Here is a 59,869-nt window from a genome sequence, read left to right on the forward strand (position 1 = left end):
GAGTGTATAAGCAAGCTCTGTGACCAGTCCACATCTGGTACAGAAGTACATGACATGGTGTCAGGAGTAAACTAAGAACAGAAACAGAAGGAAAAAAGTAACAACAGTTGCAAACAGAAGGTGATATTGGATTTTTGAAAGGAGATTCAGTACAAATAATCTTAAGAGACAATGCTGAACCATTTACTATAGACACAACTCACAGGGTTCCTAGCCCGTTACTTTATATAGTGGAAACTAAGTTAAAAAGGATGGAGTGGATTGGCATAATCAAGAAAATCTCTGAGCCAACAGCATGGTATGTGCCAATGATACCAGCTATAAAGAAAAATGGAAAAATAAAAATGTGTGGATCTTAAAAGACTTAATGAAGCAGTTGTGAGAGAAAAATATATCCTCCCAACACTGGATGACTTCCTCCCCAAAGTGAAAGTAGCTATATTATTCTTCAAGTTGGATGCCTTGAGCAAATTCTGGCAAATTCCTTTATCCAAAGAAAGTGCTAAATTAACTACATTTATCACATCCTTTGGGAGATTTTGCTTTTGAATATTACTTTCTGGGATTACCAGGGCACCTGAAATTTTCCAGAGAAAGATGGCAGAACTGTTGATGAACATAAATGAAGCTGTAGTTTTCATGGACAAAATTCCTAAGCCTAGTCAGTCAGTCTGGACTGAAGGTAAATAAGGAAAAATGCATTTTCTGTCTACCTCAAATTGAATTTTTGGGACAGACAGCAAATAGGATTGATTCCATATTTAACTGCAAGAAAGTAAAAGCAATTAGAGAACTGAATGCACCAACTAATGTACCAGAACCAACACATATACTGGGGATGGTAAATTACCTTGGTTGGCTCCTACAAGACCTTTCTACACTGAATGAACTGTTAAAGCCCAACACATCTTGGCTCTGGGGGCCAAATTAAGAACAAACCTACAATGGTCAGGACAGGATAAAGCAGCTATGGCCTAGGTTGGGTATTATTGCAACTACATGGCTCTCAGTGGAAGCCAGTCGCATTTTGCTCTAGCACACCCATAGAAGCAGAAAAATGATATTCACAGATTGAAAAGGAGTGCCAGGCAAGCTTATGGGCATGTGAGAACTTTTTCAGATCTTTGTGTGGACTGGCTTCATTTACACTAACAGATCAGAAATCGCTTGTAACCCTCATCAACAGAAGAGACCTGGATCAAGTACCAAGATGCCAAAGTCTATTGCTACGTTTAATGTCATTTAACCCAATTGCTAAATATGAGAGACTACACCAGCAACAAAAACAACCTTGACAGACATGAAACTTCAGGAAGGCAGCTGGCCAACGTATCAAAAGGACACTAAGGAGGAGACAAGAGACTACTCTGCAGTGCGTGGACAATTGAGTCAAATGGACTCATGGTTACAGGCAATTGCATCATAATTCCAAACAAAATGAAAGGAGAAATCCTAATCCTCATCCATGAAGGACATCAAGGATTAACTAAATGCTGTGAACTGGCCAACCAGTCAGTGTTGTGACCAGGCATCAGCAAGGACTTAAAGAATAAAATATCTGCATGTGCACAATGCAGAATTAACAGAACAAAGAATCTTTAACAATCCCACTACTAGACAGACCTTTAGAAGAGAATAGTTGCAGATTTATTAAAACATTTATGAAGTTGTCTGTCTTGGTAGGTTAATTCTTGGTCTAATAACTTTGGCAATGTCCCTTAAATGGAGTGTACAGTACTCTGAATTCCGTCTACTTCAGGGCTTTCTATTGTGACCATCACTGTGATATAAGTACTTTTAAAATGACCTCTCAATCAAGCTTTCTGAGACCTCGACCGTCTGTGTGGTCTAATTATCCTGAGTCCATGAAAAGGAGTCAGCTAATCCAGAGTGCTAATTCTCTCTTTGATAGTGATTCCTTCCGTTGTTTAGGTCAAGCCACTTCACTTCTTTTGCCTCAATTTTCCTCTTTGTAAAATTGTGATTCTACTATTTACAGGGATGATGTAAGAGATGATTGTCAGCAAAGCACTATATGAGTGCTAGGTATTATTTATTTTATAATTCTTGACCATAAGCTATATAGCTCTAGAAAACTATCCTGAGTGTAGTGGTTGCTTGTGTATTTTGAGCCATCAGTGACTGATTAAAATGTAATGTCACAGAGTAACAGATTTTGAAAGCTGACTGCCCACAAAATTATGTGCAAACTCCAAATTGGGAAGCTGGTTTGAAAAATCAGACCTGGAAAAACTGTAGCCAAGAGTTTCAAAAGTGATTTAGTATCAGGGGGTAGCCGTGTTAGTCTGTATCTACAAAAACAACAAGGAGTCTGGTGGCACCTTAAAGACTAACAGATTTATTTGGGCATGAGCTTTCGTGAGTAAAAACCTCACTTCTTCGGATGCATCCGAAGAAGTGAGGTTTTTACTCACGAAAGCTATGCATCCGAAGAAGTGAGGTTTTTACTCACGAAAGCTCATGCCCAAATAAATCTGTTAGTCTTTAAGGTGCCACCAGACTCCTTGTTGTTTTTGTAAAAGTGATTTAGGGTATCCAACTTCAGATACCTTAAAGAAGCCTAATTTTCAGAAGGCAGGTGCTCAGCTCTTTCTGAAACATTGGGTCTGTTCTGAGTCTTTCAAACGGGGCATCCAAAAAATCACTAGACACTTTTGAAAAACCCTGCGCAGGCTGCTTTGTGCAGAAGCAACAAGCAGCTGCACACAGCCCTTATTTCCTCACCTTGGCCTAGGATAACCTTATTGTTCTCAAACGGTTAGTTTATTTACTTTAGATGTTGGAGTGAATTTGGTTTGTAAAAGGAAACAACGCAGAGGACCACAAAACGAAGCTTTTCCCACCAACTACACTATCCGCTAATGATACTGCCAACTACTAATATTCATCCCTATGAGTGCCTGAAAAACTGTTTGTTTTACTTTGGTATCTTTGGCGGGAGCTCATGTCTTTATTTCTACAGAAAGTGGGGAAAATCAAGCTTTCCTCTTACCACGTGCTAATGGATAACTAACTTCCTCACTGGATTTTAAGCAGTTTTATTTACCTTCAGCCCTCTCAGCCACGTGGAAGAAATAGCATTGCTAGGGGTATGAGGTGATGATCCACACATTGGGCTATAAACCGTAAGAGGTAAAACTTAGGGTGGCAGGTTGTTGGAGACACAAGGAATCTCTTCCTCCCCCCAAAACTCCCTTCTGCTTGTTGTAAATGACACTGACATAACTTATCTATTCCCCAACGCAGGGGGAGTCAAGAGGGAGACCCTGGGCCAAACCCAGACGCTTTTGAACACACCCCAAAATCTTCATTTACTTTTTTTTTACTATTTTCTCAGGAGTCTGGACCTTGACCAAGAAACTTGGCCCTGACAAAAAAACAAGGACGACGGCGCCCTAACGTGTACCCCAAGGCTGCTGCAGAGAGTACCACATCCCCCCCCCCCCGCTCCAGGGGGCGGAGCCTGCCCTCCACCCCCAGGAAGCGCCTTGGGGCAGGAACCAGGGGCGGGTTCCGTCTGTACAGCACCGGGCCCTGGGCCAGGAGCGGGACCCGGGTGACGCTCGCGCTCTCCCCCGCCCTGGGGGGCTGCTGGGTGTCATCATCCGGGTTCCCTCAGAGCAGGGCCCACCGCCCCGCCACTCCCTCCCGCTCGCGCCACCGTGCCCGTCACACAGGTCACACGGCGCATGCCCACCTCTCTCCCCAAGAGAAAGCCGATCTCAGTCCTGGGGACGAGGGGCCTAGCGCGTCACGTGATTGCCTATCCCGGCCGGTATCGACCGCCCATCGCATCATGCGGCTCGACGCTCTGCTGCCTCTGTCTGGTCTCCCTTTGAATCTTTAGGTGTAGCTAGTAGAACGCCGAGTGACCGATCCATTTCGTTCTCCTCCCCCTCCCCCTCTCTAATCACCCCAGGCAGCGAAGGGATGCCACTGCCCCCTCCACGGCCAGGCAGCCTGGTGAGGAGCCTGCACAGTGTGTCCGCTGTCTCTGGGCTCGGGGAGCACCTGGGGAGCCGGGTCAGTGCTGCCACGGGGCGAGAGGGGTCCTGCAGCCACGTTACTATCTTGTGACTCTGGGGCGGACCCTGTGGGGCCGAGGGGTCCGTGTCGCTATGGGGGGACCCTTTGGGGGTGAGGGGTCCGTCTCGTTATAGGAGGGGCTCTGTGGGGGCGAGGGGTCCGTGTCACTATGGGGGGAGCCCTGTGGGGGCAGGAGATCTGTGCCGCTATGGGGGGGCTCCATGGGGGCGAGGGATCCCTTTCATTATGGGGGGACACAGTGCAGGTGAGGGGTCCGTGTTGCTGTCAGTGGTAGGGATGAGAGGATCCATGTTGCTGGTGGGGGGACTCCTATGCAATATATGGGGGTGCTGGGTTGCTATCACCTCTGAGGGGAAGAGGGACTGTGCGGTGCTGCCACTTGGGGGACCTCTGTGCTGGGAGAGGGGTTGAAGGGCCCTGTGTCACTGTTACTGGGGGAATCAATATATGGAGGTTGCTTTTCAGGCTTGACTTATTTAATTGTCACAACACCCCAGTGAAACGGTTATCTCCAATTTACAAATGGGGAGACTGAGGCACTGAGAGGTGAAGCAACTGGCAGAAAGTCACACAGCTGGTCAGTGGAAGAGCCAGGAATGAAATCTGTGGGACTTCCTGTCTAGCAGCCCTGCCTCAAGGCAACACATTGACTGTACATATGTTTAATATATAAGCCCTTTGGAGCAGGGTCAGGATCTTTGCACGGCACCTAATGCTTTGCACAAAGGCCCTGATGCAGAGTGGGGCCTTTAGACACTATTGCAATACAAATATTAAATAACAGTAACTTGTTACACAATTGTACCATCAGAGATTAATTAAAAGCTAAATGAAATCAGGACTCAATATTTAAGAACCATGTCTCACACCACCTCCTCAGATAATATCATGGATTTTCCCTCCCACTCCTGTCTCCCTGTGGTTGGATTCTAGTTTTTTTCCTAATCTGGAGCCTCTGAGCTTCCTTCCATAAGAGACAACAAGCTGGCAGCAGTGAGATGGACATTGGGCTGTCGTCTGCTACTCCATTTTTGACTGTGTTCCCTCTAGGTTCCCTCTCTCTGATTGTATGGTTTAGATCCTGCCTTAATGTATCCCTACAGATAGTCACATTTAATTTGTTTCATATTATTTTTTTAGTTAATAATATTGACAGAGATGCTCAGAATTTTGAACTAGAGGAAAAGTAACTGGAGATGGGGAAATACTTCACAGGACAAATGTTTGTGAGAGGCCTAGTATCTTTGTCCTATATAAGGACAATATAGGGTGACCAGACAGCAAATGTGAAAAATTGGGATGGGGGTGGAGGTAATAGGAGCCTATATAAGAAAAAGCCCCAAATATCAGGACTGTCCCTATAAAATCCGGACATCTGGTCACCCTAGGACAATACTAGAGTAAAATAATATTTTGATTACCATCCAAGTCTTTGTAATTACAGTTAAACTGTTGCTTTTAAGTATTCCAGAGTTGTTGTTGTGGGTATTTGGAGGAAAGAGCATCTTTGGAGAGCCCCTGTGTAATGATTTTTTCTTCTAGCAGATGGCATTTGTGATGCTAATGCCTTGTGCCTTGAGTTTAGAATATATCACATTAGTTTTTTAATATCAGTGAGTCATAAATACTAAAAAGAAATGTAATATCTTATAATTTTAGTGTACTGAATTTTACAGTTCTATAGTAATCTCTGTGCATTTATTTTATGACCAACAAGAATGAGTATTTTGTCAGGTTTTAAAGACTAAGTTTGATGACGTAGGTGGATTTTCCTATCCATAAAGGGACATTTCAGCTTGAGGAAGAGTGTGGTCTACTGGCTATAGCAAGGTGGGACACGGAATGTAATCTCTTGGGTTCTGTACCCAGCTCTGCTACTAATTTACTTTGTGACCTTGGGCATGTAATTTACCTTCTGTTAGCCTCAATTTCCCCATGTGGAAAATTGCAATAGTAATACAGTACTAATTTATAAAGTATTTAGAGATCTTCAAATGAAAAGCATTTACAAACATAAAAAGTATTATTATATTTTGTACATTATAGCTTTTTAGTATCAAATTTAGCCCAGGCCCAACTCCAGTCAGTGGAATTGCCCCTCGTTACACCAGGATTGAATTTAACCCAGAGACTTTTACTACGTGTTACTAATCCCTCTCAGAAGCTGGAAAATACTCTTTTCTTGCTAGATTTGTCATCTTCCATTTGGTAAAGAATGTTTTCCCTCATCTGCTTTTATGTAATGCAAACCAAGTGGCTTTGCTGTACTTCCTCATTAGGAGCCTCATTGATATTGTCACAATTTTGACAATGCTTTATTTACTTTTGCTCCCTCTACTGGCTGCCTGATTCTACAGCAACCGAGCAATATGCTACAAGAGCATGCATAAAGTAGGTAAGGCCCAGTCTACAAACGACTACACCATGCATGAGCATTTAGATTATCACATAGAAATGTAAAGTCATTTCATGGGCCTGCCTACCAATTTGAGCACACAGATGCAGAATTTAGATTTGATATTTAGGTACCCATATCTGAAATTTAGGTGCTTTTCTTTGTATCTATTTGTCTCAATGAGAATAGGTGATATTTTTATTTCATTAAAAAATAGCCTGTATTATCCCCTTGTATACAAAAGTTTAAAGTCTGTGATTCCACATATTCTTCTTCCGATGCTCTCATTCATGGGATTAGCAGGGTGCAAAATGGGCAGGATGTATGGCCCAAAAGAGATCCCAGCCTCTGTTGCCCTATATTCTCAGTCAGAATTCCCTCTCTGCAAGATTTCTTGAAGAGCGGCTTGCAGTGTTGGAGGAACAGGCTTTTTACCTCAGCTTGTTCCTGTCTCACCTCTATTCCGCCCCACCCCCCAAATCCCAACCCTATTAACTTCTTCCATGAATCCAGTCAGAGAGAGCAATGTAACTAAGAAGGATCCACAAAGGGACTTAGGCGTTGCAATGGTGAGCATCATGGCACCTAACCTTTAGGCAGCTAGAAAATTCAGGAACACACTGTGATCCCCAAGGTCGAGTTAGGCACCTAGGCTCCCAATGCAATGAATGGGGAGAGAAAGGCATCTAAGAATGGGATCCTCAGAAGCAAGCCCACTAGGTGGGGAGCCGCCTAAGATAGCCAATAAGAGATGCTAAGGAGAGGGGTGTGTGCTAAGCCCCTCCCCTTTCTTGGAGATAGAAGCTTAAGTTCAGGTTGCAGGAAGGTTTGTAGCTTGGTGATCCACAAACAGCCACCCACTGCCTGGAATCAGGCAGCTTAGGTGCCTAAGGTGTTTCTTGCAGGAATGAATTAGGCACCTACCTCAATCCACACAAGACAGACGGAGGTGGAGGGGCATATCTTATAATTTCTAGAATCTCCTGTTGAAGCTGGTCCACTGTGGATGAATAATGATAGTTGATGGAGCAGGGGGACTAGACGAGGGTTTTCCTCCCTTCCAGGTGGATGCTCTATTTAAGTATTTGTCCACAGTGGAACAGTCATTGGTCCAGAGAGAATGATTCTATAGACCTGTCGTTAGGGCACTGACCTGGGAGGTGCCTAGAGGGTTTGGTGAGAGTTTTGTGGCTTGCAGTGGAGCTACAACTGGGACTTAGGTGCCTAACACAGGGGCTTGGGTGCCTGAGTCTGGGGTTTAGATGTCTGAATACTTTCGTGGATCCCACACCATCTTACTTAGTCGCTTGCCCTCTCTGAATGGGTCTACCCTGTTTTTTTCTCTCCTGCACTGCACACTAGGGGAAGTATGTGGGCCTAAGTTATTTAGACTGAAAAGGACACTCTTTGCAAGAATTTTTAATTGTAATTATTGAAAATGATGTCTCGTAGTACTTGTATTGTCTATTAATGACTCCTAATGAAATTAGCTCAGTTTACATGGAAATGTTTTTTCATAACCAAAATCATTCTGGAAACAAAAGTTCAGCTCCTTCTGGCTTGTTTGTGGATGTCGGTGATAAAGATTCTGCTGTCAGAACTGTTAATGGTGTTAATGCATGCAACAGAATAGAAGCTAGCTCCCAGTCTCTCATGGCTCTGCAGTTCTAATAGGAGTCAAAACTGGTTTTTGACATTAAAATCACAAGACTGAAGTCTTAATATGCATTGGGAGCTAATACACTGAAGAAGACGATGTCATTTTTGCCTCATAATTACTTCCCTGGTCATAATTGCATTTTAAAGTATTACAGATTACATTTTGCAGCCCAACCCTTCACCAATGTCCTTTATGTGTTCTTACATTCCTAGTCAACAAATTTCCTGCTTTGTACCATGCAGTATTATCTGGCTATAACATGTCTTGTGTTCACATGCCTTTTATATTTTAACTTGAATACTAATTCTCCATAAACCCAGCTTCCCCTGGAATAGTAAGAACTGTGAACCAGTCAGTTGTAACTAGTTTCTCCACAAAAGCCAATGAAAACAATACTCACAATTCCCTTTTTCCAAGATGCATGTATTTTGCCAGTGTTAAAAGAAACTTTAATGCTGACAAATCAAAGCTTGAACTTTTTGCTTTTGAGTTATTATGCTGTCGTGTTGCAATTTGCACAACTTTGAACCTAAGTAAAATGTGTGTATATTAAAAGAGAAAAGGTAGTTTAACTTAAATGGCAGTAATAGCATTCTGGGTCAGAAAATGTATGTAGGTGGATTTATGGATCATTTTTTAAATATTAAAGTTTGACCCATTAAAATGTATTTGGTACTACAAATGAAGAGTTTAAAATTGCAATGGCTCGAAAACCACTGTAATTGCTGACAGGTTTCAGAGTGGCAGCCGTGTTAGTTTGTATCAGCAAAAACGAAGGAGTCCTTGTGGCACCTTAGAGACTAACAAATTTATTTGGGCATAAGCTTTCGTGGGCTAAAACCCACTCCATGCACCTGCTGAAGTGGGTTTTAGCCCACAAAAGCTTATGCCCAAATAAATGTATTAGTCTCTAAGGTGCCACAAGGACTCCTCATTTTAAATGCTGAGCAATTTCAAAATTATTGGTCTCTATGGAGCAGTAAAAGTGATCACAAAACAATCAGAATAAAATAAATCCATGAAAAGCTGTTCAATTTTTGCCACAGCTAAGAGCTGAAGAAAAACTTCCTTTGAGTTTAGTATTGGCACACTGGAATGTGACAAAAAGTAGACCCTTGAGGCTTTTGTCATATACCATGTAACTGCTGTAGATTGCCACTGTGATATAGCTCATGTAATACTTTGTTCCACTTCTGAAATCCGAATCAATCATGTTATTACAATAGCTAAAAAAAACAAACAAACCTATTTTCAAATGGTGGTGGTGTGAATGAGTATGTGTATATATAATTTTACTCTGTGTATGTATATATACACACACACACACACACTTTGAAATAACATGCACATGATGGTATGGTAGAAAAGTTTTACTAATTTGTGTTTCTGATAGCTGTATTATTTACACATGTGAAAGCCATGAATGAGGTCATCCTAAATGATCTCAAAACCTAATATTTCTAATATCAAAAAACTTCCAAATATGTTATATTCATGTAAGTACTTCAGACATAACAGTTCAAAACATGAATAAAATCCCTCTTTTTTTCTCCTGAAAAAATTTTTTTTTCTTCACAAAAAGCCTTGTTGAGAAGTCCTGTTATGATGCATTTTGATTATGTGCTTCTTATGATGACTCTATTCAGTATTGCTTAACTTAACTGGGTGGTAATCGTATATGACTTTCTATAAAGAATTGATGTATAAAGGAATTCTTCCGAAGAGCTTCGTGAAGCTAGTATAGGTCTGCCTTCTGGAGAAAATATGACCCATTAAACTGCAGTTGCTAGATGAACCAAGTTGTAAAAAATTGGACATGTAGGTTCTATGTACACTGCAAATCCTACTGAGTAAGGAGACCCAGTAACAAAAGGGTAGTTTCTGACATGGTTAAAAAAGTATATTACCCTTGCAGTGTAGAGGGGCCTTGTTAACTGTGTTCCCAAACTGAACAAAAATCCAGGCTGCAGCATGGTTCAGAAACATACTTAAAACATGATTCAATCTCATCTACGCTGCAGGAATGAATTCTTTTATCGCTCGGTTGACGGACAACCTGTGCTGTAAGCATGTCACTCAGCATGGTAGGACTTAGAGTATTGATAGAAGCTTTGATACGCCCAAAATAGAATGATAATGTCAGATTATAAGCTAGTGGAAAGGCTCAGAGGAAGCGGGGGGAAAAGCCAACTCTCTTTCTCATGATTTATTCTTAACAGTCAGAAGGTGATTTTTACAATCAGAGAAAAAAATACACAGGAAAAAATTCCCAGCTGAGGTTCAACCCATTCCTACAATCTCTGAGTGTAGAGCCCAACCTTTCTAAATACATTTTCTCCTTACTCTTACCCTAAGAGTGGCTACTTAAGAATGTCTACACTGCAATTAAAAACCCATGGCCAGCCTGTACCAGCTGACTCCAGTTTGCAGGGCTCAGGCTAAGGGGCTGTTTAATTTCAGTGTAGACATATGACACTGCAAAGTGGGAGGGTCTCACATCTACACTGCAATTAAACAGCCCCTTAGCTCGAGCCCCACAAGCCCTAGTCAGCTGGCATGGGCCAGTCACCGGTGTCTATTTGCAGGATAGATATTCCCTTAGGCCTGGTCTACACTAAACCCCCAATTCGAACTAAGGTACGCAACTTCAGCTATGTGAATAACGTAGCTGAAGTCGACGTACCTTAGTTCGAACTTACCGCGGTCCAGACGCGGCAGGCAGGCTCCCCCGTCGACTCCGCGTACTCCTCTCGCCGAGCAGGATTACCGGAGTCGACGGCGAGCACTTCCGGGTTCGATTTATCGCATCCAGACAAGACGCGATAAATCGAACCCAGAAGTTCGATTGCCTGCCGCCGAACCAGTGCGTAAGTATAGACATACCCTTATAGACCTTCTCCTGAGCACCTGTGCAATGGGAGGTGAAGCTGAACCGGAATTATCTGAGGAGGAATGTAGACCAATGCTCTCAGTATGAGAGTTACTCCACAATTTTTCAATAGCAGCCACAAACCTTTGATATTATGTGGTGGGGGTTGAATTCTACTCTAAACATTTACCAGATAGGAATCTCAGGGAAAACTTTCCACATTCAGACAGCTGGAATAGTTGTAGATTTCCCCACTGAAATGTAAAGGCCGTGCTATAAGATTTAAGAAGGTAGAAAGTGTGACTAGTGCAGTGTTTCTCAACAACTGGTCCATGGACGAGCGTTAGGGTGACCAGATGTCCCGATTTTATAGGGACAGTCCCGATTTTTGGGTCTTTTTCTTATATAGGCTCCTTGGTGTCTGGTCACCCTAACCAGCGCTGGTCTCTGAGATCTCCCTGAGATCTCCTTGATACAGTTTAGGAAGGCACCGGTCAAAAAGGTTGAGAAACCCTGACTACAGTATTAAATAGGAGGGCCTTATGATATAAACAGGGTTCAAAATTTGCCTTTGTGTTCATCATAAAGAAAATCCCAATTGTTTAAAAAAAAAAAAAAAAACTTGTTCCACCACTTCCCATACTTTTTCCTCAGGAGAAAACACAGAATATAACAGAGGTAATAAATCTATTTTATGGTCTGCATGAGAAAGGGTGGAGACACTCCCTTTACTCTATTTTCTTCCCATAAATTGAAATGTGTATGAGATAATATGGGAGATGCTGGGATTCTCATCCAACAAATTCACAGCTGGATTCTGCTTTATTATTTCTTTAAACCTGATAATTTATCACCAGATTCACTTCTGGCTGTCAAAACTATCAATTGCTCAGTGTCCTCTCTGGTTAGTAGGTGTGCTCCAGAAAAGATACTGTAGCGCATGCACAGAAACATAGCTCAGCTGGTCCAGTTAGTCAGAAAATTCTACCTGCCTTTCCTTCAAATGCAAGTTTCCATCATCAAGAATGGAATTTGAACAGCAGAAGATTTGATCATTTGAGGGGTGTGGAAAGAGGAATTATGCAAACACATCAGTTCTGTGAACATTATTTTTTATTCTGTGTCATAGATGTGGATGATGTTTTACAGGGCCAGATTCTGCCATCTGAAATCAATGGGACTATTTGTGGAATAAAGTACTATACAGTGTGAGTAGAGGTGGGAGAATAGAGTGCTGGACTAGACAACACAGCAAGGATGGATGACAAAGAAAGGGAGAGGGTAAGGGAATGCATGAATTAGATCAGAGAAAGATTGTGAGGTATGCTTGTTGTTATATATGCATTTTAACTTATTAAAATGGGGGAGGAGGAAGTAGTGTCCAGAGTGAAAGCAGGGTGAAGGCCAGGTTGACCAAAATAACTACATTGTGAGGGGGGGATTTGAAGTGGGAGACTGTGGTTATATACTTTACAGGGTCAGTGAGGGTGTGCCGGGTATAGTGTGCAGCATGAAAAAAGGCATGGGCATGCCTATGGCCAAAGGAGAGCAGGGGAGCAACAAGGTGAGCTGAATTGGCTGAGCATGGATATAAGTGGGAGAATAGGTGATAGCTAGAAGTGAGACTTAAGCTGGGACAGAACTGTGTAGCACCTTATAGACAGAGATGAGCTTGAATTTAAAATGGAAGAGAGATTGATTTATCACAAAGTTGCCTCTGCACATAGCTCTTAAACATTTTATTTTCTATATTTTAGAATATATACCTAAGAAACTCCTAAGTTTTACTATCAAATATTACACGTATAGTGTCAAGGGACATACCTGTGTCTCTGCTCTTTACTGCCACCACAGCCATCTGAGTGCACAAACTGACAAGTTGTGTCACAATAAGTCACTGTTGTCCTTGGGAAAGCAAAGGTAACTTTTTGGCATGACTGGGAAATGGGATAAAGAGTGATGAAGCTTTGTCCCAAATAGGAAGCCTGATGTGGTATGAGCACTTAGCTCTGTGTGCTTTTAATTATTATTTAAAAAAATTCAAAATCAGTTTGACACATTTTTGTCTACTGTTTCTTTCTTTATGCTGACTGACATCTGCTCTGTTTCTGATTGGTCAGAGATTTAGAAGGTAGATGCAGAAAGCAAATGAAATTAAAACCCTGATAAGAAACCGTAAGAGTAACATAACCTTGCTGCTACCAATGCATTAGAAATCCTGACTCCTACAGGACTATCTGTCAGTTTTACGATCTGTTAATTATCAGGGGTTGGCAGAATATACTTATACTGATATATTGCCCTACTGTTCTTTGATTAACACTGATAAGTTCCAGCCCCATAACTAGAAGATTGTGACTTTTTAAAAACATAATGAGCCAAAATATGCCTGATGCAGGCTAAGTGACATAGGTAGTTTTGTAGCATCACATTTGCCTTACATTAGCTCTGCTTGAGACCATAAGAATTTAAGAACGGCCATACTGGGTCAGACCAGTGGTCCATCTCGCCCAGTATCCTGTCTTCCCACAGTGGCTGGTGTTAGATGCTTCAGAGGGAATAAACAGAACAGGACAATTATCAAGTGATCCATGCCCTGTCATCCAGTCCCGGCTTCTGGCAGTCAGAGGTTTACGGACACCCAGAGTATGAGAATCATCCCTGACATCTTGTCTAATAGCCATTGATGACCCTATCTTCCATGAACTTATCTAATTATTTTTTGACCACCCCTTTGGATGTAGCTCCATTGGAGATTTTATTTCTGCTAAGAGACCTGTGAGCAGGGACTGTTATTTGGTCTGGGTGGCTGCGTGTGCATGTTACCACTGTAAACCATGGCTTTTCCCCGTTTAGATAATCCACAAGGGAAATTGCAATGGGCCCGCATAGCAGTCTCCCCAGATCAGCCAGCTTTCCCACTGCTCCCTTCTCAGTCTTCCTGATGCTCGTTTATGTGCCTTGCCTACTAGAATTTAGTCCAGCATAAATTTGTTCTTTTTTTATGATTGGCCCATTTTGACTTTGCACTTCGTTTGTCTTTTAGTTTTATCATTTGTGCCTCAAATTCTAACACCTGTTGGCAGTTTCACCTTGTTGAATTAGAACAACGAATATGGGGATAATTATGCGCAGAAGGAATATTCAGGAATTGTTTCAGTTTTGTTTGTTTTTTCTAGTTGCATTTACAGACCCCCCCACTCCTTACTGAACAATTGAGGGTGTTGGTTACTTCCTTCTGTGTTTATGTAAGAAAGCTGTTTATAGTCAGTTTTTCCAGTTGGCATATGTACTTCCTTGACTGCAGTTTGACACATCATTCCTCCCACTCCCTCCCTACAAGTGAAGCTAATGAAATTCCTTTTTTTTTATTATTATTGGGGATTGTTGGTGTTAACCATAGAAGTGGCCGCCATTCCAGCTTGGAAGTGTGCTGCTTAACATACTTTGTTTTGCTTGTTAGTTCCCAATGGCTGAGAAACAAAGTGGGTAGTAGAGCTTAATCAACCATGTACACTTTACTGGGTGCTCAAACAGCTCCGTAAACCGTCACGCACCCATGCTTGTTTAGGTGAAACGAGAGACCAAATGGTTTATCAAAGCGGTGGGGGTGGATTAAAATGGATTATTTTTTCTTTTTGTTGCATGAAATTGTAACACCGACAGACCCCAGTCGTTGTCGGCACGCGGGATCGAACCTGGGACCTCTGTAGCTTAGTGCATAAGCCTCTGCTGTATGAGCTAAAAGCCAACTGGCCCTTAGCTGTAGAGCAGACTCATTAATGTCTAAGTGGTCTCGATGCCACTAGAGGGGACAGAACTGCACACCCAGGAGGTGTGTGGGTTACAAAATATTTTAGTTTATTGTCAAATGTAAGGAATTTTTCAGAATGAGTTATAGTTCAGCCCATCCCTGCTGGGGTGCACAAGTTGGGGTGAGAGAATATAGGGAACCTCCTCACCCATCTACCTTTGTGCACCCACACAGGAGCCTGGTTCAGTGGCAGCGTTTGAGTTTTACAGATTGCAAGCTGTGCTCTAAGCTAGTTCCCGCAGCAACGCTAGCTGCATCATATAGGGAGGGAGATGACAGGGCCATGCTCCACTTTACTGACTAGCAGAACCACCCTGTTCTAGGAGGGCACACGCTGCACCCTATCCCTGGATGGTGCAATGTCTGATTTCCCCCTTACTTTAGGTAGGCGATGGTGTGCTCCTGGTCATTGTGCATCCTTGCTACCTTCTATCCTGAACTGTGATTTAGCACCACAATTGAGCCACTAGAATTAAACTGTTTTATCATCTGTCTTTTTTCTATGACAGATCAGTTATTTAAATCATTTGCCAAAGGAAGGGTTGTATATAATTTCCTACATTTTGGATGGTATTCATGAATAAGAGTTAGGTTATTATGACTCATTTTTCCAATATAGAAATGCAAGATTTTTAATATAATCGTCAAGGTGATTTACAACATTAATGAACTGAGCCCTGGCCTTCCAATAAGATGCATGCAGGCAGACACCTGTGTCCATGTGGAGCCCATTTATTAGATGAAATTTCATTTAAAGGTGAACTGAAATGCTTCATAACTATTAAATATGTTCTTCAGTCCTCAGGATCTTTGATATTTTCATGCCTCACTAGACCTCAGTTTCCCTGAGTGACTAGTCATAAGCGAGGGGACACAGTAACTCTGTGGCCAAGTAAGGAAAGGAACTCGTATCCTCCAGACTACTATTTTTCCCCTCTAACCGCTAGACAACACTGCCTTCCCACAATTTAAAAAAAAACCATTTCTGTGAGAGACAGGCACAGTCTAGTGATCTAATCACAGGAGTGGGTGTTAGGATTAGAACTCAGGAGTTCCTATTCTAAAATAGCTACTTTTGAGCCCTTAACAAGACATTTAATCTCTCTTGGACTGTTTCTCCATCAATATAATGGGGGTAAAACCTACCTCTATTTTACTGTTCCCTATTTATATAACAAACCAACACACTTAATTGTGGTATCTTTTACGCCATAAATGCTGTGTAACCAGATGGCTCCAAAATGTAATTAAATATTTAAAATGTACCCTATATTTAAAAAAGGTAAGGAAAATCTCTATCATACCCATGAAATGTGAGTTATTGTACTTAGGTACTTGAAGTGTACCTTCTTCTTAAATAGCATTCTTCTTCTGTGCCATGGTAATGCCAGCATTGGACAAGTTTGTCTCTAGCCCTACCAGGGGAGTAGTGGGAAGTAAGTGTGCCCTCCTATGTCCCATTCCACCATCTCCCCTCTTGACCCCATGCCATGGCTGCTTTTGAATGCTTTGGAGGGAAAGGAGGGACCATAAAACCTGCATGCTTAATATTTCCACCACCACCACCCTGAGAAGCGGGAAGGGGGCAGGAAATGGGCTCCCCTCTATGTGCTGGCCTGAGGTGCTGGCTAGGAATAAGGAGTAAGCTTCACCCAAACTTACTCTCCTCCCGAACAAGAAGGGAGCAGGGAAGGAGCAGTGTGGCTCTCCAAGTCAGTTTCTTCCTGGTGTTCCTCCTTCAGTGGTGTAGCTACCTGCTGCCCGGACACAGGGCTGAGTCTCAAGGTGCAATCTAGCCTGTTGAGAATATTTTAGAGAAGTCCTAATTTCTGGTAACTACTTTAATGCAATGTAATGTTTCTTCTATCTGGTCTTGTTGATGATTTTTATGCTTTGTCTGCTTTGTTCCCTTCTTAGTTCTTCCAGCAACTGTGGAGGGTGCACCTTTAGCAGTCAGTGGGAAAGCTGCTGTGGAATAGAATGGACTGTGAGTGGGTCCTTGAAGAAAAAAATCTGACATCGGACCCGTTACTGAGAAGTGCTGAAACTTTAAAACCACTGACTTCATTGGGAGTTGTGGGTGCACAGCAGCTCTCAGAATCAGGCTCCTGATGGTGTAAAGCCATTAACATTCCTGTTGATTGCCTGAAATTACAGCTCTGGTGGATGCCTGGGACTTTCTTTCAGAGCCAAGTGCTGAATATAAACTGAATCCAAAATGCCCAGTGCTGAATGGGTATATGAAGAATACCTACAATTTAGGTTCCAGAGGGTCAGCAACACTATTTATTAGAGACTGGTAATAATAGTGAACAGATACGTTCCATACCAAGCTCTCCAGGGGTTTAAAAATACCCAAAGTCCAGCCAGTGAAATCCAGCCAAGTTTTATAAAAATTATAGTAGTGGCTTTTATTAAATATAATCTGTGCACTTAAAATGTATAAAGTATTCAGTTTACTTAAAGGAGTTATTTTGCCAAACCATAAATGTACCAATAACTAAAGCAAGGAATAACAGTTTAGGAAATCTAAATTTACAGTGCTGTGTAGAAAAAAGCTTTGACTTTCAGATTTTAAAAAAACTCTCTGCTTAAGCATGTGATTCATATTTAATCCTGGTTATACTGAATTCACATTTGTATATATGTTTATAGTGGGGTATATGCTTCACATGATGTATGACTTGTCCACATTATCACAATACTGACTAGGGTTTAGCTATTTTGAGCGCTTGTTTAGAATACAACCTTCTATTCTGTTATCTTTTACATGTGGTTTTGAAATCTATCTCCTCTTATATCCACAAGAAATTCATGAACACACACATTTCATAGCATCCAATAAAACTTTAGAATAACATTCTGCAAACATAAACAAAGGTCACTCATGTAAAAAAAGGGCCTAGCCTCAACCATGAAGAATTTATTGCAATAGTGGATATAATACTCTTGGCACATAGTTCTTCCGTGAACCCAGTACTTGCAGTTTTTGCAAGAGCAAGAGACTGAAGATCTTGCAAGGTAAATTATAATACTGTTTTATACAAAATATATGATTTTGAAAACTTTTATGTTTTGAGGTCCTTTAAAAATAGGAACCAAGTGAACATTTCATGGTGCTGTGCTGCAAACCTGCACAAACATTATTCACGTGAATAGTCTGTCAAGTTACTTTTGTATTGTCAGCATTTGGAGGATAGGGCCATTTTGCCACTAAGGAAACTGCAAAAGGGCGTTGCCTTAGAATAGTCTCATATGCAAATAAATACACAGTTTTGCAACTTGTGCAGAGGTGGGTCGCCAGCAATTGAACAAAGCAGGGCCTCGTTTCTCCTTGTAAAAACTGTGTTGGAAATATGGGGCCTTATCCTGCAGTCTTTATTCAGGTTAAACTCCAGGTTTTTTTTCTATTTGTTTGTTTATTTTATTTAGGGACTTTTAACTAGTTTTCAAATCCTTGCCATGTAAATATCAGAAACAAATCTATACCCGTTAGCTTTTGTTCAAAGAACCGTTATACAAGAATATAGTCATTAGATCTTTCTTTTTACATGGTGTTCATATAACAGAGTCAGCATCATTACAACACCTATAATATGTAATTTCTAGTGATTTTATTAAATTGAGTGCAAAAATTCAGCGGGAGTTTAACCTGAATAAAGACTGCAGGCTCACTCCCATAATCATTTCAGGGCTGGGGTGTTTCTGAGGCAGTCCATAGGAGAAAGGGAGGAAGATGGATGGCCTTACTGCACCCTGGCTGTTTCCTGTTGCTGCAAGACCCATACATGCTATGAGAGCTGGGAATGTGAGTTAGGGCTGCCCTAGCCTGCGCTGAACTGCCCCCAGAGTCTGGGAGATATGGACACCTGCTCCTTAGTCCCCTGAGTTCGGATCAATTTTCTCTTTGATCCTTCCTGGCTGTGCCTATTTTTCTTTTCAAGGCTACATTGTATGTGCCTGTTCGTATAATTATTACTTTTCATTTTTTGATCAAACATTTAGTTGCACATTTTTATGGAAACTAAGATGATGAGAGGTGCATATAAGAAAACCCATTCCATCCCCAGCTTTTCAGATGACACCAAGTGACCTTAAAGTAGGGCAGGATTTGTTCATATGTAAAATACTCCATTGAAAGGCAGCCAACTCTGGGGTGGAGAGTGGTAGCCAACTGGTATGCTGCACTGTAGTGTGGAGGACAGGGATTTTGGCCAGGGACACCAATGCAAACTCTTACAAAAAGTGCTGAGTGTTCTTTAGTGTTGATGTAGAACAGATAGACTCTTTAAAGGTCTACACTGAAAGATAAACACGTGGTAGATGGAAGTGGGCTGTTTAATGTAGAAGGATGAAGGACAGTCATTCCACTGGGATTTTAACTGGTAGTTCCAGGAAATCTAAGTGTTTTTAAAAATGTATTTAAACTACTATGCCATTTCTCCAGCATTTGAACAGTACAGTCACCACCTGCTTGCCCAAGTACTCACCTTCAGTATTTACCCTTTTCTCACCTGCTTATCCCTACTACAGATATCTTAAAATTCTTAGAGCTCAGGAGAGTCTTATGCTGGGTAGACTAACTGGAATAATATTTATTCAATAGAGAAACACCTTTTTCCTTTAAAAGGAACATCTGATTTTGATTTTTATTAAAAAAAAATGTTAATGATAGAAGTGACATTGTAAGGAGGAAAACTCCACCTTATGCTGGAGCTGTTAGTACGACCATTAGAGCTTTATAAAGGGAAATGTAATAAGAGTATTTTGTACTAAGCATGTTAATATTGATTTTAATGGATGCCTTATTAATATGGTATTTGAAATATTTATACGCATTTCAAAGTTGGATCCATTGATCTTTCAGTACCTATCTATTGCTAATTATGGTCATAATGACATTTGATTGGAAAAATATGAGACTGGGGATGTTAGCTTTAGTAGCTTTTTGTTGTTGCTGGCATGAGGTTGAGTTACTTATGACGGGGAAACTGATCCAGGTGTGGATCCCATGATGCCCTGCATGATGCCCTGTGCACCATGTAAGTCCTGTAGTATAGAGGGATGTATATGGAAAATTGGAATGGAGTATTTCCACAGAGTACCTGCACACTCCCTGTGTGCTGCAGAGATGTCTTCATGATAATTCCAAGTAGACCAGTTTAGAGGGAACTGCAACAGGTGGATTGGAGAAGAGGCCAGGGGTTTAATACTTCCATGGCTTCCGTGGCCCCAAACCCTCACATAGGAGTTGCAGCCCCTATACCACTCCGTGGGCTTCAATAGCGCCATAGAGGGGCTATAAAGTCCTTGCAGACGTGTGTGTGTGTGATTCCCACCCATTTCCATTCTCACTTAGTGCCCTGCCACAAATCCTGATCATTCAAGCCGTTTGCAAGTTGGGTAGAATTTCACCCTAAATAAACTGAATGGCTATTTCCTGTAAAATAATTAACTTCTGATCATTATAAATCTTTTTGTTGGTTTTAAAAGTGACCTGCAGAGGGGATGCTGCATGAGGAAATGAGCTTGTGCCTTCGTAAAATGTTTCTAAGGTAAAATATGAGCAGACAAAACTTTAGGGACATCATGTCTTGTTTATCCTGTTTTTGTTGGAGGACTCGCTTTGTTTACACTGAAGTTTTTGTATGTAGCTGCACTGCTGTATCTATATCAGGACAAACCCTTAGTGTTGTATTGGTGCAAGTCATAGCATGCACCAGTGCTTTTATAGCAATGCACCATGTCTAAGCTAGGGGTTTGCACTGGTGTCTGAAAATCCCAGTGTAAACAAGACCTCACTAGTGGTCTGAGCTGTGTATCGTGACTACACTCTTTGCCTTTAAGGGAAAGGGTGCTGAATCCTTAACACAGACACCTTTTTCTTTCAAGAGTTTTGCTTAAATATATGTTAACAAAAACAAAGACTTTTCTCAACTAATTCAGTTTAATTTCCTTGGTATCTGTGATGTTGCAACCATATATGTTTTCTAGACATATAAAGCCTTCCAGAGGAGAATTTCAAATATAGGGGAAATATATATATAAATAAATAAGAACCCATCAAACCTTCTTTATACAGGCACAAGCCCATGTTGGGGGTAGAAGGGGCTGCTTTGTTTTATTTGTACAAGTCCTCCTTACAAGAAAAAAAATACCTCTGGTTGTTCCAAATTATAGCAATACCTCATTATTATTCCTTAAAAATGTTAAATTGTTATATTTACAACCAGGATGCCATTAGCTTCCCTATTAGTATTTAGTTCAAAGGAAGACTTTTATAAGCACAAAAAAAGTTCTGTTGTATAAAACTGAATGTGTGTTTGATATCACGGTAGTTTAGGGAACAATGCAAAGGTCAATTATGTTGCTTGCTCTCCTGTCACATGATGTGGATGTGTATATGAATGCATCCCTGGAATTCCACTGTGGGATCTGCATCTTTGAAGCTGATGCTAAAATTACTGCCTAGGCTCTTGCAAAGGCGGATACTGATAGAAGATTCAATGAAATCGAAGGTCGCTGGTCTGGTAGGTGTTGAAAGATACCTGGCTATGATACTATTTCTGATTTAATAATGCGAATGGGAGGCTAGTCCTTTGTAATAATTAGGACTAATTACTGAAGAGGTGTTGACAGATGGGCTAAGAGGAAACAAACTGCCTTTATCCAGTGGTTTAGAGTCAGATTACTGGTCTTGTGTTATCTGTTTCTCAGAAAGCAGAAGCTTCAATCATTCACTAAGTCTTCAAAGGGGAAAGGGATCCTAACAATATACAGGATTTGGGATGACGCTATGAAATAAATCTTTGACTCAAAATGGCTAAATTCATCCCTTTTCCGTCAATTATTCGAGTTTTAAAATTTGAGTTACAGATGAAGAATCTGATTATACTTCCAAGTGAGTTGAACCAATATTGGTGACTTTTTTTTTTGCTGTTGTTCATTGATTAGTCAATACCTAATTCCTTCCTCTCCTGAATGCTCTGTTTCCTTCTTAAAGAATGATATCTATGGTTGATATCCACTTGGAATGGGGAGGAAAAGATAATTGCTTAGGACTTTCTCTTCTTCTTAGTACATGAAACATGAGAGTTTATAGCACATAGACACAATATCTCTGTATGAAAAGTAAAACAAAACATGTTTACAATGGCACCAAATTTCGGTTATCTAGCTCTTTATACACACAGATGAGACGACGGAAATTTTAGCAAAAATTGGCAGACTTTGGTATAGTTTTGTTAGTCGGGCAATTATTTTTTTTTACCATCGAATATTTTAAAAAAACATTCTTCTCTCCCTTATTCTTTCTGATGTGACTTCCATCCCCTCGACCTGGAGTCTCTTGCCTAAGCAGCTGACATTGTCTGTCAGATCTTTGTCTGGTAGGAAGGGGTTTAGTTAAGACATTAAAGAGTTAACAATCTTTCACTGGAATGAACATTTGGAGTGGCTTACTTCAGACAAATGATTTAAAACTCTAGCTATCCTCCATGTTCTCAAATGACTCCCTTTTATATGCACTTCTTCCCACCCTCCACCCAATCTTGACCTTGATTTTCTGTGAAGCAGTGGAAAATATGGTGGACTTGGATAGTTTTATAAAGAGAGGTAGCTTTCAATTATTTATTTGCTTTTTAACAATGGACGCACTTTAATTAGTGTTTAAATATTTATAATCAGTTTTATTGTGCTGTAAAATCTGTTATACTTTGATCTAGATTTTCTGGTTTGAGATAATGATGCTCGTAAAGGTTTTCTTAATGAATTTGGTCAGAATTTGACATAATCTGATTATCTGATGAAAGACTGACACTTCAGTTCCTGACAGCATAAAAGAGCAGTACAAAAGGGGGCTGTTCAGAGCCCATTCAGAGGCTGGAAGTTCAAGTTCAGGTACTGCAGGCTGGTTCAAGATTCAGAATTAAGATGGTGAAACAGTTTTAGATTTCACTGTTGGGTTTTGTTTTTTGTTTTGTTTTTTTTTTGATCGATTGTGGTTCATACTGGACAAAGGGACTGAAGCTTTAAATAAGTAAACATGTTAACTGTCTTCAGTAACTTTTGGTTTAGCAAGTAGAGAGAAATAAACAGCTAATGTAAGATATGACCCCTTAAAAATATTGAAGAGCTAACTGATCAGAATGTTCCGGGCATCTGTAAGGTTCAATAGTAGAAATTCTAGTATGAAGGTCATTGAAGAATTATTGAACTGGTGTTGCAGTTGTTCACTCACTTTTTATTAATATCCTTCACATTTTGACTATTTGCCTGTTTGATATTGTTATCTCAGGAATGTTGAAAATAAATATTGCAGCGTTGTTGTAGCTATGTTGCTACCAGAATATGAGAGAGATCAGATAGGTGAGGTAATATCTTTTAATGGATCAACTTTTTGTTGGTGGAAGAGACAAGCTTTTGAGCTGCACAGAGCTCTTCTTCAGATATTACCAAAGATATTAAATATTTAAAGATATTACCTCACCTTACTTGTCTCTCTCAAAATAAGTATATTTAACAACTGCATCCTACGTGGTCATGGAAAATGGATCTAGAATTATGTGATCAAATTCACATGGAAGAACAATTGTGGTTTTGTATCTAAAATCTAAGATTAGGCTAATCAGTTAAAATAAACATTTGTTGTATTTGATGATCAGGTAATATTTACCCTGTAAATGTCATTCCTGTTTGCACCTGAATTACGGTGCATTCTTGTCACATTTCTTGGACTACTTTGACATCTGATAACTTGACTTATCCAAATAACATCTACATATATTGTATCTGATGGGAATCGCAGTGGACAAAAAGGAGGCGCTGATACCAATTAATGTTGAATTTTAGTAAGACACACAGCAGAAAAATGCATTTTAATTTGCTTCTCTGAATCCTAAATTTGAAATGGTTGATATACATGACATTGGGCCTTTTAAAAAAAAAATAAAAAATTGATTCTTGAAATAGTAAAGATTATGGACCATATTCTACAGTCCTTATTCAGGCAAAACTCCCACTGACACCAGTGGGACTTCTGCCTAATAAAGCTTGCAAGTTTTGACCTAATGAATTAATATAGAGTAAAAGAACATCACACAACCTTATTATACAATTTGAAGACTTCTCTTTTCTTAGCGAACTTTTAGTGAGTTCACTTTCATTTTGCTTACAGAGGGTTTTGAGCACAGATCTGGGAGACCATAAATCCTATGCTGATCCTGGCGCTTTCAGTGGCTGTCTGTTACCATGGGCAAATCACTTAGCCTCTCTGCCTCAGTTTCTCTGTCTGTAAAATGATGTATAATAATACTTGCCTCGCAGCAGTAGGGTGGCTTAGTTAACAAACATAAAGATTCTAAAGAAGGAATGAATTTAATCTCTATGGGTGCAGTAATATCCATAAATAATTAATATTTTGATGTAAGGGCCTAATTCTACAAACCTCACTAACGTCAAAGGGATTGCTCAAGTGAGTAAGGATTTGCAGGACTGGGTCAAAAATATGGACTATGAAAACAAGCAGGAACTACAATAGCTGATTTACTATTTGCTTACTTTGACTATTTGTGACTTAGGGGGATTTTTTTAAACAGTTGTTGTCTGAAACATATCTATAAAATAAATCTTAAAAACAGAAACCATGAGAAAAAAGTAAATACAATATTCTGTTGTAAATGTATCCTGAAATGTGGCAATGCTTATAGGATTTCTTGCTCAATTTAACCATAAAAATACTTTCCTTCCTCTCTGCCTTTTCCAATGATTTTGTATTTTGTCAGTGCTGTTTTAGAAAATGGGGAAACAAGGATAAAAGAAAATATTTTGGGAGCCTTTTCGGAGAGCTCAACCAGGAGATATTTTGGGTACAGTTTCTTACAGTGCACAATGAAATAGCTTGTTCCCTCTAGAACAGTGGTTCCCAAACTGGGGTTTGTGAACCCCTGGGGGTTCATGAAATGTTACAGGGGGTTCTCGGGGGAAAAAATTCCCTAATGGCGGACAGAGCTGTCCCTAGGGACCCTGGGCAGCACTGGGCCAGAAGCCCAGAGCCCTTGGACTTCCAAGAGCTAAGCATATCAAAGCAAACATATCTATCACACTGAGGAGATTTAAACTTCAAGACTCCTTATAAGAAATGGAAAGGGAGGTGGATATTTTTTGCTGTTTTTAAAATTAAATAGGCAGCTAGTATTGTTTTTTAAATTATTATGAAGAATAAGTTGTTTGCCTGGACTGCTCAAGACCTGAATGTTTGTGTAGGAGGAACTCTTTGAATTGGCTTCTTAAATACCTTCATGCTGTTTCACATCTGATACTCCTTGATGAAACATAGGAGCCTTGTCTTATAACAGGCTTATTCAAAGTGATACAAGCTACGAAAGTGAGATCTTGGAAGAATGTTGCTGTTTTCATAATATAATAAAAATACTGTAATGATAAATAATAATAATTAATAGTAAATAGTGTGTAATAAGCATGTCATAAAAACAAATTTTATATTTCCAAGATCACTGCTTTTATAATTTATACTCAGGTAAAGGAGAAAATCCCTGAAAATATTCATTTTTAGGAGGGGGTTCGTGAGACGTGACATTTTAGTGAAAGGGGTTCACAGGTTGTTAAAGTTTGGGAACCACTGCTCTAGAATTAGGATCATTTTGGATAAGTGGTATCTGTGGTCAATGTTGTATATTTTGTAGCAGAAAAAATAGCATAAAATCCAATAACTGATTCAAAAGATTTAAAAGAATATGAAGTATCATGTTGCTTCCATATATGTTTAAAATGAATCCCTTCTCAGTTCCTCTTCCTGAAAAAAATACACACAGAGATGGGGTGCCAACTTTGGGGTGACAGCCAGTGCTAGGATTTCAGGAAAGAGTATGCTGAAGGAAGTTTAAGGCCTCCTAACAGTAAAGGGTGAGCAGTGGCTTGTGGGGTTTTTTAATGGATAGTTTTTACCTCTAAAGTGGTAAAGACGAGAACAAAAATGCCACTGTTACTTAAATATTTCCAATAGAAGTATGTTTGTGTTGTAACATTGTTTAGTACAAACAGATACCACTCCTCCAGAAATAATTATTTATAAAGTGAGGTGTGAGAGGGTTTTTTATTTTGGTTGAAACTTGTCACTCAATTTTTTTAAATGGAGGCTAAAGTTACACAGTAAAAGTTTAATTTGGGTAAAACTGACAGAGACATTAAAATAAATGTAGTATTATGTACGAACTTTATAAATTAATATGAAAGATTTTATTTGACCCATCCTCCCCTATTGTCAGATATCATGGGACAATCTCCTGTGCTGGAACTGGCGATCAATAGAATTAACCCAATTTACTCTAGCTGAGGGCCCGGCCCTGTATGTCAATAGTCAATTGACTAGCTATTTTGTGTTATATATGTTAGACCTGTAACGTCATTTCTTAAGAGTTGTATTTTTATTATATAGTATCATATTACGTATGCATTGATATTGAATTAAAACAAGTTCTATGTTATATTTCACATTTAGAGGGAGAAAATCTATAGAACACAAAAAGTTATCCGGTGCGTATTGTGTTTCATGTTCATGTGCCCTGTGGGAGGAAAAGAAAAGTAATAGAACAGACAAATAAATAAGCATGGTGTTGAAACTGGCATTACAGAGTCTGCTGTTGCACAATGGAACCGCAATCAATTTACTGTCTTTATTGGTCGAGTGCCAGAAAAATAGTATAATATTATACAGGGCTAGATTAATTAAATAGTAATTATAAGGGAATAAATCAAGTAATCATAAAAGTTTGTCATGGGAAAAATATGTGTCTAGAATTAATTAGTTTTCTAATAAAGTATATATTTTAATTGCTCAGAATTACGGAATCCTTAATTGCAGACATGTAAGTTTGGCCGGATTAATTTCAGTTGCTGTAAGAACTTGATATATTTCTTCTGTCAGTTGTTTTTTTTTTTTTTTTTTTTTTTTAATAGTTTGCTACTAAACAAGAGTATTTCAGGAAATGTCTGCTAAAATGTCTGGAAGGTGTTTAATTAAATCTGTGCAGTCTGAGGACAGTATTAACTAGTTATTGCTGTTGGAAGCAAGAGATTCATGCCCGATGCTGAAGTTGGGAGCACCCCTAATTTAGGAGGCTGGGTAGTCAGATCTCTGTTGCTGACAGATTGCTATGCATGGCTGAACTGAAAGGCTACTCAAAACAGCCTTTTGATGGCCCTTGGCTTATCAATTTTCTGCTAGATTGCAATGATTTATCAAGTGTGCAAACTTGAATTCAACTTTAAGCCTGAATGTTGTGTTATACAGAGACAATTGTGTGAAGCCTTTTTTTCATTTATTTTGTGCATTTTCACATTCTTTAATTTTTCAAGGAGATTTGGCATTAGATGTCCTATATCTTTTTGCATTAGCCATATGGGGAGTCTGTTTGGGAGTTGAACTACTGTGTACTTTGTGTCAGATTTCTTTCTCCTAAAACAAGGCTTTCCTTAGTTTTATCATTGCACTTTACTGGGCAATTAATGGCTTCATAAAGCAAAACAGATGGGGTTCTTTTTCCTTAATCTGGGCAATGAACCTGTTTATGAAACACTAAAATTTCATCAATTTCAGCTGTGTTTTCATGCTGTATTTTAGCCTGACATATTAAAAACAAGTGCAATGGCATAAGTGTAGCCATGATATTTGGCTTTCTCAAAAATGTTTATTTCAGTGAGATTTTCAATGCCGAAAATGTTTAACTGTGTTAAGAAAGGTCAGCCAGCTGATAGCTAAAGGCGAGTATGTCAAAATGAAAGACTGAAAAAAAATTATCATTCTGACACGCCAGGAGTATTAGAATGATTAATGTTTATGTTAATTTATGGCTTTTACATATTGATTAATAGCTTTTTGTTTCAGTGACTAAAATGTATAGGGGCAATGAGATCCATATGCTAACTCAGTGTTCTTAGTTTTGTTCCCATGCTGAATCTATGTTTTCAGATGGAAAATAATTATAGCGATTTTTTTTTAATTTCAGATGGAAGTATTTGGAAGTGATCCTCAAGATACCAGCTCAAATCCCAAATATTTCTGAACATCGTATGTTGACATTTATATGCATTTTCCTTACAAACTTAATTATTTAAAGACATAAGTGTATTGTGTTTTGTTCTCTGTCAGTTAGATGATGACTAGTTAGAGGAGAAAAGGTGTTGAAACTGTGTAACTAGTCATTCTCTGACTGGAAATGATTGAAAAAAATCACATTGTATTGCTATTAGTAGCCATTATTTTTCCTGCTTTGATTGGATTTCTTGGCATATATTTGCACCAGTGGCTGATAAACAAATCAGTTTGCTCCCTAACCATTTATTGGTTTATACAGTGAAATGTGGAAACCTCCATTGTTCCCTACATGGGGTCAGGAAAGAAGTTAACTTTGGGGCAGATCCTGAAGGTGGTTTCACTCCTAACCTCCTGTTTAGTTCAGTGGCAGAGGGAGCTACTTTGCATCTCTCAGGATTAGACTTATTGTTTTGAGTATTCTTCTGAGCAGTCAGTCGTTACTGGTCATTAACAACTATTTTGTGGCCAGGGAGAATAAAAGCTCTGGCAGCACTGACTTCCCAACCCGTAAAAATCCAGGCCTTTAGTCAGTTGTAATGTAGGATGTGTGGCAACAGGTAGTGGTATCTGCTAATACAGTATTGTATAGCTTGGTCATATAAATCAGCAAGTTCTGTTCGATGCTGTTATGTCTCCAAATTTAAATTTTCAAAAGCAACAATGTTATGTCAGTATGGAAATCTCTTGGTTATGTTATTTTTTGTTCATATTTCAGTTCACACTAGTGCATGCTTCCAGTCCATTGCCAGGGTTTTATTTTTGCTTTGTTTGTAACACAAATCTTGTAAGGAACAACGTCGTTGCTTAACTCCTACTTTGACACTAATGTCTGAGGATGAACGTAGATAAAGAATAAATATACAAAGTAATTAGCTAATAATGCTAATGTAAAGCACTGGATATACACATTGCTAAAAGGAATGACTCTTTCATTTGTATGTTTTATGTGTCAAATCATTCTATTTGAAACCCATTATATTTACTTAATTAGCTTTTTAAACATAAACACTAAAGCATGATATATAGAATTAGTATTATTATAGTATTAGTAGTATAGCAAGAAAGATATCAAACAGACCTATAAAGGAAAAAGCTTAATTGTCACATTCATGTTTTCTTGGCATATTTTTCAAAAGTTAACATAGTGCTCACATGTCTAAAAGCAAGTCACGTGTCACATGCAGGCAAGCTTCACTCCTCCCGCCAGTTCTACCAGTGTGCCTCAGTTCTGACCTCAGCATACTGTGCAGTTTCTCTCCTGTGTTTTACTTGAGGAAAGATTGACAATTATATCAAATTATGTGGTGAAGTTGTGATGTGTACAGATGAGGTCCAGGACGAGAATGTAAGCTCCTGTTCCTTGTAGGCTAATTGAATTCCAAGTTGCTTCATTTGGTTGGGGAAGCGGGGGGGAGAAAGTCTTGCTACATTTTTAGCTTATGATGGAGTACAAACTAAACATCCTGTTGCTCAGATACTTCTCCCATTTAAATGTTCTTCCCTACTTCTGTGTTTTTTATGTAAAGCTTATAGGATTTGCAGAGTCAAACTCAAAGGCAGTGCGCTGAAAATTTACCACAAAAGGCTGGCGGGCATATGTGTGTTACAAATACTTAACCTGCTTTTAGAGCACATTTTCTTAGTATGCAGTAAACTTCAAATACTCATCTTTGAGTTCAAATACTCTGAAATAAGCAGTTCAGTTGCTTTCTGCAGATGTATCTGGAAGCTGCCAGACCATCCATATTTTAGTTATGTTTGGATAATATGGGGACTTGTAATCCTGGACTTTGATCCTTTGCCTGCTAGAAATGCCACATGTCCTTACAGCATTTGCCCCAACTACTGTTGTCTGAGGTATGTGCAAGTTCCACTGTGTTTTGGCATTTCAAGTAGAGTAGATTTAAAGGAAGGCCAATCCAGGTGGCTGTTGGGTCTCTGTTGATCCAGCCTGGCTGCTCAAATGGATCATACAGCCAACCAGTAACGTGGTAGCCAGCTGAGTTGGGGGAGGCCCACAGTCTTTAAATGCAGCCATGCAGTGTGGGTACTGCTGGGGGCAGAAGGGGAGACTGCCCCACCATGAGAGCTCAACTGTCTGTTATGATTTATAGGCAGAAAGCCTGGACAAGATTGGCCTTATGGGCCCTTTAGAAAGCTCATACTGTAAGGGCTACCTACCATATTTTAAAATTGAAAATGGAGTTGGAGGTAATATAAATTGATTATGTGCCTTATACTATTAACTTAATAAAATTGCCCTTTCCACCAGTTTTCTTTGCAATTACATACTGTATATTCTTATTGACTGCAGATGCTATATAGTCATATCTAGTTAGTTAGCTACAAGATGTGGGAAACATGTCTTAAAAATCATCATGAAAGGAGCAAAGTTACCCTTTGACCCAAGTGGAAAAGACAGAAGTGCAATCTGGAGAGGAGCTTTCATACATGAGAACAGGGAAGAAAAAAGGTTATTCATATTTTTACTGACTAATTCTTTAATCTTACTCTTCTTTGGGAGGCTGGCACCTGGTAGGCTTGGAATTTCCAGAAATAAAAGGGATTTCATATATTTGATGATGAGCACACCTGGATGTGTCAAATAATTTGCAGTCATAATTATATCTGCACACCTGCTAGTTAGAGTCCCGAGTCAGTTTGCCAGACGTGCCGAGAGAGATTTATCTCTGGCATACCTGAAAAATCTCTCTTTAGCACCAACGTTTTGTTACTTTGTAAACGACTATAGAATAGGAAGCCTTTTTTAGGCTTTGCTCAAGCTGTCTGTATCTCAGATTTAATTGTGGGGTTATGGGGGAAGGGGGTGCTTGGGTGATAGTTTACTAGCAATTTGTTTTTGCTTCGATGTGTGATGGAAATACAAATGACAGGAGTGGGAACAGGAGAGTTGTTGAATTCAGCTGAAATTTTTCCTGTGGGAATCTGTTAATGTTTTGAATTCTCTGTGAGATTTTTCCAAGGTAATCTTTCTGACATTTACATTTTTAAATGACTATTATTAATTGAAAGATCTACTTTTTTCTTTTCTTTTCTTTTTTTTTTTTTTGGTATCAAATGCTGTAGTAGTGCATTTTTCACTGCATAGAAATTCAAATAACTTAAGGAAAGTTCCCTTAATTACATGCTAACAAAGTGGAGTTTTATAGGTGGTGTTATTGGTAATTTGTTCTCTAAAATTATGTAACTTTACATTTTTGAATAAGATTAAACAATTCCTAATTTTAGTAGAAACATGTTTTGCATGGCAAAGCCCTTTACAATGTGTGATGTACACAGTCATTTGCTAACTGGAATATCGATCTGGACACCTGGATTTTCCAATCAGCATGCAATTGGTGGTGGATCAAGAGTAATCAACATAATATATCTGGGGTTTGTATTGTGCCCTGTCAAAATAATTTCTGGAGCAAAGTTTGGTCCCTGGAGGAGGAGAGTGTTACCGGCACAGGAAAAGCTAGAAAAAAGAAAAAAAACAAGAATAGGATTGCTGTCTATTTAAAATAACAAGACCAAAGTACAGCAAGGAGGTGTTGCATCTCTCAAGGCTGGTGTCCTTTTACAAGCAAATAATGTCATAAGCAAAACTTAATTCATGTCCTCCAATGTCCTGTCTTGGAAGCCAGTGCTCACAACATCTGGGTCAAGCACATAGTCTAGGACAGAGAACTTTTTTGAAAGCATTTATTATAAATTCCTTCCGTGGGTCTCACTTTGCTGCTTAGAGCCCTGGGGCCTGATTGTGGTCTCACATCAATGTTAGTCACTTTTGAAAATGGGACTTAGGCTCCTAAATCATTTAGGGACTTTTGAAAATTGTGAAGATAGGCACTTAGGTGCTTTTGAAAAATCTCACTAGGCGGCTATCTGCATCTTCAGGCACCTAAATAACTTTGAAAATCTCCTTAAGTGACTTGCCAAAGTTCACAGAGGGAATTAGCAACAGAGGTGGGATTAGAATTTAGGAGTTCCTGTTCCCGGACTGTTGCTCAAACTGCTATGTCACAACTAGTGCAGAGAGCAGTAGAAAACTTAAAATTGTTATGCTGTCACTTCTCATCAAGCACCACTGTCTTTCTTGCTGTGCAGTCTCTGATGGTTTAGCAGTAGCAATTAATAATAGAAAATACCTCATTCCGTAGCAAAACACAACATGGGGCTATTGCTAAAAGCCATATACTATTAAATCCAGGTTTCCAGATTGATATATATATATATAATAGCAAAATCCCATTTCCAAAGATTGACAATTTACTTTGAATCCGTAAGTGAATAAAGTATGTTTACTATTATTTTTTTCTATATTCAAGTTTGAGGATTTTTTTACAGTATTGTCCTTGTAAAGACATGCATTAGGAGCGTCTGTTTCATGCCAGCTAAAACCCTCCTCACATCCAGGCACACACAGTCTGTCAGCAAAACTTTTGTGTTGGTAATTAGAAAAATGCTATTAAATTCTGCCTCGTAATCCCTGATAGCCTCTGGGCTGAGTCATTTCCATTTTGTCTCCCTCCCTCTCTTGGAACTATACTTTGGAATCATTCCTTCATAAAAAGGGACACCTCCCTATAACATGCTCTGCGTTAGCTACATTAAATGTTCAGAGGATTCCAAAGACAAATTGTCACTTTGAGGGTGATTAGAATGGTTTTGGATACAGTTATGGAGCTCCGATCAAGTGACCTTCAATGACAAAGTGCTTATTGTAACGGACAGCCTCATAATAAGGATGAAGTACGTTACAGATAGGCACTGAAGGGTTGAATCTCACCATGGGGAACAACCTTGTACAAGCGTGTAATCATCTGAAAATTTATTCCAGGCTTGTCATGAGTCTGGATCATCAGACAGCATCATAAAACGGATGAATCAGTGCATTAAAACATGGAAGTTATACGCTGAGCTCATTATTTTTGTAGCTTACTGTACAGTACTGTTGAGGAAGAGAGAGATGTTAGATTGTAAATGCCTGTTTCATGACTAGACCTAAAATATTTGTTTAATTAGGAATTACAGATACCGTGGCGATCACTGTTATATAAATAACAAAGATAAAATTAAATCTCTCTCATCTCAACTTAGGTGCAGTACTCAATGGATCCATTTAATAAAGGAAGAGTCAAAGTCTGACAGGGATGCATCATGAGTGTCTACTTAAAAACGGAAATGTTTTACTTGTCCATGTAATGCTTAGTTTTACTTCTGTGTTAGGATTCTCTGTGACTCCTCTTCTGTGACCCAGCTGGGAGAAAGAAGCCAGTTGACCTTCACTTATTTAACTTAGAAAATGATTCTTTGGGCTGGTGGAACCCATGAGTAAACTGCTTTTTGAAAGAGTTGTGATGATTGACATCCATCATGACAGCCCCTCCCCCCTTACTTTTCAATCTACTCATTTCTTAATGTGAACACAGGCAATAAAGTAAGAGATAGAAATGTTAGATATAAGGGGCGTGGCCACTCATTTCACCCAAAAAGGACGATTGGTAAAAACCTGCTTATAATGCTCACTACTGTGTCATTTTCCAAATAAATTTAAAGTGAATTTAGAGCTCATAAAGGCTGCTAAATTAATAGCTATGCCTCAGCATTGTTCTGGAGGATCCTCTCTAGCAAGTTGAAGTATTATTCAGTCTTCATTGCCATCCAGTCTTTATCGTCTATGCAAAAATTGTCTACATAGGTGTTCATTTTGATGGGCATTTTTGTGCTGTGAACATGTTTTCCTAAGGCCTGGATCCATCCAAGCACTTAAGAATGTGCCTAACGGGGTCATATGAGTAGCTCTTTTGAATTCAACAGGATTACTCAAGTACTTAAAGTTTTATGCACATGCTTAAGAGCGCTGTTGAATCTCAGCCTGTGATCAACCACTTGGTTTACATAGTCCCCCAGCCCAGTCATCAAATGATAATTTTTGATTACTACTGATGCTGGGCCATATTTGAACCAGAGCCTACAGGTGAAAAGATCTATATCCATTTCCTGATCCTGGGAAGAACGCAACCCCCTCTGAATGCAATATTTAACATAGTGTGGTCATAACGTTAAAAAAATGCTGCTTTGGTTTTTATTTATATAACCAGACCTGGAACCAAATGTTGGAGCATTTGGGAGTAATGAAACTCTGGTGTAAAAATGATTATCGCTTTAATCTTACCTGAAATCTTTTTCATTGGATATATATTCCATTGCCAGAGAGCATAGTGAAAGGATTATTTTGGAAGGAAGGGGAAAGAATTTGCCAAGGGCCTAACTGGAATGATAAATGTGCTTGCTCCACTAAATTTGTGTGTCCAATTCCTTGCATTTTGTAGCTGTCACTTGTCAGTCCACTTTGCAGCATGGAGAATAGCTGAACACATTTGTATATTCAAATATATGATGGGTGCATGTTCATGTAGCAGGCTCAGCACTTCTCATAGTTTAGCATGGCTGGATAATAATGAGAAGCAGATTTGATAGATGCTTGATTCCCTAGTGTAAGAGGGAACATTTTAGTTTGGATTAAATGGCGAATAACCTCAACATAATGTTAGCTCTAAGGGGAAAGTATAGACTCTTAAGCGAAGCAAATGTTTGATGCAGAGCACAATTGCAGTTCTGTTATTCATAATATGTTCTTCTTAACACTGATTCAGAAAATCTTGTGCTTTTCTTTGATTTCTCTCCTTGGAAAGGTGTCTCTAGATTATTGCTGGTATGGCTCTTCCACCTCCAGACCCACAGTTTGTTCTACGGGGTACTAGTGCTGAAGTCCATACTCTACATTTTTATTGTGGAGGCCAAGAACCCGATTACCCCATTCTCTTCTCTGGGTGAGTAGAAGCCTTTCAGTAAATTTCCCACCAGAAACTGTTACAGAGATGAGCATCCTTCAAACCCTTTTTTTTTTTTTTTTTAAGAGTACATATACTTTAAGTAAATTATAGCTGGGAAAAACAACAAAATGTATTCCCAGTAAGTGGTTGGTGCATTGAATGAAGCCTATGTACATACATAATACTTCAGAGTCCGAGAAGGCGGAAGAACAGCAACATTTCTTATCAAATTTTACATGATTGTCACAGAAAATGCCATCCGTTCCCTCTATCAGGTCTTCCAATGGGCTGATCCATGTCTGGAACCTGAAGACACGCAGGGTCGATACAATTCTAGATGGCCATGGAGGAAAATCTGTGTACTGGGTGGAAGCAATCTATGGCAGAGACAGGCTCCTCAGGTGAGTGGAGTAGTTAAAAGGGACAAGAAGTTGTGGTGCTTGTATTAATCTTGTTGCTGTAACATACTTGATAAGAAGGCGTCACTTATTTCTGAAGTCATTGTAAGTCTTGTCTCTGAACATACAAAACAAAGTGAGAGACAATTTACAATAAAGGACCAAACTTAAAAGCCACAAAATAAAAATTGAGAATGCCTAAAATAATGTTTTCAATTGCTTCAGAGTAAATCCTACTTCCTGTGACTACAGCATCACAATTCCGTATTTCTGGTATCCTTTAGTACATTAATGGAAGTGAGGTAACCTGAAGTCTTTGTGTGAAGACGGTAAATTTGGATGTAAACTGACAAATGTTCCACAATAGTTTTCAAAAAAGAAAAATACAGAATAAGGCCATGTCTACACAAGCGAGCTGTGTCGCTGTAAGAGTGCTCATGTAACCACTCTATGCTTATGGAAGAGAGCTCTCCTGTTGACATAATTAAGTCACCTCCAACAAGCAGCGGTAGCCATGTCAGCGGGAGAGCATCTCCTGCCGACATAATTCTGTCCACCCCAGCGCTTCTGTCAGTGAAACTTATGTCACTCAGAGGAGTGGTTTTTTTCACACCCGTCAGTGACGTAAGTTATACCAACAAAGAGCTAGTGTAGAGATAGCCAAGTTACAAGCTAGGAAACTATAAAGACAAAGGCGATAAGTGAGTTCAAGAGGTGGGAAAAGTAAAGGATTGAAGGATATGCGGGAAGAGCTGGAATGGTGGATTAATATCCACCAAAATTTAACAAGAATGCTGGGTTACATATTCACACTCCGTTGCAAAATATGTTCTGTTCTCCTGCAAGGAGGGATTTTTGAGAGGTTACTGTGTTCCTTGGAATACACAGGTGATCCACCTTCTTTGCAGCAGATGCCAAAGCGTCTGTGTGATTTTGAGGAGTTCTGACATGTTTATCAGGAAAAGACATCTCTTGTAAAGTACTGTAGAGCTCATTAGCATTTATATTTGTTGTCTGCTTAAATTCAGTTAACACCCTGAAGAAATTTGGTATTGAACTAAAATTATTTATCTAATTATCCAGTTTCCCCCCTCATCTATTCTCTGCTGTGTATTTATAACATTATGATGCTTTAAGTATCTAATATAATTCCAGGGCTATTGTTACCTGTATTTTTCCTTATCTTTCTGCATCTAAAATTTAACCAGAACAAACCATTTTCTCCATCTCCTGATAGATTCTTATAATGTAAAGTCCCATGATCTACAGTACTAGTCAATACAATTCCTGTTTTATGAACTAACTGGGATTGAGGAGTTCATAAAATCAAAGTTCATAAAATTGAACATTTAATAATTATAGTAGGTACAGTGCATAACTTAATTTATTAATTGTTCAGTGATAATGTACATTAAAAAATTTATATAGTGTGTCTGATTTTTCTTTTATTGAGAAAATAGCATCTCTTCTTTGCTGCAAATCTGTCTTTTCAAATCTGTACAGTCACTTAAACATTGGCTGAAGGATTGAAGTCACGTTTTGTGGCAGGAAGATGACATCAGCAGCAGAAAAATGGTTCATATGAGTGATGTTCATAAAATCAGGGAGTTACTGTACATGACACTGTTTTGCTTAATGCGTCTGTCAAGTGAGAAAATTGTTAGTAAGAATTATTGTTAGTAAGAAATAGTTGAATTTGTATAATATAATGTATGGAAGAGAGACATGGGGGAGCTTCTTATCTCAGATAACTTGAGGGCAGACACTGTAACTACTTGGATACTTATAGAGTATATTTAATGAATTCATTGTTTCAGGCTTGCATGCCCAATATTTGTTGTCAACACCTGCAATTGCTTGTAACTTGACCCTGAAATAAACTAGGTGGTTGCTCTTACTTATTGACTATGTATGTTCCATCTTTAAAAACGATGTGAAGATTTGATTTGTGGGAAACTGAGGTGTTCAGGATATTGATAATGGAATGTGGAGCTTCATTTTCAAACTACTCCACATCAGTAGAGAGTGACAGTTATTTCCATCTGATAGTGGTTTGGTGACCTGTATTAGATGAGAATGGTCTCAGTCCATTTCCTAGGGTTAAATCCATTCTGTCTGCATAAAGCTTTGAATATTCATGGTTTATACCTCTGGAGTGCAGAAGGTAGGGGAGGTGAAATGTATCCCCTCTATCCCGGGCCAAGATACTGTGCTGTTTTAGCTTTTGGACTGGAATAACAACCACACCTTCTGTACACCACTAGTGTAGTGTAATAGGGCAACTGGCTTCACATAACTATGGAACTATTAATTCCCTCCCCTCCATTGTGACTTTCTGTGTCTGAGTATGTGAGACTAGCACAGAGCCCCTGTCTGTAGTACCTAGAAGGTGTGACTTCTGTGCATCCTTTCCATCAGCAGATCCATGATTTTGGTTTTGGCCCACCACACCATGGAATATTTCAACCTTATGGCTCCAATTTGTTAACCCTTGTTACTCATCATTTTACTGGTTTGTTTCTCTCCCATTAACTCTCCATGGATATACAATATTCCTAGAATCTTTTGACATAGTTTTTACCTCTTTGCATGTAGTATCTTTGTCTAGTTTGCCTTATCTAGTAAATGGTGGGGTTTTGTTTTGTTTTGCCATTCTTTTACATGGTCCGTATAGTCATTACTATTTGCTTAGTTCGTTTGATGACACATGTAAGAAGTTTTTATTTCATTTCTGGGAGAAACTGTGTTATATGAGCTTTTTATTAATGTTTGTGATTCTGACCTTCATAATTATGTTTGAATTATTATAACTTATATGTTGGTATTATTGCAAAAACACTCATTTGTAAATGATCATATACAACGTATATATTTTTTAATTGTAAAAGCCAGGGTCGTAACCAAAAGATCTGCCTCTGGGATTTGGCAGAAGGAAGGAACACAGTGACAGATTCTGTTTTCACTGAGAACGTGGGATTCTGCAAATGTTCTCTGCTGAAGGTGGCACAGGGACATTGGCTAATGGCCATGCCAGGAAAAGACCTAGATGAGGTAGGAAATCTGTTCCCTTCTGTTGCTTGGAGGGGGAAAACATTTAGCATGCTTTGTTCCTTAAATTATCATGACATGGATGAGGTTTCCCCTTTTCAGACTAATCTGTTAGAGAAGAGACACAAGGAGCCCTTTGTGGCTACTAATTGGACCTGCCAGGGATATGAGTGAACCATAAATCTTGCTCTAATAACAAAGCTACTATCCTGGTTTTATCTGACATTTAAATGATGATCCTATATATGCAGGAGTTTTGAAAACTTTTTGTTAATACAGCTATCTGAGTAAGGGGGAATTAGTGATCTGCTGGCTAACTTTAATGTTCAAATAGTTCATCATATTGAGATACTGTTCTTTCATCTGAAATTAAAGTAGTATTATAGTGGGCGATTTGGATGGCTGAGGCGATTGGTAATGCGATAAATAGTCTTTCCACCCTTATGTTAATGGTTTTACTAAGACCAAGTTGGAAATAGTTGAAAGTTATCACTAGCTGATGGATGTTTAGTGAAGTCTGTGTGCCATGATTTGACGGTCTCAATCCAGTTCCTACTGGACACACATCCATGTCTCAAACCAATTACCACAACTGCCATTATTTGACAGGTTTCTTAGTAGTGTCAGTAGGGAGGCCAAGGTCTGAATGGACATGGAAGTTGAACCCCTCCTGTATAGAGGGGATCCCTTCAAAACAGGGTTGAGGGGACATTGTGCAGTAGTTTGCACTGCCACTGCCCCGGTGTACTTGTTCTGGACTTTTGTACTCTGATCTCTAGTGAGCACTAAATTAGTCAAAACCTTTTTTAAAAGTAACCTTAAGTTGGTGATACAACTTTTGTGTTGTATAGTGTCTATTTTAATGTTATATTGTAGAAATCTTTTATTCGTTTTTATTTTGTTTGGCATGCAAAAGTCATATCTATATCTCTCTTTTTGAGGGTAGTAAACAGATAAATATTAAAATACATCCTCATCCAGACATATGACATTAGAATACCAGAGAAAATGGCATATAATTTCATATATAGATAATAACAAAAAGTGTTGCTAAACATCACAAATAGGCATCAAAGGACAATTGATTTTCTGGGTTTCAAGGCACATATATATGAGGTAAAAATAAATGGTGCCCAGATAGCAAGAAAATATGGATTTTTTTTTTTATTCTTTTAAAGTAATGCACATATTTTAGTGCTTTGCTGGATTAAGGCCAGAATGTTCAGCACCTTGCAGGAGCAAGCCCTAAGCCTGTAAGCAAGGCTCTTGTAAGGTTGTCCCATATTTGTTCAATAAGAGCAAAGTACTACAGAGCAAAAACTTCATCTTAAATCTGAAAGGAACATATTCTGCTGTTTGGGGGAGGAGGGGCGTTGGTCCTTATATACATATATTTTCTCTCTGTCTCTCAATGAAGAATGAAAAAATCAACTAATCCACAAGAGGAAAGTTTTTTACCCCCTTTCTTACAATTCATCTTTGTCTTATTTGCATTTGTGTGCATGGGCCCTGCAAACTGATAATGATTTGCTGTCCTCCAATGTAAAAAAGTTCCACTCTTTGTGTATGAGCCTTTACATTAGACCTGTTAAATTCACAGAAGTTCCTATAATGTATAGTACCTCCAGATAGGCAGGACTGTGTGAGACAGAGTGAGAACTTTTGTGGCTTATGATTAAAATGAGACTTAATAAGTGTTTATGGTTGGCTGAGGCCCAAAAAAGAGTAATTTTGTCTTAAAACAGGTTCAGTCCATAAATAATAAGATCTGAACAGGCATTTATTTGTTCATGATTGCATTTAAATCACAAATCATGAGTTACATGCACTTCTCTTGCCAATTTGCCAGAAACATGTTAAAAGCTTTATTAAAGTGAAAAAGAAAAAGGGTGTGTTTCCTTGTGGCCGTCTTTAGCCACCCAGGAACAGTATTAACCTCAGGCAAAGGCAAATCTTTCTTCTATTAAGCAAAACCAATATAAACACAGAACTTCAAGTTTTAAGTTACAGTTGTCAAAATACATGAAACGGTATTTATTTCTGAAGCTCCATAGCCATTAATGCAGACTCCTTCTCTGGAACAGTCAACCCAGCAAGGGCAGATTGTGCCTGATTGCCTTCTCCAGACAGCTCTTTTAGTCTTCTTGCTGCCCTTTGTCCTTGGCAAGAAGTTTAATTCTCGTCTGAAGCATGTTATGGTGGGAATAAAGGAAATGTTAAAAAGATGCAGCAATGCACTTAACTCAATGACATCTCTTTCTCTGAACACTGCAATTTCAGTCTCCTGCTTCCTTTGTTCTATGAGTTAAAGCACTTTCAGATTCAGGAACAAAAGATAAGTGCAATTCTTTCTGCTATTGCTTTTCCAGTTATTGCTACATCTGACTCATTGGTTACCAGTGGTGGCAAAGGAGTCTCCAGAAAAGAGAATTTTTAGTTATAGTCCAACTCCAGTTAACAAAAGCTCCCAGCTGGCCAAAATTGAATGTGCTCTCTGCAGTTGTCCTGTTCTTGGGGATGGCTCCTCATCACTGCAGTCTGGAAATAGTCTCCTCTTCCATTGTTGATTGGGCTTCGAAAGCTTTCCTATGTTCTTTTTTAGTACATTCTGGCTTCCCCAATGCTGGAGAGCAGCTGGCTTTTGGCAAACCAGCTGACAGCCTGTAGAATTGAGGAAGATGTCCTGGCAGGCTTTGAAGTAAAGATATGGAAATCAAAGGAGACCACAGCTGCCTCTGGCTTGATTGATGGCTCCCCAAGGAGAGAAAAACTCTCATATGGCCAGTATCTCAGATGGATTTGCACAACTCTCATTGACTAGAGTTGAAGTTGTATGCTTGTATCTGAAAGCAAAATTTGGCCCTAAAATATACCAGAATGACCCAGGCTGGTAACCCTTGGAGATACCAAACATTTACATTCCTTTTTCATTCAGAAGTAGAGATTCCAGGCAAGTGTTTATTTAAATAAAATTAAATGTAACCTCAGTAATTAAACATGTGTTTATGCTAGGGGGGAAATATAAATAATGTTTCTGACAATAAATATTTGTTAGGTCAAAATTCAAGTACCTCAATACAAATTGACATGGACAATTTTGCCCATTTATCATGCCATGGGACATGCACAGAAATGAAAATTCTAAGGGCTTGATCCTCAGCCCCTCATCCAGCTGTTTTGCATGCAGCACAAAGGGGCTGGAAAGCTGCACTAAACAGACAGTCAAGGATTCTCCCTGCTGTAGGAGAATCCTCAGACAATATAGAGCCGGCTATGTTGGCTTTACACCATCCATTTCCTCATTTTCTCTGTCTGAGGGGCGTGGACAGAGGCAAGCTATGAGGAGGGCCAGAGCTCATATCCCTTGGCCAGTACATCAGTCCCTATGACAGCCACAGCCAGCATAATTTTAAGCGGCTTAAAGGATTCTGTAGAGTTACTGGGGTTTATTCCAGAGCCTCCTGGACCCAGGATCAGGGGAGATAGAAAGATTACTTTAAAACCATCATGCTCTCCACTGTGCCAATTATGAGCATGGCCCCCTCAGATCTGCTGATGATACACCCCTAAGTTTTAAACCTCTTGGGCTGACTGGAATTATGAAGTAGGATTTAAATAGTTTGAGATCTAGAACAGTTCTTATAAAGAGTTGATTAATTCTATGCCATTAAAATCCAATAAATAAATGAGGAGGCTCCAGCATGGCAGTGGGGAGCACAGGCCACTGGCTGCACAAAGGTGGGAGATCACCCTGCTCCCCCCCAGGACACAGACTCAGCGGTGAGGTGGCACCCAACCCTGGCACAGCACAAGGCCTGGGCTTGCCCCAGAAACACCCTGGGGCCCTGCCCCTCTGCGCCAGGTGCACCAGGTGTGGGGCAGGCAGGATCCATGTGTAGAGGGGCTCAGTGTGGAGGGATCCGGGTGTGGGGTGAGAGGATTCTGTGTGGGACAATCTGGGTGCAGGCAGCTCAGCGCAGGGGTTTAGGTGTGGGAGGATCTGGATGCACAGAGGCTCACTGGGGGCGATTCTAGGTGCAGGGGAAATGGGACTCTGCAGGGACTTCCAGGTGAAGGTGGTGGGGCTGAGTGTGGGTGATGGGGGAGTGGGGCTTGGTGGGGTGGGGATCGGGGTGCAGCTAATTGAAGGTCAGTGGCATGGGGGTCTGGATGTGGGGGCTCAGGGTAGTGCACGGGGTGGGGCATCAGGGTGGGGGTTTTAGTGCGGGGGCTCAGTGGGGGGGCAGTCTGGGTGCAGGGGTGCGGGTTCGGAGCAGGGGGTCTGGTTGCAGGAGGGCTCCAGATGCAGGGGTGAGGTTCAGTGGGTGGGATTCAGGTATGGAGGGCTTGGGGGTTCTGGATGTACCAGGTGAGGCTTGGCAGGGGTGTCTGGGTAAGGGAGGTCCAGATGCACGGGGGTGGGGTGGATGTGACCCCTCCCACCACATCTGAGGAGCGATGAGGGCAGGAAGCATTGGAGGATGCTGAGCTTCCTGCAGCTGGGGGAAGTTTTGGGGGGTGGGTCTGACACAGCCCCAGCCACTCCTTGCAGGGGAAGAGGAAGTCCCGTCCTCTCCTGCCTCCAGCCCAGCCGGAACTAGCAGCTCATCCCAGCTCAGGGTAGGAGCCACTGGCTCGGGTATTCTCAGCCCCGTGGTGATTTACCTCTGCCGGCTGCTCTAGGTGCCTGAAATGATGTATCTGCGCTGCTAGGGAGTGGTTTGTGACTGCTCTCGTAGCTTCCTGGTCAGAAAGTCATTTTTCCCTGGGGTGGAAGCAAAGAAATCTGGGGGGGTATGAATTCTGTGCATTCGCAGTGGTGCAGAATTCCCCCAGGAGTATAAATATTATGGCACGAGCATTTAACATAAATGTCTCCAAAGGTAACAAGAATTGGAGTTTTGCTGTTTAGTGTTCTATGCGTTCCTTGGGTGTTTGTATTTTTGTTAATTTAGTTTTACCCAAATAAGTGATTTGGCTGCTTTCAACTTTTGAGATATCATAGAAGAAGAACAGTACTTCTGTAGATTATCAAATATACTGAAATAGGGTTGTTCATTTTCTTCTGCTCAAATTCGCAGCTGTTTAAGGCTTTGCTGTGTATGTTTTAAACTTAGAAATATTGATTGTAAAACCAATTGAAAAGAATGCTTGGATAAGGCTTTCTTGAAATAGCCCTTTTAATGCAGATTTATACCTTTTTATTTTTAATAATTAAAGGTGCATTCAAATGTTAAATCCATTGTGTTATTTACCCAAACAATACAAATAACAATAGTGTGTGAGAATCAAATAGCCCCGAATCTTGTCTCCAGACTGAGCAGCTGTGTTGAAGGAAGAAATCTTCCTCTTGTCCCAAGACTCAGAGCAGCAGCATCCTCTACACTATTGTCTTCCCGTCCAGCCTTCGGGCTCCAGTCGCCTCCACAGCACTCGTGCCCCTCTCCACAAGGGGAATGACTGGTGATTCTATGTAGTGGTAGTTCTCCTTCGAGTGCTTGCTCATGTCCATTCCATATTAGGTGTGTGCGCTTGCCAAGTGCACTGGTGCCGGAAGTTTTTCCCTCAGCAGTATCCGTAGGGGAACGGCTCTGTCACCCTCTGGAGTGGCGCCCACATGGCGTGGTATAAGGGGCGCCACCAGCTCCCCCCACCCTCAGTTCCTTCTTGCCGCCAGTAACAGCCCCGGGCCCGAGGCTTTGAGCCCTGCGATCTCTGCAAACGGCCTATGCCTGTCAGCGATCCACATACCAGCTGCCTAAGTGCTTAGGTGAAGGGCACATAAGTGACAAGTGCCGTATCTGCAAGTCCTTTAAAGCTAGGACGAAGAAGGAGCGTGGTATCCATCGGAAAGCGCTCCTTATGGAGTCGGCATTCACTCTGGCACTGGAGCAGCGGTCCCACTCCACACCGAGCACCATGGCCTCCGTGCACAGTACTCCGCCAGCACCGGTCCCCCTCCCTGGCTCCGGTCAAGAAGCCGAAAAAGACTGTCGGGGAAGATCTCCCACCTCCCATAAGGGAAAGGAGAGGCCAGGGGTGAGCCACGACCCATGCCAGGCAGCTCAACAACCCCCTCAGGAAGTTGGGCTCCAGCTCAGGTCAAACGGTGCAGCCCATCCCACACTTCGCCTGCGACTCCAGATAGCGGTGCAGGCCATGGCCAGCTTCAGGTGCCGTCGACACCCAAAGCCCTCCAAGCAGCTCAGGAGATCCTGACGCTTCTGGTGCCACCCACACCGGCTCCAGCAGTACCCCAGTCTTGGGGAAAACCAGCGCTGGGACCTATGCATGTGTCCCTGCCTCAGCAGCACCATTCCCCATTGAGAGGGACGTCTCGCCATCGCTCGCCTGCTCGAAGCCATCATGTCTCAGGACTAAAGAGGCAGACTCAGCAGAGCCCTCTTCGTTTGCCGCACAGAGGGCACCAATCGAGGGACTCGAGACGTACCTCGCAGGTAGATTGGAGCAGACCCTCTGAGGCACGCGCCACCCAGCAAGAACTTCCAGGCCAGCCCCAACTCTCTCCGAGGGCCCGGTATTAATCAGAGGACTGATTGAGGATCAGAGATCGCAGATCGCTGGGCCGTCATCGCCCGTCTCCTAGGAGTAGGTCACCCTACTCGGGAAGATCCTCCTGGCAACTGGGCCGTATTAGCTCCCGCTCCCGTTTTATGTCCCGGTACTGGTCGAGTAGCGTGAGGCGTGGATCGCTGGATCTCTGACGCAGATCGGTCCCCAAGATCCCGACCAAGACGCCCGTCTCGCTTGGACAGGTCGGCTTCAGGACGCAGTGACCAGCACCGGTCGGACAAGAGCCACCACTCCACCTGATCCTGGTCACCCGGTACCGACTGCTCCATTTATATCTCCGGCATGGAGCGAGGCTCCCTGACTGTGGGACAAGCCCAGGTACCTGCGGTGCCACCTACATCATGAGCACCAAAACCTGTCCTATGGCTCCAGGCGCTGTGGCCGGCGACATGGTACCCAGGGAACCCTTGGGGGTTCACCCAACCCTCCCAGCCCTCCCGGTTGGTGTCAATAGCCTCAGAGAAGCCAGTGGCCTTGGTATCTCGTCCTCCTCCAGTTCTCAAGGCTTCGGTGGGTAAGACCCCACAGGTCCAGGAGGACACAAGGAAGCAAGCTGCTGGACCACCAAGGGAAATAGAGGTCCTGTGGCACGTGCATTATCCTCGTTATTGCCAGATGAGGCTATTATGGAGCCCCCTCACCCAGTTCCTCAGGATGACACCAAAGCGCACCAGGAACTTTTGAAAAGGGTCGCGTCCAACCTGGGGCTTCTCCTACCCTCCTCCAGGGGTACTGCTTTGGAATCACCTAATATGAAAGTGACATGAGCAAGCACTCAAAGAAGAAAAGACAGTTACCGTCCCCATAACTGGGGTTTTTTGAGATGTGTTGCTCTTGTCCATTCCATGACCCGCCCTCCTTCCCCACTGTCGGAGTTTCCAGCAAGAAGGAACTGAGGGTGTGGGGAGCTGGCAGCACCCCTTATACCGCGCCATGCGGGCGCCACTCCACAGGGCGCCAGAGCCGGTGGCCTACGGATACACTAAGGGAAAAACTTCCAGCATCGGTGCATGTGATGAGCAGATGAGCACACACACCTAGTATAGAATGGACATGAGCAACACATCTCGAAGAACACCAGTTGTGGAAAAGGTAACTGTCTTTTCTATTGCCCCAACATGCATCCCAAGACATATTGCTCAGCTGGACTCCCCAAATTTTACAGCACTGCCTTTTCCACAGCACTGCAGTGGAACTGCCCTGCGAGCAATGGTGGATGCTGTTGTGTAGACAAGGAACAAGTATTTAACACAGTGATGTTTGACCCTATTCAAAATAGGGTCAGGCTATATGGTAATAAAAATGCCTGTGTCCTGACAGTGCTACAGCTTGCACCAGTGGAGAATTATGGATCTGAATTTTGCTAATGTAGACTCAGCCTAACTATGTGAAATCAGTATGATGCTGTACCCCCATACATGACCATCATGTAGCCATAATGTAAGGGATGAGGATGAGATACATTCATTAGTGGGTACTTGTATTAACAGCCATGTTTAGCCATTCTATATGCATCCAAAGAAGTGGGCTGTAGCCCACAAAAGCTTATGCTCTAATAAATTTGTTAGTCTCTAAGGTGCCACAAGTACTCCTGTTCTTTTAACAAAAATAAAGGAAGAGGAAACGCGGGGAGAAAAAGGCTGATTTTTAAAAATAAAATCAGCCTGTATTAACATCCAGTTGTATTGGAGACGATTGCAAAATAAGGAGGAAATAGCAGAAAGTGGAAGAGGAAGTTGTGTTATATCCCAACAACTTTGTTTCATTCTCTTATAAAACAATGTGTCTATCTAGATAAGGATACTACAGCTATCAGGGTTCCAAAAACAACTTAAATCCTGCTTAGATTTAAGATTCCTTCCCAAATCCCCCCCCTCGAGAGTGTATTTAAAAAAATCAAAGAGCTTACACCCAGCCTTAATCACGTTATAAGAGTCATGTTTGTACAGCAAAATTGTGACCTGGAGCCTGACCAAATAAACTTGCTTACCTAATGTCAGGTTCAGGTTTTGGAGCTGCCATCCAAGACATCAGTCTGTACCTTGAAGCCAGAGGCGGATGCCAAACCGGGCATGCCCATGTGTCTGAAGCTATGGCAGGTAAGGTAACCAGGCCTGCTAATTGTGAAATGTTTTCCCTGTGCTTTGTTTTATATGGAGCACATAAATCGTTCTTCACTCAGGTTTTGATTTATTGTCAAACAATCAAGTAATATACTATAAAGGGAGCGGGGTGGGGGAGGCAGATACTTGTGAACATCCTTAGTGTAATTTTCTGAGTAATCCAAGCTTTAATGGAAGGTACATGACTTGCAAATGCTTACTAGAGGCTTTGCAACCTTAGAATAGAAGCAATGTTTTTGCATCAGTCAAGAAGAAAATGAGCGAAGTACAGAAGCCAATCTTTTGATATGGTCTCTCATAAAAAAGGGTGATGAGAAGTGATTGGGGTGTTTAAGAAATAGATAGCAATTTTAATGATAGGTTGCACTTATCCACTCAGAAAATAGGTTCTTGAACATTTTTTATTCTAGACGTGGCATATGGACAAAGTGTTTACACCTTGTATTTACATTGGATGAAAAATAGAAATAAAACAATTATTTTTAAAAGTCTTTGTAATTATAAGGTAGGTATCGTAGCCCAGCTGAGGAAAAGAAAGTTTAAGTGATTTGCCCTAAGTCTCACAGTGTAGTGTGGCTGCAGTGGGAATAGAAATCCTGATTCACAGTTCCCTACTCTAACCACTTAGACCATATTCCCTCACAGTGTTTGTTAGTGCTACATCATTGGAAATTATTTACAAATTATCAAATGCTTGCAATCGGATCCTACCATTGCTCCACACTCAAAATTCCCATTGACTTGCATGGAAGAAAACGCCTTATGAAGCAGATGTGGGAATGGGGTTTTAGTGTGCCAAGGTCTCATCCTACTTCCCTTTAAATCAAAAAGGAGTTTTGCTATGGACCTTGGCCAAATGAATATGGGCCCATAGATCTAACCCATGGCGGTTTAAGGATTCATGTACAATCAGAAATAAATTTAAAACAGTACTACTGCATTTTTATTGAGCCAAATAAGATTTAAAAGGTCTAATAAATGCTCAGCTCAGCGTTTGATAGAGTGTAGGTTTAATTCATTCATGTTTGTGACACTATTGGAAGTCCTGGGATGGAAGGTACTCTAATTCTTATCATTATTGTTTTTTATAGTGAAAATACTTCTCCTTCGGTTTCGTGCTTTCATTAGAAATGTCCTGATGGGTTTTCTCATTGTGAGCGTCTGCAGTAAAACCATAGACTAAATGAACACGTTCCATGTATCCTAGCCTCCTGCATGCTAATTCAAAAATGCTCTGTGAATCAGTGAAATAATATCCCTACTGGGAACAGCTTTTGAAACTGTGCTGTAGAGTGGGAGGAAATTGAGGCTTAGGTTAGACTTGTTGTATAAGAGACATTGGCTTCTCCTAAGCAATTAAAGAGCAGGCATCAGCATATTTTGTCATGTTGAGGGCTGAGTAACAAATTAAGATCTCATTTTACTAAATCTATATTTATAAGTATTGATCCGTGATTGAGACCAGTATTTTTCCCCTCACAAAGGAGCATATTCATAAATGCAAATGATACACAGTGATTGTCTGTTGCGCTTCACACCTTCCAGACATTATTAACTGGGTGTGGTGGATTTGCAAGAGTGAGGATGTCTTCCCTTACATTTATTTTTTGCACTCCCTGGGAAAGGCACCATCTTGCGTAATAGGACAAACAAAAAAAATTGAACAAGAATAATACATGTAGAAACTGGAAATGCAGAGTTATTGCTTTATATAAACTATAGCAATTATTCCTGTCGAGTTGACAGCGGATCACCTTTTCTTCCTTCCTTGACAATTATCCAAATGCAAAACAACAAAATGTTCTGCTTAAGAGGAAAAATATGACTTATTTATAAAGAAAAATTAATTTCCCCTGAAACCAGAAGATGAGAGCTGAAGATTTTTCTTTAACAGGGCCCATTACTGAAGCAAATAGGTTATTGTGATTTAATGCTTTGTAAGTAAGGGATCAAACCTAGAAATCCAGCTGATTTCAATAACTATATCATAACTTTGAACATACACAAGCATGTGTACTTGTTCAAATATGAAACTTCATGTAATTTGTATTACCCTGTACAAACATTCTCCTCTTCATGCAAAACTGTTTATTTTTAAATGAGACCAGTTTTGGCTATAGTCAGTTCATAGTCGTTTATTTTCACTAAGAAAACCAAAAACTTGGGGCCAGATTTTTCTAAAATGCTCAGCACCCAGCAGTTCGTAGTATTCTCAGTGGGATCTGCAGGGTGATAAGAACCTGTAAAAGTTTGCCCATTAAATTATGAAAAAGACACAAAGGACCTGACAAGCTGGCCCATAGATATCTTGCTGTATTGACTAGCGAAAGTTATCTACATCTTGGAGATAATTGCTCTTAAAGAGTCACGGGTTGATGTTCATTCTTTGTATGAGCATCTCATAGTTCCAACCAGAGAACAAGCTAAGCCTTGCCTTTGCAGGAGAAAGAGGATTCTGTCATGTAAAGGCTGTGGCATCCACAGGCTCCCAGCCTTCATTTGGAGCCAAGATCAGCTAAGGAGATCACACACACAAATGCCTGGGCGCTGCCCCTTCATAAGATAGGTGCGGGGGATTTTGCTTTGTTTTCTTGTTGTTTTTACAGGCCACTTTCAGTCCAGTTCTGTGGTTTTGCCAGCGCTGATATTTACTTCAGGATTCCTTCCCACACTGAGCACTTCCTTAGATTGAAAGAACATATATCTTGGGGCTATGAAGAAAGGATCAGGGCTCTAACTGCAAGCGTTCATGAAAGGCCACTTTCTTTCCCTTCACTTATCAAGGAGAGCTCTTATTAGCAGGACCACCCATTATTTGTTTGTTTAGCTACTCCTAAAATGAATGTTTTAATAACTAGTGTGAGAGTAGTCTGGAAAATCAATAGAGACGGTGAAGATTTGGCCAGTACAGATTTGTGTCATGCTAGTGAGTCTCTGGTGATTTGAGAGAGAGCCCATATAGTGACACAGAATGGTAGGTGATAATTCATTCTCTGGAAACTTCTTTGAATTTTATTTTAAAATCGAACACAGTAGGCACATAGGATCAACAGAGAGGTGTTTGAAAATAATAAAATAAGCTAGCATAGGCATTACAGGGACAAGACGTCCCTATACATGCTGGTGTTAAACTTGGGCCTATTCTGGTAGCTTTTCTCCTATTAAAGACATAGTTGGCATTTACACGTGCTTGTTTTTCAGTTTCTTTTCATTAGGGATTTGCATCCTAGCTCACATGACCAGTTACTGATTACAGGGTCATTAGCCTTTTGGCTAGTGCAATGATGAATATTTTCCTTAAGTGTGACATGTAATCCAGTAACGTTCCCTTCTTTGAGTTATTTCAGAGGCTTAAATAAATTAGGTGTCTGCCCAGGGTGCCATGCCCTTTGGCCTGTGACATCATTAATCAAAATATCTCTCAATTGGTTACAGTGGGATTCAGACCTCTGTTAACTCTTTGGTAACTAACAAAGAGGTTTTCAAATAGAGGATTAGCTGTTGGGTCTTAAACAGTGCAATGCATTTGGAGAAATTATCTGCATGCAGGACTCATGGGTGTTTTCACCGTGGCAAGATGAAAGTGGAATCTAATTAGTGGGATAAATGGACAAAAGTAATCCAAGAGATTATGTGAGATTGGAAAGTGGTATAAAAACCCACTTCTGTGAGAAAATGGAGCATGCATCTTGGTAAAATGCTGAAAAATGTAAGTTTGGTATTCTATCTTAAAAATTCGGAAATAACTTTCTGAGAACAAAATGAATTTGGTTCTGATAGCCTGGTTATAACTTGATTACTATGTCTAAATATTTACTGAAAAGCTCCACTCAAGCTTATGCCATGAACTATCTCACCATGAGATTCTGACATTTTGAGGGTCATGATGTTTGAATCAAGTGATAAAGAGGAAAATTGTTTAGATTTTCAGGAAGGAAAGTAATTATGTGCTACAATGATGGACACTTCAGAAATGATTTAACAGTAATTGTTCTGAATTAAGATGTATGGAGCACCAGAGGTTGCCTTTAGTGGCAGCCTTCTGAAGCTCTCTGCTCTAACACTGTTCACTTCAATGTTAAGTTCTTTTCATTACTTTTCTTGGTGCTTTGGCTAAAGCCTATCTGGGGGATGTGAAAAATAACAGTTCTTGTAAAACTTTTTGTTGTTTCTGAACAGCCTGACTTTGGTTCATGTCCTTTTCTTCTGGCTGGCTATGAGGATGGATCAGTGATTCTGTGGAATTTATCAGGGGGAAAAATATTAAGCCGACTTGCTTGCCACCAGGAGCCAGTGATGAGCCTTGACTTTGACTCTGAAAAGACGAAGGGGGTCTCGGGCTCATCTGAGGAGGTGCTTACCGTCTGGAGCCTCGATGAGCAGCAGAATTTAAAGGTCAGGATCATCGGCCCCTCTGTGTCATTTATCCCGCTTTGCACTAACAGTTGGATAGACTAAAAAAATATTTAGTCATGAAGAGGAGTTGTTGCAGATCTCTAACTAATTAATCACAGACTGGTTAGAATGCAGGAGAAGGCTGTCCGTGCAGTTAGGCTCTAGTTGAAGAAAGGTGGGGATTTTTTTTTTTAAACCTTTCACATGTTTCTGGTTTTACCAAAGCTGGGTTTAAGCAACCAGCACATAGGCCTACCATTCCGCAAGTCACTATTTTTATACATTTCTTTATCATTACATTATTGTTCAATACTCAGAGCACTTAATAAATGAAATTATTGTAAATCAAAATAAAGGGTTGTTTTCCTAAGGATTCTGCTTGAGTGCCTAGAGTTTTCCCTTTATCTTAGGAAAGAGAAACATTTTAAGACAGTTACAAATAAAAGAGTAAGGTTAGAATAAGTGATTTACTTGCCCAACTAATACTGAAAATCAATGGGATTTAAACACTTTTGAAAATTTCAACCTAAGATATGAAAACAAGTTACTAATGTCAGTTTAGGTACTAGAACACTCCACTTACGTAGGATATGGCCTAAGAAACCAGTTGAGCCTAATGATGGTGAATGGCATTGACCATGGCTTAATCTGGACATCATTAGTAAAAGTTGTTTCAGTGCCAAGGGGTGAGTGGTAGAAATTCTAGGATCTGGTATTCTAGTACAGAAGTAGCCAAATGATGATTGTGGATAAAATTTATGACAGTGTAAATGGGCCCACAAGGCATTCTACATTGCCTGAGTCTCTCTTCACAACATATGAGTGGAAGGATCATGGAGAGGGGCCTTTGCAACTCCTGTGTGAAGCAGTCTGCAGGGATCCTTTGGTGGAGCGGCTACTGGATCTACATTTATACTGCCTTCTGGAGGAGGAGCAGCTGCTATTCAAGCTCCTGGGTTTCCTGCAGCTTTGTGTGCACACACTGTAGAGGCAGAAGTGAATTTCATCCGAGGAGGAGGAGGAGTAATTTGTTTTTATTCAATATAGCTATCTTACATTGGATTTTCTGTATTGACATTAGTCTGTGATAAATCAAGTAGGAAAGAAAGGGATGTTTCCCTCACAATATCTTCTCAGTTGTGTGTTATGAATTAATCTTAATGGGAGACTACAGGTGTGATTTGAGGGGTGAATAAACTCTGAAGTTGTTCACCTGAGGGTATTTCAGGTTTGGTTTTTTTAATGGGCTGTAGTTCCAAACCTATATTCCCAGTAGATGCACAGTTGGTTACTGCAGCTTTAACTGACAGTAGTTTTCCTTGGATGAAGTGCTATTTAAGTGCAAAGTATTAAGCCATAAATAACATTTTTCACTTCATGCATAGTGTGAATCCACTAATAAAATAAATAAAATGTGTCTCCCACACGACTGCTAGAAATAGTCAAGGACACAGATTAAGTTTTTTTCCACTGTTGCATTAATAACACAAACCAGATGGGGATTTTTCCTGACATTCCAGGTACCTGAGGTAATGGTAGTATTTGGAAAGCCACTCAGTGGCACACTATTTTTACTCTTAAAAGTTTTAATAACTAAACTTGGTGCATAGCTATCTGCCTTTGGAGAAATAATGATGCAATGATGGCACTGCTCTGCTGTTTTATGTGGCAGTGTTCCAGTGTGTCAGTGAAAAGACGATGAAGCTAACTACATGGCTTATCCCCAGGAGGGAAGCTGGCATATTGTCTGGTATCAGTAAGTTGCTGAAGTCATCAGTATCAGTGAATGGCTGGATTGGTTATGAGGCTTCTGATTTGGATGAGATAGTATAATTAAGGGATAATGTTGGTGGCAGAGGAATACAGAAGGCAATAAACAGCTTTTGCGGGTGATTAATCAGCACAGCAGAGCTGAGGCATTAAATAATTGCAAAAGCTCTTTACTGCTCATAAACTCCACCTTGTTCTGGTTATATAATGAAAAGGAAGATTCAACAAACCACAATGTAAATCATCAGAAAATTTGTTTTTCTTGCCTCTTTAGGCTTTAAAAGCTCAGTGTTGCTGCTGCCTTCTTGGCTAGAACAAGGGCCTAGAACAAGGGCAGGGCTTGAGGGAATATGTGTTTACAGGTGGATTATTTAAAAAAAAAAAAAAAGAAAGAAAGAAAGTCTCTCCTGAGTGAAAAGGGATTGGCAGGTCAAAGAATCAGGCCATAGTTGTTAGGATATGTGACTAACCTTGGCCATGATTGGCTGAAAGCAAAGAATCCAGATCTCCTTTGGTTCAATTCTTTCCTTTCTGGATCATGAAATGGTTTTCTACTTTGGAAACTTTGCTGATGTGTTTTTTGGTTACATTCATTGCCCAGGAGCTTTTAAGGCGGCTCGCTCAAATCCCCTGGCCACAGCATCAGGTTACTAATTCCCTGAGAGTTTGTCCAGGAGTTTTATCCTGGCTCTCTTCTTCTTCTGGTGGGTCTCTAGCAGATACTGTTACTTCCTTACCATTCCTTAACCAAAGAACATTACCATTACAGTCTTCATTGTCAACTCGTAACTTGCTGTTGACATGTAATTCCAATTATCTTCTCTGGACAGATCTTGTCCATTTCTATTGACATTACTACTACAGTTCTCAGAACTAAGCTTTGGTTATGCCCAGGTTCACAACCTCCGTTCCTTAAGCCATGTCTCCAATACAGACTTCTGCTGATATAGCTATGTTGGTCAGGCATGTGAGGAGGTGTGATCCCTGATTGACATAGCAGTGCCAACAAAAGCCTCTTGTGTAGACACAGTTATACCAGCAAAATGGTACTTTTCCTGGAAGCATTTATTTTTCTCAGGGAGCTGAAATAAGCTATACCAGCAGAAGTGCAGTTTTGTGACTATAAAGTGCAGACACGCTAGAAGTGCTTTGCTGGTATAGTATAAAAGTGGTTCTAGTCTAGATCTGGCCTTAAGCCTTGTCTGTACTAGAAAGGGTTTGAAGCTGTAGCTGTAGCGGTATAGCTATACTGACAAAGGATCAGCAAAAGAGTTCTGGCGGCATAGCTTATATCAATTCCCTGAACTAAAGCACCAAAAGGGCTTTTTGCCAGCAGAACTGCATCTACACTAGGGCTTTTGATGGCAAAACCATGTTAATTAGTGGTGAGGTTTTTTCAAACTGCTACTCAACATAGATATGCTGCCAAAACTTAAGCATAGACCAAGCCTCAATAACACTTCCAATTTTGCTTTCTTGCCTCCAGTATTCCTTCCATTTGGATCTACTACCCTTATTCTTCATTTTCTGTTTCAGGACATCTCCATCTCCTGTCTTATTTTGTATGGTGGATGCAGAAAGCACCTGTCAGGTTTTGAATTAACCATTCTCTTAAGGAATTTGCATTAATATATATCATTTAGGTATTGGAGTGCTGCTTAAAAAAATAAACAACAAACTAGTTCTTGGATAATTAGAGGTTTAAAAATACTGGAACTTGTTTTGGATCTGATCCTGCAAGGTGCTGGGGTGTCCTCAGCTTGATTGTGTATGTCTTTCATAATTTAAGTAAGGGATTGATCTAGATTTTAACTACATTAGTAGACTTGTTAGGGAACTAATATGATTTTTAATTGACCTCGTGCTGTATATAATGCACCAATTTTGCAAAGGAGAAGTGTACACATTGAAGAGCACTTCAGTACAATTTTCCCCTTAGGGAAACAGCCACCACCCACAAATTTATGTGAACTCTAAATTGAATGATGTTGAGTTCTGTTTGTTTTATTTTGTTTTTTACAAGAGAGTTACTTCCCAAAGTGTGTGTTCTCACTTCAGTTTATGGAGGAATTTATATGTTATCCCCTAGTATAAATGGGAGTTGTGTGTGTGTATATATATATATGTGTATATATATATATATACACATAACAATTATAGCACACTGTGGTAAGAGTCTTTTCTCTTTTCAGTGTATGTGCTGAAATGTACTAGATTTCTTATATATTGACACTGCCTCAATAATGATAGTATAAGCACTAAGTGATAACACAATAGTTATTAGTTTGATACTCAGCTTAAGTCTGTTTTCTCTGCACTCTCACACCCCTTCAGGAATACCCCTGAAGTCTGGAAACAAGGCTGTGGCTCTAAACTTTGCAGCTCAGGCCCATCTGTAAGAATAACAAGAGTGAGAGAGCAAAGCTGTATAGTCTGACTATTCGCGCTTAAACCAATTTTTCAGTGATGGCAGAGTAGAAACCATTTAAATTGCAATAAGTGTACAAGGGACACTTTTTTTTAAAGAGACCATGCTGAAGGCAGACTCTTGTGGTCTTCTGTCTCTATCTACTGTTATCCTAACTACTGCATCACCCCCCATGTGTGGTTTAGAAGTTGGGATACCCACTAACAGGCAAATTGATACCCGTGTGTTTGTTGCTAACTCTAAAATCACAAAGATTTTGTTTTCTTGCACTCACTTTAAATAACTTCAACTTTATCACTCAGGTTCAGAAAACACACAAACTCGTCAATGCTGGGATTGCTGATGTTGCCATCCGCCAGGACAAGAAGATCCTGGCAACAGCAGGGTGGGATCATCGTATCAGGATCTTTGGCTGGAAGAAACTGAAGCCCTTGGCAATACTGGACTACCACACAGCAACTGTCCACTGTGTATCCTTCTCAGATCACAGTAGGCCAAGTGAAAGACTGCTGGCAGCTGGCTCAAAAGATCACCGCATTAGTATCTGGTCAATCTATAATCAAACCTCAGGTGCTTTGCACTGTCCTTTGGAAACTCGAAAGCCGGACTGATAAACCAGAAATTGTTGTGTGATTAAAATCTGGGGATGGGGAAGTATTAAACCATCTGCAGTTTGAATGCAAGTCCCCAGAAGAACCTATTCACTATAGAAAATGTGTTGTTGTAGAAGGGAAAGCTAATGCTAGGAAGGGAAGAATGGATGATCATGCAGTTAAGGCAAAGGCCTACCAGAGATGAATTCTGTTACATCCTCTGCCACATGCTTCTTTTGGCAAATTGTTTTGATTCTTTGTACCAGTTTTCTCATCTGTAAAATGGAGATAAGTGCTGTCACTCAGGCATGGTGTGGTCTAGAGTACACTGGTTTCCAAATCATATTGAGATCCTTTAATGTACGTAAGTGCAAAGAATCAGTTTTATGTGAACTTGAACCCATTAAACCATCCATAGCAGTTTCTCATGTCAGTTACTTTTTGTTCCCCATAACTGAAAAGCTAGCAGACCAACCTTGATTTGTTCACACTTCTGTCAGTTTCTAGCTTAAGCCAACAGTCAAGAATGTGACTAGGGATGGCTTTTGGCATTTATGAATTTCATTATGTCCCATGTCACCTCAAGCCTCGCAATTAATCATAAAAAGAAAAAGGAATCTTTCCATGCGCTGCATTGTAAAGCTATGTAAAGCCTTTTCCAGAGCCAGTGCTAAAGCCTTTCCATAGACTGACTAGCAGAAGGATTTAAACTGAGCAATCCAATTAGCGCCCTTCTCCTTGGAGATTTGGGGTAAATTTTCAGTATGGTGAGCCAGAGATTTGGCTGCACATCTCCCATTAACATTAATGGGAATAGCATGGATAAATCCTTCTGCACTACCCTGAAAATGTACCCTTTAGTTTATCATCTCCATGGTCGTGGAAGCTGAAATCCATTCCAAAAGCTGATTGTTTTTGCTTGAGTCAAGGCACAGTACTAGCATTCTCCTTTTCAAATATATTTGAGCAGTAAGTCTGTTTGCAGGCCAGGAAATCTCACCACTGAATTAAGGTTTGCCAGTAAGATGCACTTATATGTACACCATAAAAGCAATTACCAGTGTGACTTTAAATACAGAGTAATTTTGAAATGCTAGGTGGTTCTTGGCATCAGAAATATTTAGCATCAGGAAAAAAGTGTCTGTTCTGCAAAGGGGGATTTTTGGGATACCAGTGCTGTTCTGTTGATGTTTTATTGAAAATGTTTGTCCCTACCCATTTATGGGGCTAGACATCAAAGGGGAACTGGTCAGAGATGAATTGGACAGCAGCATCAAAAGACTTCAGAACTACATTTCAGAAATCAAACTCATGTAATGCTGATGCGAAAGCTAAACATAAAACCGGGGCCTGCTATGCACCTGTACCGTACATGCAGGGATGATCTTGTTGAACAAGTGCTTTTTAACTCTGTACAAGAAATTTTCCTTAAGTGCCAAGCCCCAGTGTTCTTTCAATGACAGAACATAAACCATACCGCAACAAGGCTTTTACTAATAAAACTCTGCACTTCCCAACGTTTAAAGTGGTGTCATACACTGAAATGTGTTCCTGCATTTCTTTGGTTATTTTTCTCTCTATAGTCAGCTCTGTGGAGATTTATTCTGCACGGGTGAGTCAGATGAAGCCTGATCTTGAGCATCTTTGAACCGGTCATTGGGAGTTACAGATGCTCATTACATCTAGACGGTAGATGTGTATGTGAAATGATCATGCCAGGATCTCTACATATCTTCCTCTTCCCATGCAGAAGAGAGGGGTCTGGGGTCAGCACCATCATCCTGAGATCCACAAGGAGCCTGACTGAATGATACAAGTTTCAGAGGGATTGCCGTGTTAGTCTGTATCAGTAAAACCAACGAGGAGTCCTCTTTGAATGATTCAAGGAACCCCACACCGTTTTTCTCCCCACAAAACAGATGGGGACTTATGATGGAAAGAAAGCCACTGTTTCTTATTCCTTTGTATTAAATTGCAGTGGTACCCCTCTGATCTCAGAGACTCACCTAATCCTACAACAGGACACCTCCTGCTGAATTCACATGTAGTAAGGCCTTGCACCTATTGAGATGAATGGCAAAACTCCTACTGACCCCAGTTACACATGATTAAACCCTAAGAGATCACCCTTCTCCAGGAAAGTCCTTGGTTTTGATTGGAGTTTTACCAGATTAAAGATTCAGGGCCAGACTCCTAGTCACTGCTTGATTTGTTTATTTACAAATCAGCTAAAGAGGGGTTGGGAGTGTTAAGGTGAACACTGAGGCTGTGTCTCCGCTGCCACTTTCAGCGCTAAAACTTTAGTAATTTGGGGGTGTGAAAAAACACACCCCTGAGTGACAAAAGTTTTAGCGCTGAAAAGTGCCAGTATAGACAGCGCCGGGCTCCCGGCGATAAAGCTACCACCCCTCATTCGGGGTAATTATTTTTTATCACCGGGAGAGCTCTCTCCTGGGGATAAAGCGTGACTACACTGCCCATGTCACAGGGCTGCCTCGGCCACGCTGTAACGTGGGCAGTATAGACATACCCTAACTTTCAGACCCAATGTACTTTTCTCCTCTTTATAGTTAATGTTTCCTATATAACTGCTGTCACTTTGTTTTTGAGTTGATGAACTCAATCTATGTCAGTGAGTACTGCTTTGAATAGAAAGTGAGTCTTTATTCATCTGTGCTAAGATATTCCATCTGCAACGGAATCTTTAAAAAAAAATACTTCCAGCTTTTTAAAGAATTGGAGTTGCTCTGCTGTCACTGAAACATGCTCGAGTATCTCAAAACCTGATCCAGTACCTCCAATGGAATTGTAGGGTGACATGACACCTTAATCTTATTGAACATTCATTATTCATTAACAGCTCTTTCAAGCCTTCTCCAAGCAAGGATTAATAAGCAAAGCACTTGCTAATTGAGAGTATTGTTTGATCTGGGCTTGTAGTTGAATCTCTGTTCACTGACCAACTTACCAGCAGTCTATTTTTCTCCGGCCTTGAAGGCAGCCTTTGTAGTCAGAGTTCACTGTCTATCGGAGTTGTGGAGATGCTCAAGGGATTCTTAAAGTAGCCTGATATTTACTAGCTCTTTGCATATATTCTTATATGTTCCTTCATGATCAAATTATCACCCTTTGCTGCAATAGATGTTTATATTTGTTTGACGAGGTAGTTTAAAAAAAAACAACCCAATCCTGCACAAGATCAAATTAAAAATAAGGAGATGAACACACAACTTCAATCCCACAAACAGATATACACATCAGGGCATGGAGTGTTATTGACTTTAAGAGGAGGGAGTGCAGATCGGCTTGCAGAAATAGGATTTGTATTTTGCCTTTTCAACCTGCACATAGTAATAAGTACTTCATAGGTGAAAGGGTTAATCAGCACAGTACATTAGCAATGATATTTTACTTTCATCATCCTAATCAATTGTGGGGGGTTAAGAGCATTTTTTAGTTTCCATCTAAGTTACTGGTGCTAGAGATTTGCTTGAATACATTATCTGACTTAGATACACACACTGACTGCACAGTTTTGATCTGGATCACAACTTTCCTGAAATTTATGAAGTTATTTACTTCAGGATCAAGACATGAATTTCAGTCTCAGACCTGAACTTCCCAAAGTAAAGAAGTGTTCAAATCAAAGTGTTCGTTTGGGCCTCTGTCTGTTAACACAGGACTATAAAATGTAGCTACCTGATCACATCTAAGAAATCAGTGTAAAATATTCCCAGAAGAGTTAAAATAGCTTTTTA

General features: G+C 40.4%; 1 protein-coding gene across 11 annotated transcripts; it reads left to right on the top strand.

Annotated features, from left to right (window-relative positions):
• The first annotated feature begins 3,874 nt into the window (after window positions 1-3,874).
• On the top strand, window positions 3,875-56,534 carry GNB1L (G protein subunit beta 1 like). Of its 11 annotated transcripts, none has more exons than XM_034790787.1 (9): window positions 3,883-4,044; window positions 27,832-27,893; window positions 34,622-34,759; window positions 35,038-35,163; window positions 38,049-38,211; window positions 46,803-46,901; window positions 51,105-51,320; window positions 54,627-54,733; window positions 55,821-55,947. In XM_034790787.1, the coding sequence occupies exons 3-8, from the start codon at window positions 34,644-34,646 to the stop codon at window positions 54,717-54,719; spliced, it is 813 nt and encodes a 270-aa protein (XP_034646678.1). In that variant the 5' UTR covers window positions 3,883-4,044; window positions 27,832-27,893; window positions 34,622-34,643; the 3' UTR covers window positions 54,720-54,733; window positions 55,821-55,947. The 11 variants fall into 11 exon arrangements, with proteins under 11 accessions (XP_034646673.1, XP_034646668.1, XP_034646675.1 ...); XM_034790786.1 differs by having other exon boundaries at window positions 3,884-4,044; window positions 54,627-54,681; window positions 55,821-56,007; XM_034790782.1 differs by lacking the exon at window positions 54,627-54,733 and having other exon boundaries at window positions 3,875-3,984; window positions 27,832-27,907; window positions 55,821-56,534.
• The last annotated feature ends 3,335 nt before the right edge of the window (window positions 56,535-59,869 follow it).

This window comes from Trachemys scripta, chromosome 15 (genome assembly GCF_013100865.1).
Source record: "Trachemys scripta elegans isolate TJP31775 chromosome 15, CAS_Tse_1.0, whole genome shotgun sequence".
In the NCBI taxonomy this organism is placed as follows: Eukaryota; Metazoa; Chordata; order Testudines; family Emydidae; genus Trachemys; species Trachemys scripta.

Excerpts from the sequence above, each read along its gene's own strand:
- GNB1L (XM_034790782.1), top strand. The coding sequence starts at position 34,644 with ATGGCTCTTCCACCTCCAGACCCACAGTTTGTTCTACGGGGTACTAGT. Across the intron at positions 34,760-35,037 it reads TACCCCATTCTCTTCTCTGG|GTCTTCCAATGGGCTGATCC; the intron begins GTGAGTAGAAGC and ends TCCCTCTATCAG. Across the intron at positions 46,902-51,104 it reads TGTGTCTGAAGCTATGGCAG|CCTGACTTTGGTTCATGTCC; the intron begins GTAAGGTAACCA and ends GTTTCTGAACAG.